The 72,089-nt window shown below is 37.2% G+C and overlaps 2 protein-coding genes across 2 annotated transcripts; one reads left to right on the top strand and one right to left on the bottom strand.

The window, feature by feature from the left end:
* Positions 1-36,817: 36,817 nt before the first annotated feature.
* LOC105663123 (uncharacterized) lies at positions 36,818-41,896 on the top strand. The gene has a single exon (XM_012290346.2). It carries the CDS (start codon positions 36,818-36,820, stop codon positions 41,894-41,896), a length of 5,079 nt encoding a protein of 1,692 aa, XP_012145736.2.
* Positions 41,897-51,496: 9,600 nt separating this feature from the next.
* On the bottom strand, positions 51,497-52,589 carry LOC143265172 (uncharacterized). Its single transcript, XM_076535653.1, has 3 exons — positions 52,575-52,589; positions 51,999-52,168; positions 51,497-51,950 (listed from the first exon to the last, which is right to left on the bottom strand). The coding sequence occupies exons 1-3, from the start codon at positions 52,587-52,589 to the stop codon at positions 51,497-51,499; spliced, it is 639 nt and encodes a 212-aa protein (XP_076391768.1).
* Positions 52,590-72,089: the final 19,500 nt, after the last annotated feature.

Below are 72,089 nucleotides of genomic sequence, written 5' to 3' on the forward strand. Positions count from 1 at the left end.
TATGTTATCCGGAAATAGAGTCAGATGTTAGTTTATTGCAGTATATATTGTAAATTATAATATTGTTCAATGGAATGTTCTAGAAGCATCGTACGCTTATACATTTAGCTCCGATCCGTATAGAAGTCGTGCGTAGTACATAGAAGGAGATAGAAAATGCAATTTCATTAAAACACTATTAAATTACTATTTTTATATCAGGAATATAAATCATTATGTAGAATGCGATATTAATAATGTAATTAAATCGTTTGATTGTACAATTAATGTCTAATTACGAATTTATACGATAATTATATATTTCGACGTTATGGGGGTTTTCCGAGAATTCGCCAGGCTGGCGAGTATAAAAGGCCGAGCGGAGCTCGCCAAAATCGCAGAACAGTTTTCGAAGTCGAGCCAGCTAGAAGTCTACAGATAAGTATAACCGGAACAGTTTTCGCTGTGAAGAGCCGCAACGATTCTTAATACTTGACTGGTAAAGCGGGTATACGCCATTTGGATACTTGGTCGTGGGTCGTTCTAGTAGCTAGCTAACGCAGGCTCCCCATTCAAACGGTCTCGTATCTGAAACTCCGCTAGGAGAGTGCTATACTTGGCGCCAAGAAAGGCTAAGATATCGAAAGGATAGCTCTCAGCTACTCATATTTGATTTTACATCGGATTGCTAACATGCCATTAGATTCTCGGAGCTCGCTCTGGGTCGTTTCGTAGCTAGCTAACGCAGGCTCCCCATTTGAGCGGCTTGGTCTCTGAAGCCCGTGTCTTTTGGGTGGCAGTTCAGCAATCACGATTTTATAATTAGAATCAATTGATTTGCTACCCTGTCAACTTATACTATTCACCCTTTTCCTGTATCGTTGGGTCGTTCTAGTAGCTAGCTAACGCAGGCTCCCCAATTAAGCGATCTGGTTTTGGCTGTCAGTGTTCGTTTTGACAAAAAGGGTCATGGACAATTAGTTGTCGAGTCAGATTAAAAGAGTAACTGTTCCGAGTAATTAATTCATTTAGATTCAAATAAATTTTGAACTTGAATTAGTAAAAGAATATTGTTCTGTCATTAGCGTAATCTCAGTAGTCGACTACACCGCGTTAGATATCAGATAAAATCATTAATCTGTCTAACTTTGCGAAAGCGTATTTAGGTACACTTAGAGAATCACACTTAGGTCGTGTTCCTCGCTGCGGTAAACTATCACGCGCTAATATTAATAATTCCGAAAAGAATATTCATTATATAAACTACAAACGTATTAATCAATATAAACTTTGTCATTGCGATAGCGTTCGAAACAAGAATTAAATAATATAGAATATCAAATTCAGTAATTATATAAAAGCGAAGTTAGCTTTATCCGAAATCAGACTTAGGTACGAAATAATATAAAATATTAACTAGCGAGAATCAGATTTAGTTAGATTCATAATTATCTATTATATATTGTTTAATTTACCAAATTCTATTATTTCTATTATCAATATTATATCAAAGTCTATTTAGTTTCTTTTGATCGAACCAATATACTTTTCATATTTTGTTGTTATTTGTTACTTGTTATTTGTTAAATTCATCATCTTCGTTATTTTATTGAATAAACCTTATTGTTGAAAGATATTGATCTGTGGATTTCACTCCTTAACCGCACACCACACGAATCCCACAATCTTTATATTTAGTTATTTTCTAAAACGAGTCGTTCAGTTGGTAAAAGCCGCTCTTTACCTTTCTAGCGCTAGTAACTATCTGAATCTAGATTCCAGAGTCGTTACAATTACTAATATCAGGTTTTACCCCCATTATAATTTCATACGGTGTCTTTTTCTCAATTGTATTAGCTAAAGTTCTATTCTTTAAATATACAGCTGTTTTAATTACCTCTGGCCAATATCTAACATTTATTTTCGCCTCAAATAATAAACAACGCGCAGTGTCCATTACTGATCTATTATATCTTTCCGCAGTCCCGTTTAATTCATGAACATACGGAGGATACGGTTTAATGCAAATTCCTTTTTCTTTGGCAAAAATGTCATGTCTTTATTTAAAAATTCTCTACCGTTATCACATCTTAATTGTTTTACTCGATTCCCAATTAAATTTTCTAATTGATTCACATACGTTACAAAACAATCATAAACTTCATTCTTTTCTCGAATGGGGTATACTTTAGCCGCTCTACTATAACCATCTATTAAAATTAAAAAATATTTTTCCCCTTTAAATCCCATTATACTGTAGGAGTATAAGCCGTTACCATTCGAACCAGCGACAGTTAGGAGCATGTAAAGAACGTCAATAAGAAATGCAAACATCAGCTGTCGTTAGGGCCACCGATGAACTGTCGAAATACGTAAACAAGCGACAGGTGAATGACCGAGAGAGAGAGTGAAAGAGAGTGCGAATGATAATAAAAGTGAGAAAGAGATATTGAGTGCGATAACCTGACAATCTGTGTATGTGAGAATGTGGGTGAACGAGGAGTATATTTGCGAAGGATGCATGAGGACAAAGTTAGTACATAGCGAGAATAGAGAGTAAAAGTAATTTTTGGCGAGACTTGTGAGACTGTGAAATAGCGAGATAGACTGTATTATATTAAAATCATTTAAAAACATTTGTTCAATTCAATTCCAATCCTACAATACTGTGCGGTCCATTTACATCAGGGTGAATAATTTCTCCTATATTCCTTGCTCTACGTCTATTATTTTCAAAACTCGTATTAGTCATTTTATTTTGTACGCAAGTACCACGCTTCAAATACTCACTCTTCAAATTATTCGGTAATCCCTCGACTAAATTATTCTGACTCAAGATATCCAAATACTTGAAGTTTACATGTCCTAATATCCTATGATATTTTTCTTTCAAAGTCATTCCATTGTTCACTTTTTCAATAACATAATTTTGCTTACTTTCGAAAACAGTATTTATTTCATATAAATTATTCACTTTATTCGCTACTGCTATCAAATTATTTTCCCTCGTGTAAATCTTTGAAGTACTTCCCATTGAAACAATCTTGGCTTTGTTCGCGATTTTTCCAAAACTCATTAAATTCCTATCCATTTCTTTAGCAAAAGATACATCTTTTAACTCAATTTCTGTTTCATTAAAATTTGTCATAAACTTAGTTACAATATGTCTTACACTTGTTGCTTTTACTATGCGACCATCTCCAACTTTAACACTTATCGGATTATTCAAATGATTGACTCTTATAAAATATTTATCTTCATTTATAATATGATCAATGCAACCGCTATCCAGAACCCATTCTAATTCATTTACAGAATCATTTATCTCAACATTGTAGCCTATTTTTTTCTCAACCTCGGTTACGAAACTCATCTTTCCTCGATCTGCGTTTTGATGATCTTGCCGCTGCTGACAGCCTCTTCCTCGTTGACCAGCGCCTCGTCCTCTGAAATTGCCGCTGCCTTTGTTCAGACTGTAGCCGTCTCCTCTGAAATTGCCACCATCTCCTGTTGAAACTGCGACCGTCTCCTCTGAACTGCCGCCGTTGCCTCTGTTTAGACTGTATCCATCTCGCTGCTGCCAACTTCCCCTCGAGCCTCTCCAGTGACTTCCAATGTTGCCTTCACTCATGCACTCGTACTGAACATGTCCCGATTTACCACATTTGTAACACGTTCTGTCTTTTTTCACCTCACTTCTAAACACGTTTGAGTTTCCACTTCTATTTGCTGAATTTTGATTTTCATCCTTTTCTCTATCTTCATATATTTTAATCTTATTAATTATGTAATCTACAGTTATATCTCCTTCGGGTAAAACATCAACTAAGTTTCCAATATGACTTAATGAACTTGATGTTCTCAACATATAATTCACTTTTTCTTGTTTAGTTACTACAGCACCGGCATTTTTTAATTCAATTACCAATTTTTCAAACTCACTATAGAATTCACTTATTTCTGTATAATCTTTTAACCTGATTTTATCTAATTTATTTCTTATACAGATCTGTAATGAGGTTGATTCACACAAATATATTCTGTCTAATTTCTTCATTATTCCATATAATTCATCATAACAAGTTCCATTTGTTTATTTGATAATGCACTATATATATAATTCATCATTTTCAAATCGAAATCATTCCGCACGGCTACATTATCCACCTCGGTTCTTTCTCGTTTAATAATTTCATCACACTTTTTCATTTTCAAAAATACCATAATTCTCTTCTTCCATGTATTATAATCTTTTCTATCGAAAATTGGTAGCGTTATTTTGAACTCGTCTGCCATATTGACTCGTCTTGTTTCTTGTTCGTTCTCTTCAAGCACTTTATTCAATTAATTCAATGTTTCAATTTTTCCTTCTTTTATTAAGTCTTTATTTTCTTCACTTCGTTCTTTTTAACTATTCTACCACTTTTCAAATCACTGCCATGTTTTCCCATAAACTGATTTTCTCAAATTAACCACGCTCTGCTACCATGTTAAATAATCAGAATTATGGCAAATAAAAAAACTAATAATACACTTCTGAACATGAACAAATTATTTAATAAAGAACACTGTTGGGTAATGGGCTGGATTTTTATTCTAGATAGGTTTTTGGACTCGGGAATGGAGGACGGGTATTAACTGTTAACACTTTTACACTGGAAACAATCACTTTCACTTTATTAACGATTTCAGTTTAAAATTTTGAACAAAGAGTACGAAAGGTCACACATCGACCGGTAAACGAAACTACAATGGAAACGCACGGAAATCTTGCCCTTGATCGGGTCGCTGCTCGCGAACGCGACGGAAATCTTGACGCGACGATATTACCGAATTTTCGCAGCGATCAAGGTCCGACCACGGAAGCACGAGATACCGGTCGAAATAAAGGCTGAGAGTCTCGCCACGTGTTATGGTGACGGCAACGGTGTTTTACACGAATTAACGGCACAATGTAGAAAACATCGCGGGCACGACGTTCCGTTAATTTTATCTATGTTCGGCGTATCTAACAGTAATACCTCGGCGGATTATCACAATTTCGCGGAAATCGAATTGGAAAATAACTCGGGTGCGTGTGACTTCTCCAAGAGCCGGAACAACAAGAACGACGGGGTGATCTATCGGCATCGATCAGCGAAAACGGGAATGCGCAAAAGATCCTAATCGATATAGAGCGCAGGTACGCAGGAGAACAAGGACCGCGAATAGTAACTACAATTACGCATGAAAAGGATCGGTAATGCGCGTTGCCCCGTTCGCGATAAAATTTGTGATTCGCGAATTCTTCTCGATATGGCCGTTAGCGCGATATTTAATGTTTCCACGGAGACTCTCAGCTATACAGGGTGTCCCGCAATTAGTGTAGGACCCGAAAAGGGGTGGTAGGTGGGGCGATTCTGAACAACTTTTTCCTTTGCCAAAATATTGGTTGAGGCTTCATTTTCGAGTTATTAGCAAAAAACACTGACCAATGAGAGCGCGCATAAACCGGGTGCGCGAAAGCGTGAGCAAAAGCTTCGAATATGACGGCCGATCGTCGTCGTGAACAAATGTATCGATAATGTCAGTATAACGTCGGTATAACGTCGGTATAACGTCGGAATAACGTCGGTATAATAGAAAGCTGTTAGATGAAAGTTACATTAAATAATGAATAAAAAAATCTGGATTATTTTTGAATTATCATTTATTCATGAATAAGAAATAACAAAATTAGTCTCTATTCGATACGTTTATTCGTTATGGCAAAGAAATAACGGATAAAATATGGAAAATTATTTTCGTTCGATATTGTAATGATGAAAAAGAACAAATTCTCATTTTTAAAAAGTAAATAACTTTTCTATTCAACAAATAAAAATTTGAATTATATAATTAATAAATTTAAATGTAACTCACCCATTGAACCGCAAATAATCACGATGAAAATGCATCTCTGTCACTGGGCCAATCCACCGATCCCTACTGTTCTCATAAATAATAGAAACTCTGAAAAAACTCTCAAGAAACTTCACTGTCACCTATCACTGTCATCTCTCATTATTAGTTTTCATTATCACTTTTTTCTGTCATTTTTCACTAATTTTCACTAATTTTCACTAATTTTCACTGTGAATTCAACACATAAATATGACGAATGAAAACACATAAACAAATATTCATAAATAATTTAAACTATATTATCTTGAAAGCAAGAAAATAGAATTTTTTATTAAAAACAACGATACATTTTATTTCAACACGTATATTTCAACAATAAACGATGACTGTCGATCGACGCCGCAGTCGTTCAACAGATCATCGTTGCATAGCAACCGTTCGCGACGTATGCCTCGCGATCGAGAACGAAACCGCGATCCGTGGCCATTCTAACAATGTCTTCTAATAAAATACAATATAATATCGATTCCTCAATTCGGATACCTTATAATGAGAATATAGCGTATCGTTAAACATACATATCTATGAATAATCGTTCATGCGTTTTTATTCGGTCCGTTTACCGGTCGTGCTTATGTTGTGCAATTATTAGAAAGAGACAGTGAAATAAATTGAGAGTTCATTGACCCTGCCAGGATATCAGCTGTTGATGCTCTGATCGGTGGATCTACCCGGTGACACAAATATTTTTTATCGAAGCTAGTTTTTTCATGAATCAATGGGTAAGTTTTATTTAAGTTGTTTCCGTATTTTTAAAATTATACGTACGCAGCAATTGATTCATTTCACTTCAATGAGGTACTGCATTAGATATTTTATTCCAATTTTATCCCATTTCGTAGGGAAGGTACTCATTCGTTTTGAAACGTGAATTTATTCATTTGCTTCATTAGAATAATCGACAGAATGAATTTTCGTGAATTTATTCTTTTTCCTTTTTGAAGGCTTAAAATAAATACAAGATACTTGGTCTGGGTAAACAACAACTAATTGGTTTATCTCCCATTCACGAATTACGAAGAACTTAATATTATTCTTAACTTCTTAATTCATTATTCAATTTAACTTTCACCTAATAGCTTCCTGTTATACCGACGATATACCGACGTTATACCGACGTTATACCGACGGTATCAATACGTTTGTTCACGACGACGATCGGCCGTCATATTCGAAGCTGTCGCTCACGCTTTCGCGCGCCCAGTCTATGCACGCTCTCATTGGTCAGTGTTTTTTGCTAATAACTCGAAAATGGAGCCTCAACCAATATTTTGGCAAAGGAAAAAGTCGTTCAGAATCGCCCCACCTACCACCCCTTTTCGGGTCCTACACTAATTGCGGGACACCCTGTATACGGACATTACGGAACAAACACAAACAACAAACATTCTAACTTAAAGATTAACCATTTAAACAGGGATTACTTTTTCTTCAAATCAAACATATCACGAACGCCTACATTTTCATAACAACAAGACGGAAGTGCAATATTCAATTATTTTGTTTCTAATATTCAATTGTTTCTAATACTGTAAGGTGTCGCTATAAGCTAAATTTATTAATAATTTAACAATTTTACATTCTCTTATTACGTACTATTTAGTTTGTTGAGTTCTTGCTATTAAACAACCAAGGTCTATTTACTTTCTTTTGATCAAGCCAATATACTTTTTATATTTTGTTGTTATTTGTTGTTTGTTATCTGTTAACCTCATCATTTTCGGCGTTTTATTGAATAAACCTAATTGTTGAAAGATATTGACCTGTGGATTTCATTCCTTAACCGCACAGCACACGAATCCCACATTCTTTAGATTTAGTTATTTGCGAAAAACGAGTCGTTCAGTTGGTAAATGCCGCTCTTTACCTCACGAGCGCTGTTAACGTCTGAGCTTAATTCCAGAATCGTTACACATGCAAAATCTTAAATGTCAGCGCATCAATCGATACTAGAGAAAAAATACCTACAACATTACAAATTTTAAAATTTACGATAAAAACTATCGTTAAGTCTTAATGCCAGTTCTTTCTTACAAAATTATAAAATTTCAAAACTCGATTTGGGTAACTTTATAAAATTAAAACAATTTTCAAAATCCTTTAAACTTTCAAGGTATTATTTTATTATACGAATACTTTCATTGTTATGTTACTACATTGTTATGTTCATAGTTTCATTATGAACTTTTTAAAATACCCAATAATTACTTTAAAAATGAGGAAAGCATTCTTCATCACTGTAATCGACAGTTACAACTATATTTTAGTAAGAATGAGTACTTAACCAAATTCTCGAAAGTATTGTTACGAATAAAAGATACAGTTGAAATTTTGTCAAACATTTTATACTAAAAATGGTTCACCTCCATCTATGCGTGTTCATAGTGCCAATCTGTTCTTCTGTCGGATGCAATTACGGATCGGGGTCGGACCAAGAAAAACGCCCAGTATATAGCTTGCCAATTACTGGAAGGAAAAGGCAAGGGAGGCTACAATTTGCTGTTACGTTTTCTCAACGAAGGGCGGAAGCAGCACGAAAGGGTGTGGCAGTGTTTGACAATCGCGAATCGCATGGAATCTTGCACAGAAAATAAAACGTGTTAATGTGTAAAGCATATAAAAGGTATATGTAAAAAAACAATAGTAATGCTTTCTTTTTTATTTTACTTTAAATTGCAAATTTTTTGTCATGATTAGTGCTAAATTCCAAGTTTCAAATTTTGTCTGTATATAAACATTATTTCGCAATACTTTTATATCATCAAACCGTAGTTTATTTTTTGTGCAATAAGTTAGTATATACATGTATTGCGAATTACTATTCTAATGACCACCATCATTTGCTACTTGGCTATCGGCACAGTTATATTAAAACAATTTTGTTTTACTATGAAGTATCACTTATGACACTTTAATATATTTAATATGTTAAGTTTTAAGTCTATATGCCCTAAATGATATTTTCCAGAACTTTTACATATATTCTGAAATCTGGTCAAATTTTCAGTTTCGCAATTGACCATTTATTGTAATAGGACCTATCATAATATAGCTATTAGTGAGTTAATTTATTTTATAACCGTTTCACAGCGCAAAATTGAAAACAGTAGCTGAGACTTTTAGCTGAAAATATATATAGATGTACTTCAGGGACCATGCAGTCATTTTTTACCTATTTCCTATAACAATTTGCATTAATAATCGTAGTCCAGAGATTACCTTATCCAAGTTACATTAAATAGCGCGTGAAGAAATCAGTTTATTCTTCAGGAAACAAAGAAAAGAATTACCAAGAGATGACAAATAGCTGGTTGGAAATTAGTGATCATAGTTGCGCCCTGTCATTTCGCAACTCATAAAAGCTGTTTCTTCATCACGTTCTTCGTTCTCTTTATTTGGTTGATTCCTTTTCTCTCGGATCGGTGGTCAATGACAAGTGATGGCAAGTTGTGCAACGAAAGGACGATCAGTAGCGATCCGTTCGACCGAATATAATTGTTTCGTCGCTAATTGACTTTTGTCGATTACCTTTTGTGCTAACTTTTGCCGCCAACTTGCTTTTCCTGTATCGATACAGCTAAGCTACTTTAACTTCAACCTTCATAATTAGCAGCGTTGATTCAAGGAATAGCTTAATTAAAGAATCTTTGAATCGATACCAACTTATTTACGGTGTTTATAAAAATATCGAATGAGTTAAAAAATTACTAGATTAGTTATTTATTCGTTAAATATTTTGTAACACAGCTTTATATTTATGTTAAGTAAATAGAAATGTTTTGCCAGTTAAATGTCGGATGTAAGAATAGAAACAGATATACATACGTATGTACGCAGTAGACAAATTTTAATGTAAATAACCTCGATTTTCTTTGTATAACCAAGTAGAAAAATTTTGCAAGTTAGTTCACATTAGCAGATTTTAAAAAGAATTTACTTATTTCTGTTTTTATATTCCACGCATTAATTTTAATACTAAATGGGAGCATTAAAGGATGTACAGAAAATTGTTCATAGGAAGAGTCCCATTATACAAAAATAATTGAAAATACGTTTCTGCATTGAATTAGTTATTTATTTATATACAATATATCTTTATTTGTATTATGTGTCTTTAATTAAAATATATGTAATTATACGATGTTCTATTTTACAATCCTTATACTGCTAGTCAAACTGATTTTTATGTGGATTTCTGCTAGTATACATTTGTTTTTAAAACTATTTACGTGCGTTATATGTATTTAAATTTAAAAATAACATCAGCCAAAGAAGAACTTCAAGATCGTTGCTATAAAAGAACATTTCTTTCGTCGATATAAATATTTTTGAAACCTATACATATATCATGTTCAAAAATCCGACTTTATTGTTCTATAATACATTCTAGCATCTAATGTAACTAATAAATCAACTAGCCCAAAGTACGATATTACACCCCGTACTACAACGAAATAAAGAGATAAATGGTAATCTTGAATTTCTTCAAGAAAAGTTAGTGAATTAAATCAACTCTTTCTTTATGAGGATGGAAATACATTGCAAATCGTTTTCCAAAAAATTGATAAAGCTGGACAGAGTTGAAAACGAACAACAAATTAATACACATCTACGCATCTAATCCTATCACATCTCCACTATCCGCACGATTAAAATTTTCGACCGTAATTCGACAAATAATTGTGCCTTTAATTGTGCCTTTATTGATTTCTAAATTCTGAAAAAATTCTGTATAATGGAAAGTGATAATGTACGAAAAAAAAATACTGTTTTATTAGTAATTAAAAATCTCAAGAATTGAAATATCAAAGTGTAGCTTGATACGCAATGATTTTACCAATTACATGTATATAAAATTTTATGAAAAGGTACAAAAAATGTACGAACTAAGATCGTTTCTTCTACGCTAACTTTTGTGTTCAGATGGGAATCAAATATTCACAAACACAATGAGCATTTTCCTCGTAAAATGATTTTATCATTAGTACCGATGTACGTACCAATTTAAACAGTTCAACTTGCAAACGTTTTAAATATACTATGAGCAGTAACTTTTATTATCAGATGAGGGTCAAGTGTTTATATGTATATAGAGCAAAATAGATTCTTAACAAAATTAATTGATCGTCAATAGCAATGTATAAGACCAGTTTGCTTAAATAATTGTAAAGAGTGATAAAATTTAACAATAACTTTAAATATTTCATGATACTCACAAATTACAACACGGTGTTATGCAATTGATAATACAAATCAAACAGGGGTAATTCTACATGACAAAATAAGACGAAAGTGTACAATAAAATGGAATCAAATGAGATTTTATTTTTGACAAAATTGACTTTAAAAATCCGTTCAGCACGGACGGATTTTTTGGAAACATTTAATTGTACATATTTGCCTTACGTTTTTATGTAGAATTACCCTATTACCGATTTTACCTTAAATCGCTTGACAACGCATATATGACATGTAGATATATCTTTAAACATGTTTGTAGTATATGAGTAGCTACTTATAATTACTGTTCTAAAATTTCTTTATACTTGTCATTCCTAACAACTTTAAACTGAATTCGTTTAAAGAATCGATGCGACACGACGCGTCAGGTTGCGACCTCTTCTTGCTAGAATGAGTAAATACTGTTAATACTTTCCGGGCAACACAATATTTAGACAATTATTATTCCATGCACTGTATTTTCTACATTCTGTGAATTACGTGCAGCATCCACTTTTATTTTGCTTCTTAAAGCTTATACTAAAAGAAACTTACTACTGTTGATCAACTTAAACTATTAAACACAGGTGATTAACTATCGCAACGATAAAAATTCAGGTAGAATCACGTAAAAAGATGACGCGCGATATCGTGTGTGCTGCTATGCCGTTGTGTATTATTAGCAGGTAGCTTGTTAGACAGTTGGTTTGTGGATAATAGTAGGTATTACAACACGCGACCGTTATTAACCCCTCGATCGGTCTCCCTCACATCGTCTCGATTCCCCCGCTTGCCCTTTTGAATTCATCTTTACTTCGCCCCTACAGTCAGGTTTCTTGACTCGATACAGCAGAACACCCTGACAGACCAGATATAAACCAGATTATTATTCTTATAATAAGCTGTCGTGACAGAAAAAGCGTATACCAACAGATCTTCGGCTACGCTAAATGATCGCCGTCGTAGTTCTCCAACTTGACTGCATCACATCTCATTGGTTCTTTGAAAGAACTTCTAAAACTTAATGTTACAGATACGACGTCGTTTCGACTTCAGAGTCCGAACAAGTTCTTTCGAAATTCAGTTTAGAACTGCAATGCCTGACTCTGCAGTTGATCAAATGTTACGGTACATAAACGAATTAAACTGTTTAGAATATATAGTTGTAACAAATTCATATTTACAATATTTACAAACAATAAATAAATTTTAAGTTTAAGAAAGTCGGCGCCTTTTTCATGAATAGTTTTCTCTCAAGATCAAATATTATTCTGGTATCATATTTCGTACTTCTTTTTATATGTAAAGTATTTCACAAATAGAAAAAGAAGATAGTGCCGTTCGGGAACTATACATTCTTTTAAGAACCTGGTTGAAACTCTAATATTATTTTTTGAATCTGAATGAGACATGAAATTGATAAGAACAGTGTTTATAATTAATACCTACTACTAATGCCTGATATTATTAAAACAAATCAATAATTTATAAATCGAATATTTCGTTTTCGCATATCTTCACGTATCATCTATGGCTCGTGACAAACGCCATTTTTTACACGTGTCAAAAAAAAGTAGCGTTCACTCTGGTGAGTGGGCTGGCTAAGTAATACTACTAACACGTTCGATCCAACAAATGAAACATATTGTATTGAGTATTATGTGTAGAACAATTCTCATATTAATACCACATTGAAGATGTTACATCTTTTAACGAAGTTAATAGTGCGTCGAACAAAAAAGTAAAATGCGTTTGACCCGTTAATGATCCATTAATGGAATACGGTTCAATAATCTAACATTGTCCTGCCCGAATATTGGCATTCCATCAGTGTTGATGAATTCTCTGCAATCCAGTATTGCTTATTTTTTATTTTACTTTTATACGATCCGTGAATTTTTTTTCTACAGTCTAAAGTATGATTTATGTAAATATACTGTTTGTATTTTACATCTCATGTAATCATTCGTGAATTTATGAACGCTTATGTTATTTGTATTGTATTGATAGGTAATACGGATGAAATTCCTCAGAGTGAGGACTACGCACATCACTACTCCTCACAAATGCTCACATTATATTAGCCAAGTATTTATATATGAATTGTGTTAGATGTTAAAACAAAAGTAGAATATTCTTTTAGTATTTTAATGTGTCTTAGAAAAGTAGAATGCGATTTTTTATTTTGATCAATTAATATTTAATTTAATGCAGTATCTTAGCTCTTATAATAGTTTCATTGTGTTTATCAAAAACTATTATGATATTGTATTTTTCACTATTCTTGAACATGTCAATAAAAGTCACGTACAATATCTCTCACAATAACTTCCACGATATTACTTTTACTTGACTATGTCTAAATCCTAACAAAAATTGCGTTTTGCCATCATAAACAAAGTTGCATTACCGCCATGTTGACTCAATGAATTTTTAATAGAAATTTTGAATTAATTTGAAAGTATTTTAATAATTGTTAATTCCTGATCTTATCTCTCCTAGGACGTCTTTAGAGTAAATTTCATGTTCTGCTCAAATTTAAGAAAAAAATTAAGAATTACATCTAAAAAACTGAAGGTAATCTTCATACTTTGATAAAAAAGTAAAGTAACAATAAAACGATTGCTGTACTGCATGTGCCCTTGAAAACCAAAAAATATTGTGGAAAATTGTTTTTTCACTGAATAATTTAAGAGTTACTTGAAGTTGTTACATTACGAAATTTATCCTGTATAATTCAAGTATTCTATAACGTTTTAAACGCATAAAATAATATATTATTTTTTTGAGATAAATATTTTAATATTAGGAAATGAAACTTTTGTTTTACAATTGATCCGCATTCATGAATACGTATTGAACTTAATCTTATTCCTAAACATAGTCGAGAAAATCATATTCCCGCATGATTCAAAGCTGATGAAGAACACGTCTTCATTTTATCAATCGAAAGAAGGTGGTGACATTCCTTAGGTCCAGGGTCGCGGTCCAAAGCGGAAAACGCACGGTATTTCCTCTGTGCAGCTAGAGATCGATGTCCTGGCGAACGTCCTCGTCGAACATCACCTTATGTCCCGGTCATCTTCGTCGTGTGGGTCCGAGCGTGCCGGACATAGCACCGCGTCCTCGCGATCGCCATGGTTTTGCCGTTGCGCGACCCGAGTTTTTCACCTGGATCTCTTCTGGCGGCAACTCGAGGTCTGGCAAGTCGAGAGTGCATTACACGCAATTAGACGCCAGGGTGGCCCCAAGGTATGTCCGACAAACAGTCCTCCTCTTCCCTCCATCGCCAACCACCATCGTCTTTTCTTTCTCATTGTCAGTTCTCTTTCTTCGTCCTTCTTTGTTCCTTTCTTTTCCCCTTTCTTTCACTGTATTCCTATCTACTCGTTGACCTGTTCATTCTTCCTTTCTCTCTTTCATTATGTTGCTACCTCTTCTGCAAGCCTCTCTGTTCCAATATTTCCAGAACTAAACTTAAGAAACTGACTTGGTGTTGGATACTACTTCGTCTCTCTTGCCTTCGTTCATCGTCTGATTGTTTCGACTAAAGATTTTCTTGCGCTGCTGACAGTATTTTTTTTACAAATAATTCCTTTTTTTATCACGATATTACTTATATCTTGAGATACAAGAAACTGTATAATCTTTGAAATATTGTTTAATTAGCATATTAGCATATAAAGGGATATATCCAGAATAAACACGTTGTTTGGACTGTTAACACTCTCTGCTTTTTTTGTTTATAGCCTTCAATCCATATCACTCTAATGTACAGCAAATTAATATGTTATCAATAATTGTATGAAATTACTGACCAACTTTCTAATGGACACACCGTAAATACTACGCATTTATTGCTCAAATAATACAGAGATTTGCGTTAATATTCGGGCACAATATTATTAGAAAAATTATTGCTCCTTTTTATTGTTTATAATAGTATTATTGAAACAGTTGCTTTCTCATATAATAAAACACATCATACAGTGGGTAGAAACATAAATTTTGTTTATTTATTGTATATGCTTTTATACAGTAATCAATAAACTATATTACGACAAAATTTTACGTCGCAAAAATATTGGGACACAACAGCTGAGCTACTAGTATAAGGTTAGTGTATTACGTTGACGACGCCGCTAATACATATATTATACATTATTTGCAAATATATTGTCTAATACGTTATGAGAGCTCCGTACTACAGAAAGCTTTGGTGATACCACATGCTTTACTTATGAAACTGGAACCAAAAGGAAGAAATACGTCTTTTGTAATACGACAATTGATTATTCATCCTAAGGAACAAGGAAAATCATACGAAAAAATAGTCAAATTATTAAATATAAGCGAGACTACTATGGCGGATATTATATACGGGTACAATCGCGAGGATCGAATCAATTCAATTTCACAGAAAGGTTGTCCAAAATTGATAGACTCTTGTGATCAACGCAAGATAGCAAGAAAAATAAATGAAAATCATGGACATAGTGCTACAAAATTAACAAAAGTGTTATTTAAAGAATTTAAGAAGAAGGTGCACCCCGACACAATGCGACAGGTATGTGTTAAAAACTTGTGGTTACAAAGGAAGAGCTCCTCATAGAAAACCATATATAAATGAAGCAAATCGCAAGAAAAGATTAGAGCTTTGTAAAAGAATTTGTTTACAAAGTCAAATCGCGGTAGAATGATGTTTTGCATTACGGATGAAAGCAAATTTAATCTTTACAGATTTGACGGATGAAGAATGGTGTAGCGTAAAGTAAATACAGAATTAAGCGTTTCAAAAAGATTGACAGTATAAAATAATTTTAAGAAAAAAAATACGCCGACTTCAAAATGCACTAAAAAGTATAAAATAATTTCTATTTCCTAATGGAGTAATTTCTATTTCATTCAATCATACAATTACGTAACAGATATGAATGAAACCTATTTACTCGTTAGGTAGTATATTAAATACATAATTGATAATACAATAATAATAATTACAAAAATCGATTACAGTGAATTTTGTCGATAGTAAAATTTAGGCATATCGCTTTCTCGTCGCTGAAAATGATAGGTATAGTTTGTTTTACCATAATTGTTAAACTCATTTGAAAACATGAACGTAAGGTCGTGAAAATTTTATTAAGTATTTAGTAACGTATTAAGCTTGCATAATTCAAACACCAATTGCCTGTGATACAGTCTGTAACATAAGAGTGTGGACGCAATATTTCTGGAAAAAAAACCTTTTTTTACGAAAAACTGTATGTAAACCAAAAGTATATGTAAGAAACTAATACGCTCTTACTTAGTAGTGGGTCCAGTCTCCCCCATTTGCGATTATAGCTTCGCAACGTCTCGGCATGTTTTCGACTAATTTTTCTGCATACGAAACAGGCAGCGACCTCCATATTTTTCTAATTCGGTCCACTAACGCTTTCAAAGTTACACTGCGGCTACCTTGAAGCTTCTGCTTCATAATAGCCCAAACATTTTCGATTGGGTTTGCATCAGGGGACTGAGAAGGCCAAGGCAGCACCATGATGTTGTTTTTCGCCTTTCATTCGGTACACACCCGGCTCCGATGTTTTGGATCGTTGTCTTCTTGCAGAAGCCATCTATCACCAGATTGTTTAAACTACCGTTTTGTTGATGCAATAGTCCTTTCTGGTATAATTTTGTCATTCTTTGTGCGTTTAAATTGCCTGTAAAAACACACAATGTCCCGAAACCACGTGCATTGAAACATCCTCACACGTGCACCTTTAATGGGTGTTTTACAGTTCTTTGGATTACGGGATTACCACGAACTGACCAGACATGCTTGATAGGAGACCAAGCCCAAAAGGAATATTCATGCGATTTATGCAGATATTTAGCTGCACTTCGAACGCTCATTTTTGGTCCTTTCGGATGCGAACAGAGAAAGACCGCTTCAAACCGTTTTGTATACGCTGCACTCATATTACAAACGTCTCTATTTCTCAGCGATACGAACGAAACTAAAAGATTTGTGACAATTGCGTATTAGGGAAGACAATGAATGTTCACATTATAACGGTCGTCATTTTGTTTTGTATAAACATTCGAAGATATTGCGTCCACGCTCTTATGTTACAGACTGTACCTTCGTATTTATTCTTTTCTATAAAATTGTTAAAAGCATTTCAAATTTTACGCTTCCGTTCCTAGAAAGAATCATGACGTATCGACTGTTAATTGTATTAAAGATTATGGAAACCATACCGCAAACCAAAACACGTTTTGATTCGCTCAAACAACGCCATCAACGGCAAATAAAAGCGTGGTATGCGTAGCGCGAGGCGAAAGAGGCGAACGAACATTGTATCGCCTTGACGAACACAAAAATGTCCAGCTAATTATATTTGTACGTGTGCGAACACGTGTTTCTCGCTTGTACGGACAGTCAATGGAGACTGTGACTATCGTTGAACAGGTTAGTATACGGTCCTCTCAGGTTGTGCAAAAGGACTGGTACGCATCGTGACAGAGTAAGAAAGAAAAATGACAAAGAGAGGAGGGCAAAGGAAATTCTCATAGAAGTGCCAGAGGTAAAGCCAGAACCAGAGTTAGAGACAGAGCATCATTTAAAAGCAGGATGCGAAGAACGGTGCGTTCTAAGTGTAATTACAATTGACGTAATTAATTTAGTTAAAGAATCCTGGCATTAATTTACAATGTAAAATCTCTTTCGTTTTTGGTGTCCACTTCTTTAACTACGTAACTACGTGCATCGGAATTTCTTTTGTCGCGATTGTACCGTGATATAGTGAATTTCAACTGGTTTGTCAGTCATTTTAACATTACATTAATAAACTGCCAAGCTTATTAAAATGACATTTTGGGTATTTGTTGCTTTCCAGGAGAGCATGCAACTTTTGCCTACCGATCTAACCGAGCTTTTGTATGCTGATATAATTCGTTTTGCTGTTTATGCACGTTTTTAGTTTCACTATTACTTTAAATACAGAATATCCCTAAAAAATTGTGATATAATCGAACAAATGGTGACCTTTCGATCTATAATAAATTGAAAAACAAAATAATACTTTTTTACAATCTTTTTCACTTTTGAACGAAAAACATTTTTACAGCTAATAAAAAGATAATTTCAACGGCTCTTTCATTAATTTCGATACATGTCCTAAGTTAATAAATGTAATAAATATTAGTATCATTCACATACTAATCTCACTATCCTCCATGACATTGTAGATATAATAATGTATAATTAATTAAGACTGCGATAAATACATATAAGTAACAATATCATAAAATACACTAATTAATAATATAATTTACGATATCATGAAGTAATAAAAGAAATTTTAATTGTCACCTCTATTGCTGTAAACAACTTTTGTTAAAATTTTTTTGAAAAAATATTCAAATTCAATTTTTTTAAAAACGAAACCAAACATTGTATGAAAACATATAATTCTTTATTCCCGATCTATTTTTAACCGACTTCGAAAAAGGAGGAGGTTACTCAATTCGATCAGTATATATTTTTTTTTTCTTTTTTTTTTATGTATGCCCGCTAATTACGCCTAGCTGGATGGACCGATCGGAACGAAACCTTTCGCATCTGGTAGGTCTGACTCCCCATTGGTACCATTATCAAAAAATTTTTCATTTTTTAATTGCAAAGTATTGTTATTGCAAAAAAACCAGCAACTTTCGAAATAAACTTTTCTCAATTTTACTGCGCTATTAATATCTTATCACGGACATGATTCTGAACAATTTTGTTCCTATACAAATTTCGCGGAAAGCTTTTGTTTTCGAGATATTAGCGAAAAATTGTTATTAACTTTTGAAATCAACTTCGAACGATTTTAATGTCCTTCGAATATGTTGTTAGGGGTGTGGTTCTGGACAACATTTTCCTCTTGCATAATTGACGGAAAGCTTCTGTTTTCGAGATATTAGCGAAAAACTATTGTTATTAATATTAGTGGAACGCCCCGTGCTATGCACGGGAAAGACAAGAAAGGGCAATAACAATGCACTGTACCAAAACAGTAACTAAGCTTTGCCACTTTCACACGCGACTTATGCAGCAAGATGAGTTCACGTTGACATTGGTGTATTATTCCCATTGCTTGGTACAGTCTCCGAATCATTCTAGAAATGCATCAATTTGATTTGTTAGAAAATTTGTTGCGCAGAATCTGCTATTATTTTACGGATACTTTGACCCTTGCACAGTCCTAAACCGTAAGAGATACACATGCGCAGTGAATTTTTGCAAGGAAAGTTAACAAAGAACAACTGGATGAAGCACCCACAATCATGATGTAATTAGTTTGTACTTGTCCCTGAAACAGTGTCTCTTATTTTTTTTTCTATGCATGTTCTGCGGTTTTGCCTAGGTGGGTGGTCCGATCGGAACAAAGCCTTTCGCATCTTGTAGAGTCTGACTCCCCATTGGTACCATTACCAAAAATTTTTTCATTTTTTAGTTACAAAGGATTATTGTTGCAAAAAAAATTGAAAAACGAATATCCATGTTGTCTTTTACTTAATTATGATCCTGGCATTTACGCAGACAAAAAAAAAGCCCGGAAGAACTGTCTCACAGTATCCTATACAATTCTCCCCATTCCATTAAAAAGCGTGAAATAAAATAGTTTGAAGAAAAAAAATACACCGACTTCGAAATGCACTAAAAAGTATAAAATAATTTCTAAAGAGGACATTTAACATAAACCAAAAAATCCCCGTTGCAACACATGCGGCTTGCCGGAGCACGGCGTGAAAAATAGCCCTGACATGGGAAAAGGACCCACGTGCTTTAATTGCAACAATTTTGGACATATAGCAAGTAAGTGTAATAGTGTAAAAAACGAAAAAAATAGTAAAACTGAAAGTGTAAATTGTGTCGTGAGTGCGAATACAATATTCCCAATAGAAGTGGACAATGTGAAAAGTTACGCGTTAATTGTCCTTCGAAGTGACATTTCGTTAATGCAAAAAAACCGATATGCGGAAATCGACGATCCTCCTTTTGTCGGCGACGATGATAAACATTATCGGTGCCGGCAACGCGTCGACGAAAGTAATTAGGACTTTCAGTGTAGTGATACATGTAAATGACGAGACATACAGCGTTAAATTTTTCGTAGTGCCGTTACACACGATCCCACACGACATAATCTTGGGACAAGACTTTTTGGAAGGTGTCGAGATACAAGTGAACAAAGGTAACATGGTCGCAATCTATAGGGCTCCGAGAACCGCAGAGGAGGACACCATTAACGATTTCCAAGCACGAGAGGGAGGCAGACGGAAACGGAGAACACCCAGGAAACGGTGGACGCAGCGTTTGAAGAATTAAAAAACATAATGTACGTTAAAACAGACGAATTAGACGTTAAAGAACAGTACAAGGACAGAATCAAAAAATTAATTAATGCAGAGCGACATGCAGGTAGAAACAACGATTATACTAAATAATAGCGATCCCGTTAATATAAGGCCGCGGCGACTAGCGTCAAAAGAAAAAAACGTATTAGATAGACAAATCGATGAATGGCTTAAGAAAGGGTTTATTCGTCCAAGCAAAAGCGAGTACGTGAGTCCATTAGTCATCGTTCCAAAGAAAAACGACTCGTATAGAGTATGCATCGACTATCGAGAATTAAATAAGATAATGAAATGGGACCACTTCCCAACGCCCCTCGCCGAAGAGAAAATAGACGAATTAAAAGACGCGCGCGTATTCTCGGTAATCGACTTGAAAAACAGTTATTTGCACGTACCAGTCACGAAAGAAAGTATCAAATACAACGCGTTCGTAACGCCAGACGCACAGTACGAATTCATAAAAACGCCTTCCGGACTTTCGTTTATGTCGGCGATATAATCATATTCGATATAATCATGATCGAACGACGAAGACGCGTCCGAAAAATTAGTTGAAACACTAAAGATAGCAGCCGAAAACGGGTTAACGATCAGCTGGAGCAAATGTCAATTCGTTCGAGGATAGAATATTTAGGCCACGAAATTGAAAGCGGATATGTACTGCTATGATATGACACATCGCCGCCGATGTCTCATCAGCCACTGTCAACCTTCCAAAGGACACCAATAAGCCGGAGGTTGCACTGCCGTCATCACCGATGCGTCAAACTGCCTCCATGAACACCAAGCGTCATTCTTTGTCATGATAGTCTAAGAACGCCGAAAATCTCCCAAATGCTTTTAGTAACAACTAGTTTGCGCTCTGTACGTGATCCCGGACATTCGAATAAACCTTGAAAGTAAGCAACTTCGGTAGTGCTTGATTTTGTCTCCTTGCCGCGACTTAATAGTACATCCAGGCAACGCGAAAACCAAGGCAGTCCAAAAATATCCCGAATCTAAAAATAGAAAGCAAATACAAAGTTTTTTAGGCATAACCGGTTACTTCAGAAAATTCATTAAAGATTATGCAAACATTGCCTCACCTTTATTTAACCCTTTCGTTTCGAGCGCCGCTTATAAGCGGCGTGTATAATATGACGTGTGGGTACGCGCTTCTATTCAGTTACAGTACTTCGGCGGACTGGACAGCCGAAGCGAAAGGATTAAATTAACGAGAGAAAATCCAAAATTCATTCGGGAAGGACAAAGAAAAGCATTTCTAACGTTAAAGTCAATTTTGTCAGCAAAACCCGTGTTACAAATTTACGATCCGAACGCAGAAGCAGAGTTACATACCGACGCGAGTCAAGAAGGTTTCGGCGCGATTTTATTTCAAAGGACAACGAAAGAAAACGCGTTCCACCCCGTGTATTGCTACAGTAAACAAACCACAGATGCCGAGCGAAAATACCAATCGTACCAATTAGAAGTACTAGCCGTAATAAATACAGTAAGAAAATCCCGCGTTTATTTGTTAGGGGTATCATTTAAATTAATTACGGATTGCGAAGCGTTTAAGCAAACATTGTCAAAAAAAAATCTTTTCCTAAAGTAGCACGATGTGGCTTTGACCCTAGAAGAATGTGTAACGTCCCCGGGTACATCATCCAGCCGATAAATAGAGAAGCAGTTTAATTCTATCTTTTTCTATTATATTACCGACCGCAAATTACCGACCGCACCATAAAAATTCGCGTGGTAATGGGATGGGGTTAGCTCACGCGTGCAACATTGTTTAGAGTAGATCACCGATCGATGGCGCGCGCGTTAGTTAGAAAGAGACAGAAGATATACTTCGAAACAGAGTCATTATAAATTATTATTTAAATGTTTATATTGTGTGTATTATTAATTATTCACTCATTATAAATTGCGTTATATTTTTAGCTATTATTTTATGTATCGTTTGCGATTAATTATTTCTTCTATTAAAACACTTATAATTTGCGTATCTAACAATTATTAAAAATACGATTTAACGGGAAAACTTGTGAAAAACTAATTAATAATAAATCAAAGCGTATTTTTATTAATCAAACTAAAATATATTTGCTACTAAATAAAGCGTAATAAAATAATAACTACTTTTTGAGCGGGAAGAACCCATGATTCTCTGGGTATAAAAGGGCGTGCAGCAGCGGCTGCGAGCGCAGAACAATCTTGGAAGTACTACGTGCCGGACCTCTTGGGAAGCAACTAACTGGAGCAGTTTTAACTGGTAAGAGCCTACAAGATTCTTAGTTTTGACTGGACAGCGGGTATCAGCCATTTGGATACTCGATCGTTGGGTAGTTCTAGTAGCCAGCTAACGCAGGCTCCCCGTTCAAACGGTCTTGTATCTGAAACTCCGTAAGGAGAGTGCTATGCTCAGCCCCAGAAGAAACTAAGACATCAACGAGAGCTCGCCAGTCACTCATACATATTTCTTATTTTCCTGAATTACTAATTCGCCGTCAGATTCTCGGAGTTCGCTCTGGGTAGTTTAGTAGCCAGCTAACGCAGGCTCCCCATCATTGAGCGGCTTGGTCTCTGAAGCCCGTGTCTTTTGGGTGGCGTTTCAGTAATTTCAATAAATAATTAAAGTCGAGTCATTTTATTTGCAACCCTGTTGGTCACACGTCGGTCACTTGATTCTTGCATCGTTGGGTAGTTCTAGTAGCCAGCTAACGCAGGCTCCCCAATTAAGCGATCAGGTTTTGGGTGTCGATTTGTGCTCTGACAAAAAGGGCCATGAACTAATTAGTTTAGAGTCAAATAAGGAGTAACTGTTCCACGTTTAATATAAAGTTTAGAGTTTTGTAATTAACCAAATATTGTTCTGTCAGTTTTGTTAGGATCTAGATCCATTGTAAATTGCGTTATTTTCTTGCGTTGCGTATATCATTATAAAACCGCGTAATTGAAGTAGTTAGCTACCGTTCTGCGATTTGCGTCAACAACGAGTCTATTATACTCCAATTTGCTTATAGAATTCAGTCACATATACATTTTTATATTTACTAAAATAATTGTTAATTATAACTCCTTTCCTCATCATTATTTGAATAAACCTAATTAATGAAAGGTATTAACCTGTAGATTTCACTCTTTAACCACACGCCACCACGATCCCACATTCTTCTAAAATTAGTTATAGTAAAAACGAGTCGCTTAATAAGCAAAAGCCGCTCTTTGCTTCATAAGCGCTGTGAAATACCTGAGTCTAGTACCAGGGACGTTACAAATGCGAATACACTGTCGAACATAGAAAAGGCACGCGAGTTAAACACGTAGACGCGCTGAGTAGATATCCGGTCTTAAGTTATAGAAAACACGATGTTAGCGATGATTAGAAAAAAGTAAAGCGAAGAGGAAAGATTGCGAGTAATCAAGCGTATCCTAGAAACCGAAGAATATGAGAATTATTTCATGCAAAATGATATTTTAATGAAACGTAAAGATAATAAAGATTTGATTGTCGTACCGTCGTGCATGCACCTAGAGATAATAAGAAACGCGCATGAAAAGGGTTATTTCAGCGGATATAAAATGGAAGAAATTATCAAGACAAAATATCACATACCGGCGTTAGAGGAAAAAATAAAGAAATTTATTAGCTGCTGTATACAATGCATAATAGCCGAGAGAAAGACAGAAAAAAGGAAGGGTGAACTAACACCTATCGCGAAAGGGTCAAAACCAGTTGAAACGTATCACATCGACCACGTAGGACCAATGACAGCGACGAGCAAAGTGTACCGTTACATTTTCATAGTCATAGATAGATTTTCAAAATTTACATGGCTATATCCGGCGAAAACAGTTAACGCCAAAGAAGTAATTGACAAGTTAAATAGCCAACAAAAAATTTTCGGGACCCCAGATCGCATAATTTCCAACAGAGTAGCCGCGTTTACATCCACAGAATTTTAACAATATTGCGATGAAAAGGGTATAAAAAACATACACATCACGACAGGCGTACCGCGAGGGAACGGGCAAGCACAACGTACAATACGCACTATTATTCCGGTATTAACCAAACTATCTGTTAATAACCCCGACCAATGGTATAAACACGTAGATAAAGTTCAAAAATGTATTAACAGCACATTTCAGAGAGCAATAGGCACGACACCGTTTGAGGTTCTTTTCGGCACAAGAATGAAGAATAAACAAGATCACGAGATTATCACCCCTATCGAACAAGAAACAATTCAATTGTACGACAAAGCCCGCGATGAAATAAGAGCGATAGCAAAGGAAAATTTAATAAAAATGCAGGAAGAAAACAGGCGACAATATAATAAAAAATGTAAACCGGCGAAACAATATGCAGAAGGCGACATAGTATTTATAAAGCGAACTCAATTCGGCCCAACATTAAAAATTAAGCAAAAATATTTAGGTCTGTACTCGATAACAAAAGTGAAAAGAAATAATCGTCTCCATTATCATAACACTATTATCATGACCTAATGTAACGTCCCCGAGAACATCACATTAAATCCAGTCGATAAATAAAGAAACATGCTAATGCATATATCTTTTTCTATTCTATTACCGATCGCAAGTTACCGACTGCACTATAAAAATTCGCGTGGTAATGGAATGGGGTAGCTCACGTGTGCAACATTGTTTAGAGTAGATCAGTGCTCGGATTTAGTTGCACTTTTCGGGCCGATTTCGAGGTAGACGCCTACCGTACCCTCACTCCCGCGCTAGACTGCCCACGTGACGTCGTGTGCCAGGGACGTCGTACGATAGATTTGTCGGGATCCATCCGTGATTAACAATTTTGCTTGCACTGTTAATAATTATTATTTTTACAGATTACTAAAGTTATTAATACTATGTTTACATCTATAAACATCTTTTATATATACATATAATAACAATAATACATGTTATAATAATTACAATTTTGTCAATAGTTTTCCACATCACCCAAGAGGTACTACTGTTGATGCGTTTTTTTTAATTGGTTTTCCCTATAGGCCTATTCCACTAAATAAGAAAAACGACAGTGACTCGGCAGGAAAGTCCAAACGACCCAAAAGATTGAAGGAAAATTAAAATATTTTCGATTTCGACTTTCCTGCAAAGTCACTGCGCTCTTCTAATTTAGTGGAATAGGCCTATAGGAGAAACCACTTTTAAAAAACGCATCAACAGTAGTACCTCTTGGGTGATATGGAAAACTATTGACAAAATTGTAATTATTATAATGTATTATTGTTATTATATGTATATATAGAAGATGTTTATAGATGTAAAAATAGTATTAATAATTTTAATAATCTGTAAAAATAATAATTATTAACAGTGCAAGCAAAATTTTTAATCACGGATGGATTCCGAAAAATCTATCGTACGACGTCCCTGGGTCACGACGTCACGTGGGCAGTCTAGCGCGGGAGTGAGGGCACGGTAGGCGTCTACTCCGAAATCGGCCCGAAAAGTGCAACTAAATCCGAGCACTGGAGTAGATCACCGATCGATGGCGCGCGCGTTAGTTAGAAAGAGACAGTAGATATACTTCGAAACAAAGTTATTATAAATTATCATTTAAATATTTATATTATTATATTATTAATTATTAACCTATTATAAATTGCGTTATATTTTTAGCTATTATTTTATGTATTGTTTGTAATTAATTATTTCTTCTATTGAAGCACTTATAATTCACGTATCTAAAAATCATTAAAAATACGATTTAACGGGAAAACTTGTGAGAAACTAATTAATAATAAATCAAAGCGTATTTTTATTAATCAAACTAATATATATTTGCTACTAAATAAAGCGTAATAAAATAATAACTACTTTTTGAACGGGAAAAACCCATGATTCTCTGAGTATAAAAGAGCGTGCAGCAGCGGCTGCGAGCGCAGAACAATCTTGGAAGTACTAAGTGCCGGACACCTCTTAGGAAGCGACGAACTGGAGCAGTTTTAACTGGTAAGAGCCTACAAGATTCTTAGTTTTGACTGGACAGCGGGTATCAATCATTTGGATACTCGATCGTTAGGTAATTCTAGCAGCTAGCTAACGCAGGCTCCCCGTTCAAACGATCTTGTCTCTGAAACTCCATAAGGAGAGTGCTATGCTCAGCCCCAGAAAGAACTAAGACATCAACGAGAGCTCACCAGTCACTCATATATATATTTCTTGTTTTTCTAAGTTATTAACTCGCCGTCAGATTCTCGGAGTTCGCTCTGGGTAGTTTAGTAGCTAGCTAACGGAGGCTCCCCATTATTGAGCGGCTTGGTCTCTGAAGTCTGTGTCTTTTGGGTGGCGTTTCAGTAACTTCAATAAATAATTAAAAGTCGAGTCATTTTTATTTGCAACCCAGTTGGCCACACGTCGGTCACTTGATTCTTGCATCGTTGGGTAATTCTAGCAGCTAGCTAATGCAGGCTCCCCAATTAAGGGGGGAAATACCTTTAGAATCTTAAAAAATTGAAAATTTTTTTTTCTCCATAAAATGTTAGTGCAACATCTTAAAAATATTGTCTCAAAATTTTAAAGTGAAATACGAAGCCCTTTTGAAGTTATGGCCGATTAGCGCCGCGAGTATTCACGCGTTTAGTGCGGAGGACTGAAACTTTAAACGCGTTTTTCTCAAAACTACATTTTTACAATTGGTGTGGCTGATAACTCAAAAACTAGTTTATCAATCGCGCTCAAATTTTTTGCACATATCCATGACAATAGTATCTAACATATGAACCTAAATGTATGAAATAAATTGAACATTAAAGTCCTTTTTATTGCAAAATAGTGCAAAAATTTTCAATAAAATTCAAAGTTTTTCTTTAAAAGCGCGCCATTTCCTCAATTTTACATATTTTGCACATTTATGAGGTTCATCTACTAACTGTGAATGTTAGTTTTCGAAACATTGTCTGCAAACTTGTTTCAGACCAATGGATCTAAGGCAGTGCTCGGATTTAGTTGCACTTTTCGGGCCGATTTCGGAGTAGACGCCTACCGTGCCCTCACTCCCGCGCTAGACTGCCCACGTGACATCGTGACCCAGGGACGTCGTACGATAGATTTTTCGGAATCCATCCGTGATTAACAATTTTGCTTGCACTGTTAATAATTATTATTTTTACAGATTATTAAAATTATTAATACTATTTTTACATCTATAAACATCTTCTATATATACATATAATAACAATAATACATGTTATAATAATTACAATTTTGTCAATAGTTTTCCATATCACCCAAGAGGTACTACTGTTGATGCGTTTTTTAAAAGTGGTTTCTCCTATAGGCCTATTCCACTAAATAAGAAGAGCGCAGTGACTTTGCAGGAAAGTCGAAATCGAAAATATTTTAATTTTCCTTCAATCTTTTGGGTCGTTTGGACTTTCCTGCCGAGTCACTGTCGTTTTTCTTATTTAGTGGAATAGGCCTATAGGGAAAACCAATTAAAAAAAACGCATCAACAGTAGTACCTCTTGGGTGATGTGGAAAACTATTGACAAAATTGTAATTATTATAACATGTATTATTGTTATTATATGTATATATAAAAGATGTTTATAGATGTAAACATAGTATTAATAACTTTAGTAATCTGTAAAAATAATAATTATTAACAGTGCAAGCAAAATTGTTAATCACGGATGGATCCCGACAAATCTATCGTACGACGTCCCTGGCACACGACGTCACGTGGGCAGTCTAGCGCGGGAGTGAGGGTACGGTAGGCGTCTACCTCGAAATCGGCCCGAAAAGTGCAACTAAATCCGAGCACTGATCTAAGGCTAGAACCCACACCGATTCACGAGACGCGCCAAACACTTCCAGGAAGGACTGTTATAATTCCGCCATTTTTAAATATATTTAAAAACAAAAAATATTGTATAATAGGCAATAGTTATAATAAATTATACCTGAAATTTCAAAAATGCAAAACAAAGATATCCTATACAAAAAAATTCACAAAAATCAGCCTATTTTCATCGGTCTAAAGGTATTTCCCCTCTTAAGCGATCAGGTTTTGGGTGTCGATTTGTGCTTTTACAAAAAGGGCCATGAACAATTAGTTTAGAGTCAAACAAGGAGTAACTGTTCCACGTCTAATACAAATTTTAGAGTTTTTGTAATTAACCAAATATTGTTCTGTCAGTTTTGTTAGGATCTAGATCCATTATAAAATTGCGTTATTTTCTTGCGTTGCGTACATCATTATAAAAACCGCGTAACTGAAGTAGTTAACATGTCACTCAATAAGTCTCCGGTCTAACTAACAAAACAAATTTTTGAACATTCGCGAACTCCGAAACGAGCGCGTGGCTCGCCGACCGCGGAGCCGCCGAACGTTCGCGAAACCACGAGAGCAGGCCGAGCATAGCAACGCGACGTTGTTGATTGTCCGCGGACTCTAGCAACGCGGTAATATAAATATCGGTTTCGGAGCCGCGATCGCGGCAGATTCCTGCTCATTCCTTGCGTGGCAACCGGCGAGTGTGCATCGTCAGTGCTTACCGTGCGAATTTCAAAAGTTTTCTGTGACTATTATCAGTGTCTTTTCCTTTGCTGAAGTGATTTCCAGCACGAGTTCGATCGTTGATTCTGGGATCCCATTATTTAGAGGTCGGCGAAAGCGGCCCTTCGCCGTGAAGTCGAAGTCCCCTAACCTAGACGCCCACGTGGCTGCCCCGAGCGTGGAGCCCGTTGTTCCTGAGGCTGCTTCCCTGCGAGAGCTGACAACCGAGGACAATTTGTTAAATCAGGAGGAAATTTTTCCCGATAAAGGTGGGCTGGTGGAGTCTTCCGCCTCTAGCAGTTCGGTGAGTCATTCGCTTTCCATTATTCATTCCCCCGCAGGTGCCTTTAGGTTTATTCACCCAACGGTTGGGGATTCGGTCTCCCCAACCTCGCGAAATTTCCTCATGCAGAGCTCAACCTCGTCCGATAGCTCTTCTGATTCACAGCCCCGTTCTAAGTCGATTAAACTAATCGACATGCCGGCTAGTCTTCAAGCGAGTGGTTCCCCCTCCAAGGAGGAGTTAAATAGAATCCTTCTCGCGAAGAAATTGCCCATATTGGCCGCGGTTAGCGGCATTTCTTCTAAACTCGAAAACCCTAACCGCGTGGCCCCTGTCAATTCATCAATCAAAATGGACGCCATCCCATGTGTCCCCACAAGCAACCGTTACAGCGTTCTTGCTGACGCGTTCGACTGTTTTGACGCGAACACCAGCGCTCCCTCGCAAAACTCGTCCCCGGCCGGTAATATTACCGACGGTCATGCAAATACCGACACTGACAGACCAGCGGCGGAGCCCAGCAGCCGCTCGCGCCGCACCTCGGAGAAAGTCCCACCTATCTATGTCTCCCACTTTTCTTGCTCGGCCTCGGTCTTCGAGAAGCAACTCACGGACTTATGCGGTAAAACCTTCAAACTTAAATTGCTCAAGGAAGGGATTCGCATCCAATTTGACAATCTCGACTCGCATAATAAAATGATCAACTTCCTTAAAGATAACTCATATAACTCAGATAACACTTCAAGATATCTCAGTCGTCGTGACTCCAAGAAATTCAAGCCTCCTACCTCTCCGTCGGCGATGGACTTTCCGGGCCTCAAAAACCGACAAAATCTGAGTAGTTTGGCCTCCCCTCCTGGCCGTCCCGCCAGGCCATCCCGCCCCATGGGTCCTCTTTCATTCGAGGAGCCCGCGCCCCGCGCCTTGTCTTACGCTGATGCTGCTAAGTACGGGCCACTGCCCCGTGTTCAGTCGGCTCCTCCCGATGAGGGGGCTAAGCTCAATGAACTGATGAGCGAATTCCAAACCCTCCACTCGCTGGTAGATGTTGACCTAATGTTGTCGACCGTCAAAACCCTCAATGCTCGCCTGCGTGGCTGTAATTCCGACGCACAAAAGTTTCAAGTCTTTGTCTCAGTTCTTGGTAGCTTAAAATAAATCTATGGCTTCCTTCCCCAACATTCTTCTTTGGAATATCAGGTCCTTCAAAAGGAATAGAAATGAGCTTCTCCTTCTCATTTCGAAGGAGCAACCGGATATTGTGCTGGTTACAGAGACTTTTCTGTCTCCAGCTGACGTCGTCAGCATCCCAGGCTTCTCTATGGTTAGACAGGATAGAATCTCTGGTACTGGAGGTGGGGTTGCTATGCTTCTTAATAAAAATCTTGCTCACTCAGTGATCAACATAAATAGAGTTGACGGAATTGAGTTCTGCGCCGTTAAACTGAGACATCCAAAATTCTACGTGGGGGTGGCTTACGCCCCTCCCTCCACTACTCTCTCTCCCTCCCATATAGACAATCTGATCAGTATTGGTTCTCCATTTGTCATCGGTGGTGATTTCAATGCCAAGCACCGCCACTGGAACAATTCCAGGGCCAACCCCAGCGGGAAGATATTATATCATCACTTCTCCAACAACAACTATGACGTGATATTCCCAAATCATTTCACCAGGTCGGCCCCTGGTGTAAACCCCTCTACCATAGACATCTTTCTGGTAGACTCAGATCTTTCCTTCACATGTGACACCCGTGACCCGGGCCCCTCTGACCACTCTCCAGTGGTCCTTGCTGCATCTACGGAGAGCCCCTCCCGTGGGATCGATGTTGAGATTGATTGGGAGAAGTATCGATCTCTGACGCGTAACTTTAACATGCGTACTGCCTTCGCTGGTCCGCGGGATATCGATGATGTTATCCGGAGCATGGTCACCCTGATGCATTCTGCTAGAAGGACTGCCACCCTGAAAATTGACACATCTCGCACTCGACACGCGTTTCTTCAAAATGATCCTTATCTCCTCTCGCTCATCAGGAAAAGGAGGCATCTTAGAAAGCACGCTCAGCGTTTTGGATCCTCCTTTTTACACCCGTTTACTCGCGACCTCACTGCTTCCATCAAAAGACAAATTTCGTATCTTACACACAAGGACTGGATTAATAAACTCAGCTCCTTCAAAAAACCGAACCCCACTTTTTGGCCAGTCTACAAAATTCTTGCCGGTAAATCTACAAGTACTCCGCTTCCCGTCTTGAATAAGGGTGGCCAGCCTATTTCTGGTGCGCCTGAAAAAGCTGAGATTCTCGCGGATCAGTTTGAGTCAGTTTACATCGAGGCCAGCACTGCTAGCTCTCCCCTCCAGTCAACGGTCGACGACTTCATTACGGAGTTCTCCGGGGATCAAACCCCCTCCCCAACGTCGTGGGTTGATCTGACTCCGAGGGATGTCGCTGATATTATCTCGGGTTTTAAAAATTCCAAAGCTCCTGGGAAGGATGGTGTATCTGTCCCTATGCTTAAAAACGCCTCCAAAAAATTCATTGTACAGATCTTCTACATTTTCCAGTTCTGTCTGATCAACTCATATTTCCCTGCCGCCTGGAAACAGGCGAAGGTTATCCCCATCCACAAGCCCGGCAAGCCTGCCGACCAGGCTTCGAGCTACAGGCCCATCAGCCTACTCTCTATTCTCGGGAAGACGCTCGAGATAATCATCTCCCGATCAATCAATAGCCATTTAAAAGATCAAAAAATTCTTATTGACCAGCAGTTCGGTTTCAGGAAGTCACATTCCACCCTACACCAGATTACTAGAATCTCCCAATGTATAATTCACGGGTTCAATACCAATAAGTCCTCCGTCATGGTCTTGCTTGACCTGGCAAAGGCTTTTGATTCTGTTTGGCACTATGCTTTGATTTTTAAACTTCACTCCCTCAAATTTAACCGGAATCTAATAATGTTTATTTTTAACTATCTTTCCAATAGATCCTTCTTCGTCAAGGCTGGTGGGTCCTGTTCCTCCCCTCGTCGGGTCCTTGCGGGCGTGCCACAGGGGTCTGTTCTCGGCCCTGTTCTTTTCAATATATTCATCAACGACATTCCTTCTCTTTTTAACTGCATGCTTGCTCTATATGCTGATGATACCGCGTTACTCACTTCTTCCTCCAAGGTGCATGTGGCTTGTCTTCGCGTTCAATCTTACCTCGACCTCATTACTGAATTCTTTGCAAAATGGAAACTCTCTCTCAACGCCGATAAAACTGAGGCGATTGTTTTTTCCAGGAAGCGTGAGTCCGTTTGCACCACCCTTAAGGTGAACGGCATCTCGATTAAGTGGTCCAATTCGGTGAAATACCTTGGAGTCATACTCGATAACAGACTCAACTGGATCCCGGCCATTGACGACCGTATAGCCAAAACCTGGAAGGCTTTCGGAGCACTTAAGCCACACATTGCTAGATCTTCGAACTTGAACTCTAACATCAGGTTGGCCTTGTACCGCATGTGCATCCGACCCGTGCTCACGTACGGGTCCGTGGTCTGGTGGGATTGTGTTTCAGACTCGCGCAGGCTTCTGGTTCAGCGTGTGCAAAACAAAATTATTAAATTTATCTTGAATATTCCTAAATTCCCATTCGTAATTAGAACAGCTGATCTATGTGCTATGGCTCGCACTCCTCGCCTGGACGAATATGTCTTGCGCCTGTCTGAAGGATTTAACATTGATGTTCCTGAGAATATCCTTATTCGCGACCTCAAAAACTTCAATATTCACAACATTCCATATAGAATTAAACATAGATTTCCTCTTATTAATAGGTTTAATCAACTTGCCAACCATGCTTAACATAATTATCATCCCAGCTTTTTATTCTTGCCTTGCTTCTCTTATTTTCTTCTGTCTATTTTCCTCTGGAATGTTTTCCTGGTGAATTTTGTATCCGTTCCCACGGGCTGCTTGTCTCGCTCGTTCAAACCGGCCCCTCCCCCTGGCCGTGAGTGTTCATCTCGTTCTGCTTATTCTAGCTTTCCTTCTTTGTGGTTTTTTGCAAATTTTCCACACCCCATCTTAGGTCACTATTAGTACTTTTAATCTCAGGTCGCTAATGACATTTTTCTATTTTCATGTTTGTCGGTAAGTCGGCTAAGGCTGACAGGAACAACTCCTGAGGAGGCCGCCATCTATCGTGCTTAGGGAGAACTGTCAACTCGGGTTGTGGTTGCCCTACCTCAATATCTCATCGCCATCTTGAGAAAAAAAAAAAAAAAAAGCGATCGCGGCAGATTCCTGCTGAGCTCTTTTGGGAGAGAACGAGGTAATTACCACGGTCGCCCTTTAGAGTCACGGGAGAGTACGGGGGCTCTTAACTGGCCGCCCTGGTATGGAGAGAACGGCAGGAACTCGCCGCCGGTCGCCTACCAGGGAATGGACGGTGGAACCACCGGGACGCCCGAGGGAATCCAGAGAGCATCTTCTGCTCTTCTCCTGGGTTGGAGAGAACGGATGGAACTTACCGCCGGTCGCCATCCAGGGGGAGCAAGCGGAAGAATACTCTCTGGTTCGTGTTAAATAGGAGAGAACGGCTGGAACTTGCCGCCGGTCGCCTAGTTTAGAGTCTTTCGGGAGAGAACAGCTGGAACTCGCCGCCGGTCGCCCAGTTTATCGTATTTCGGGAGAGAACGGCTGGAACTTGCCGCCGGTCGCCTGCTAACGAGGAGAGTACGGTAATTCTATCCTGGCCGCCCTTGGAATGGAGAGAACGGCTGGATTATCCGCCGGTCGCTTTCTAGGGAATGGCCGGAAGAATTTCCCGGACTCTTCTAGTAGTAATTGTTCAAAATTATTGTAAAACTCCGTAAACGATGTTTCCGCCCGAACCGTTCTCCGTTGTCTTGATTTTGTACTTATGCGTATAATTGTTTAATTAACAGATTTTGGAATTTGATGTTGTGTTGTATGAAAGCAAAGATGAATAAATATTGTTATTTGTTATTTCCACAGATTCCTTTGAGAGTATTCCTTTGCAATTATCCAAGCAAAAAAAAAATCCATCCTACAAAGTAAATTTTTAAAACATCCGAAACGGTTTCTTAGAATTAAATGGCCTATCTAAAAGATTAATTTTTATTCTAAATTAATAAATTTACTGAGAATAATCTATAATTTCTTAAAGAAAAATATGCCATAAAACATTTACAATTGTTTAGTTTATTTTCATAAACTCCATTATACTAGCGACTAACATAATTCATAGTAACAAAGATATAATTTACTAAAATCACTCAAACTTCTCTATTTATTATTATTTTTTTGCTTAGAATTAACTGCTATTGTCAAAGAAATAAATTTACATGAAATTTACATTTTATTATGTAAATTATTTAATAAGTTATTATAATTATGAAATAAAATTAAACATTCATAACTGATTACATTTTTTGCATATCCAATATTTCTATTTAAGTTATTATCTAAATTGTTTTTCTTAAACAATTCAGAATATCTTCAAAACGTCGAAGAAACATAATTCAAAATACATATATACCTTGTAGCTTACAAGGGAACATATGGAACCGGGACACAACGATTTCAATGAAACTTATGTGTGTAACGACTCTGGAACCTAGGTTCAGATGTTAACAGCGCTCGTGAGGTAAAGAGCGGCTTTTACCTACTGAACGACTCGTTTTTGCAAATAACTAAATCTAAAGAATGTGAGATTCGTGTGGTGTGCGGTTAAGGAGTGAAATCCACAGGTCAATGTCTTTAAACAATTAGGTTCATTCAATAAAACAATGAAAATGATGAATGTAACAGATAACAAATGACAAATAACAACAAAATATTGGCTTGATCAAAAAACAAAACTAAATAGACTTTGATTTAATAATAATAATGGAAACTCGACAAATTAAATAGTACGTAATTGGAGAATGTAAAATGAACCTAACAAAATGTAATTCGCTAGTTAATACTTTATGTTAAATCGTACCAAAGTCTGCTTCTTGGATAAAGTTAACTACGCTTTTATAAAATTAACTAAAGGGTATAGCCGGATAAGGTGGTCAAATGTGCCCTTGGGTCAAATGAGAAACTCAATTCGCCAATTAGTAGCATATCCAAAAAAAAAACATCTCACACCAAGTTTCAACTCCCTATCTCATCCGTGAGGATTGTTGGAGTACGGCCTAATTTATGGCAGAGACTAAGGGTTTCGAGAGGTGACGAAAAGCAGTTTTCTTGGCACTCTTAGTTTCGCCTAGGGTCCAACTTTCGCCCACTCTGGCTTTCGTCTTCCCCTTCCACAGGGAAGCGCGCTAAGGGCGCACTGGAAGGAAAGGTTACGAGAAAGCAAATATTTTCTAATCAGGCAGTTCAGCAAAAATCATCGACCAGATTAGGTGGTCAAAATTAGTCAGACAACCTGATCAGTCGGTTGAGTCACATAGTTTTTACCCAACTTCGATAAAGGAGGAGGTTACTCAATTCGATCAGTATATTTTTTTTTTTTTTCTATGTATGTCCGCCGATTACATCTAGCTGGATGGACCAAACGGAATGAAACCTTTTGCATCTGGTAGGTTCTGACTCCCCTTGGTACCATTATCAAAAAATTTTTCATTTTTTAATTGCAAAGTGTTGTTATTGCAAGACAACCGGCAACTTTTGAAATAAACTTTTCTCGATTTTAGTGCGCTTTTAATATCTTATCACGGACATGATTCTGAATAATTTTGTTCATATACAAATTTCGCGGAAAGCTTTAGTTTTCAAGATATTAGCGAAAAATTGTTGAAAAGTTTTGAAATCAACTTTGGACGATTATAATGTCCTTTTAATATGTTATCAGGGGCACTGTTTGGAAACCGCAATCTTAGCGAAGAATGCTCTCCCCGTCCGTCACCTCACCGCCGCGGTGAGCAACGTCTCCGAACTCTCTCGAAAGCGAAACATCGTGAACCTTTGTTTTGTATCTACCAATCAGCTGTTGTGTACATGCTTCGAGAGAGTTCGGAGAGCAAGCAGTATAAACATCGGCGCGATGACCGCGTGGTTCATTCTGTTATTGTTCCGAATCGGCTTCGCTTCGTGCTATCGCGAGTATTACATCATATGCGCTTCGCATTTTGTTTCTTGCGCTGCTGCAGTCTGCTAAGACCTTTAACTTTTGTGAATCGTTGTATGTGCATAAAATCTTTGTAAGTGAACGTGTGTGTGTGTGCTCTGGACAATAAACTAAGCAATTAAGTGTAATGTGCGACTGTTTCTGCGTGTTCCGTGTTCCGTCCCTTTAAACCAATCGTCAACCTTTTTTTCCGCGTTCACACCGCGTCAACGTGCTTGAGCCGTTGTCAACAGTCCGTGACATTTCTGGTCCTTCGAGCCGGATGTTCATCGTTTCGTGACTTTCATCGTCGTCTACGGTTTCGCGAGTGAGTGCATTACAAAGAGGGTTATCGGCATGGAGGAGTTAATTGCATCACAGTATGAACTTCATGGCCGCATCTCGCGCACTTGGGAGAATTTGAAGAAAACTGGCCAACAAAATATATCGATTGACGGGGTGCGAGCCGCTCTGTCGTTGCTGGATAAAAAATGGGCCCGCTTAGAGGATCAGCATTCACAGCTCATGCGCAATTACAGGGCAGCTCTCAAAGATCACGATTACGTAACAGGTGACTTCCTAGGAACAGCTGAGATGCAATATACGTCTCAGCGAGCACAGCTTTTACGGTTAGAGCGACAATTTGCCTCAAGCTCGGAGCTTAATCCGGCCAAACCTGGCACAACTGCATCGGTAGCTCACACACCCGCCACCTCCGTGGCGTCGCCCTCGTTCCCGCGCATTGAGCTGCCCAAATTCAGCGGCCGATTCGAAGATTGGCCAGCTTTCAGCGACTTGTTTCAATCGCTGGTTATCGACGAGTCCGCCCTATCGAACGTTCGAAAGCTGCATTACCTGAAAACCAGTGTGTCGGGTGAGGCTGAGAGTCTACTGAAAAACTTGCCCACTACCGACGAAAACTTCCAGCGAGCCTGGACCTTGCTAAAGGAGCACTACGAGAACAAACGGCTTCTTGTGAGAGCACACCTCAACGCCTTCCTCGCAATTCCCAAGATGAAGCCCAACTCCATGGTGGACCTGCGGCGGATTTTCCATGGAGTCGTGACAACAGCTGGGGCCCTGGAGGGCATCGGCCGCCCCATTTCGTCGAGTGAGGATCTTTTCGTGCACCTAGCCGTGAATCTTTTCGATCAAGTCACACGTCGGGAGTGGGACAAGTCCTTGCTGAAATCTTCGGAGCCTCCTTCATTCGAGCAATTGCAAGCGTTTCTCAAGGAACAGGTGACGTCAGAGGAGGCAACCGGGGAGAAATGCACCGAACCATACGTCAAGTCGAGCCTTCGTGGTGGACGCAGCGTCCGCATCGCGCAATCGCGTCCCAAAGCAGTCAGCGCCTCCCGAGCATGCCCCGTGTGCGGGGGGCCGCATTTTATCGCCACCTGCGATCGGTACACGCAAAGGACACCGCTTGAACGAAAAGACTTGGTGAGCACACATAACCGATGTTTCAACTGCCTCGGACGCCATGCCGTGAGTATGTGTACCACCAACAAGACCTGTCTTAAGTGCGCTGAGCGACATCACACCTCGTTGCACGAGGCGTTCGCTCCTGCCCCGGTGCCCGCGAAGACGCCCTCAGCATCCGCACACGTGGCCGCCCTACCCACGGTGGAGAACGCCACCGTCCTCTTAGCCACTGTACGAATTTGGGTTTTAGATGGTTTAGGCAAGCAGCAAGCAGTTCGCGCCCTCATTGACCCAGGTTCAGAGGCTTCATTGGCTGCAGAGTCCTTGGTGCAGCGCCTACGACTGCCACGGAGTCCATCGTGCGTTACGATTTTTGGAGTTGGTGGGCAGCAATCCGGAGTCGCACGAGGCCGAGTCTCGCTCTCCATAACAGCACGGTCAGGGGGCTTCACCTTGAACGTTTCGGCACTCGTACTGCCTCGGCTAACAGGGTACAACGGAGCAGTCAAAACCGACCGTTGCACCTGGTCCCACGTGCAGGGTCTGAAGCTGGCAGACCCAGACTACCTGGCAGCTGACCCGGTGGAGCTGCTCCTGGGCGCGGACGTTTACGCGCATATTCTGCGGAGTGGACTGAGACGAGGACGGGATCAGGAGCCAGTCGCTCAATTCACCAGCCTGGGGTGGATCCTTCTCGGAGGTCTTCGCACGGGACCGTCTGTGCCAGCCATGACGACACTACATTGCTCCCAGGATGACAACCTCTCGTCAGTGCTGCAACGGTTCTGGGAGTGGGAGGAACCATCGCGAGCAGAGGTGCCGTTCACCGCAGAGGACCAAAAGTGCGAGGAGCTTTTCGTGAGCTCCACCAAACGCTTGCCCGATGGCCGCTTTCAAGTGCGGCTGCCGTTCAACATTCAGCCAACGCCCCAGCTGGCCTCCACGAAGCACGCGGCCGCGCGCATGCTAAGTGCAATGAGTCGTCGATTCGCTCTCGACGACGGCTTTCGCCTTAAGTATAAGGAATTCATGGAGGAATACCTTGCCTTGCGTCACATGACGCCTGCTCCTCCGGCTCCCAGTCCAGTCGAGGGGCGCCTCTGCTACCTGCCTCATCATGGTGTGCTGAAATCCACCGAGGGAAATGTTAAACTTCGCGTTGTTTTCAATGGATCCGCACGCACATCTACCGGCATTAGTCTAAATAGTTGCTTATTTGCAGGACCAAATTTGATGTCTTCACTGCCAGACATTATCCTGCGTTGGAGGCGCCATCGGTACGCATTTGTCGCCGATATTGAGAAGATGTACCGCCAGATCGTGGTGCACCCAGACGACAGAGACTTGCAGCGAATTTTGTGGGAACTCAACGGAACGGTCAGCGAGTTCCAGTTGAATACGGTCACTTATGGAACCGCCTGTGCACCGTTCCTGGCTGTGCGGGTGCTGCACCAATTGGCCAATGACGAGGAGGAAAAATTCCCGGCAGGAGCTGCAGCGTTGCGACACGACTGCTACGTCGACGACATTTTGTCCGGTGCGTCCTCGCTTGCCGCGGGCCGCCAACTACAAAGCGAGCTGACCGCTGTGTCCATGGCGGGCGGATTCCCCTTGAGGAAATGGGCAGCCAACCATCCGGATTTGCTCGAGGGAGTACCATCTTCACACCGACTGGCAGCCTCGGGAGTTTCAGATTTGCCACACGAAGAACATGCCGTGCTGGGTGTACGTTGGTCACCTTCTGACGACTGCCTGATGATGGCAACCACAATCATGGCCGATCCCGTACCTACCAAAAGGTCATTGCTGTCACGGGTGGCCCGTTTGTTCGACCCGTTGGGATGGCTGGCGCCAGTGGTTGTTCTGACGAAGATGCTCATCCAAACTACTTGGCTACAGCAACTGGAGTGGGACACTCCCTTAGCTCCCACTGAAGCAACCACCTGGATCAACATCCTTGACGACCTTCCGGTCTTGGAAGCGGTCAAAATACCTCGCTGGTTTATTGGCTTTACTCCCGAGGGTAATGTTGAGCTCCACGGATTCGCGGACGCCTCGGAGCGCGCTTACGGCGCCGTCATTTACTTGAGAACCGTGCAAAATGGGAAGATATCCGTGTCACTCGTGCAGGCAAAAACCAGAGTGGCTCCGCTCAAACGAGTCTCATTGCCTCGACTCGAGCTGTGCGCCGCAGCTTTACTGGCCAAGTTGTCCGTACATGTCAAGATGGTGTTGGGCCTTCAGGCTGTGCCTACCTTCCATTGGTCCGACTCCACAGTTACTTTGGCATGGATTCGTGGTCATCCAACGAAATGGGCTACCTTTGTGGCCAACAGGGTGGCTGAAATACAGAGGCAGAGCGACGCCGTGCGTTGGTGTCATGTACCTGGCACTGAAAATCCTGCAGACTGCGCATCACGAGGATTGATGCCACGCGAACTCACCACGCATCCATTGTGGTGGCAAGGCCCTCCCTTTCTCAGAAGTGAATCTGCGTCATGGCCGAAGATGGAAGATCCTCTTCAAGACGCTGACGTGCCTGAACAAAGATCCAAAAGATGCTATGCAGTGAAGCTGGAAACCGTCGAGCCACCCGAACTGACACGTTTTTCCGACTTACGCAGACTTCTGCGGGTCACTGCATGGATTCTGCGTTGGAGGTCTCGACGATCTGCCGAGAAGATCAGCACTGTGGCTACCGACGCACTAGTCTTACTACCCCAGGAGTTAGAGGCAGCGCTCCTCCAGTGGGTACGCATTACTCAGCGCATCGCCTTTCCCAGGGAGCTGGAAGACGTCCGCGCAGGGCGGGCGGTACATGGGCGCAGCGCCCTTAGAAAATTGACTCCGTTCATCGATAAGGATGGAATCCTTCGAGTTGGAGGACGCATCAAGCATGCACTGCTCAACGCCGACCAGAAACATCCGATCATACTGGCCACCCAATCCCACCTAAGCCAGCTCATTGTGGAAGCGCACCACCGGCGCACCTTGCACGCAGGAACGCAGACAACTCTCGCCTCAATACGACAGCGCTACTGGCTTCTGCGTGGCCGCCAGAACGTAAAGAGGGTGATTCACCGGTGTCCCAGCTGCATCCGCTGGAGAGCAGCGTCTCCTCAGCCGCTGATGGGGACTTTACCATCTTCGAGGGTGACACCAAGTCGTCCCTTTTTGCATACGGGCGTAGACTACGCGGGCCCAATACGTCTCCGCACCACCAAGGGACGCGGACAGCGTACATATAAGGGTTTCTTTTGTATATTTGTTTGTTTCAGTTCGCGGGCCGTTCACTTAGAAGTGGTCAGCGATTACACCGCCATTGCCTTCATCGCAGCCTTTCGTCGCTTCGTCTCACGTCGCGGAATCCCCGCCACCATGTACAGCGACCGCGGGACAAATTTTGTGGGGGCAGATAAAGAGCTACGCGCTCTGTTCCTCAGTGCAGGCCCTGAAGCTCGACGCATAGCCGGGCACCTTGCAGACCGGGGGGTAAGATGGGTTTTCAACCCCCCCGCAGCGCCCCACTTCGGCGGACTTTGGGAGGCAGCAGTGAGATCAGTCAAGCACCATTTGCGACGTGTTATTGGCGATGCTGCCCTCACTTACGAGGAGATGACGACGCTGCTAGCAGAGGTAGAGGCCTGCTTAAACTCGAGACCGCTGCAGCCCATTACCGACGACCCGGAGGACACGTCGGCGCTAACCCCGGGCCATTTTCTTGTGGGTGAGCCCTTATTGGCAATACCAGAGGCATCGCTAGTCAAGGTCGCCCCAAATAGGCTCACTCGCTGGCGTTTGCTACAACAAATGCGTGACCACCTCTGGGCTCGATGGTCTCAGGAGTACATCCAGTCTCTAACGCCACGACTAAAATGGTGGAAGGCAATTGGAGGCTTGAAGGAGGGACAACTTTGCCTCATTAAGGACGAAGGGACCTCCCCAACACGATGGCCACTCGCTCGCGTCGCCAGGGTCAAGATGCACAGGCTCGAGTTGCTGACGTGAAGACCGCTTCGGAAAATTTCACGAGGCCCACAGTGAAGCTCATCCCGCTGCTCGACACATCGACCCCGGACAGTATGTCAGAGTGAAATTATTCAAGGAAATGCATCTGCCGTTTTGTCGCTTCTCGACAAGGTGGGCGGAATGTTTGGAAACCGCAATCTTAGCGAAGAATGCTCTCCCCGTCCGTCACCTCACCGCCGCGGTGAGCAACGTCTCCGAACTCTCTCGAAAGCGAAACATCGTGAACCTTTGTTTTGTATCTACCGATCAGCTGTTGTGTACATGCTTCGAGAGAGTTCGGAGAGCAAGCAGTATAAACATCGGCGCGATGACCGCGTGGTTCATTCTGTTATTGTTCCGAATCGGCTTCGCTTCGTGCTATCGCGAGTATTACATCATATGCGCTTCGCATTTTGTTTCCTGCGCTGCTGCAGTCTGCTAAGACCTTTAACTTTTGTGAATCGTTGTATGTGCATAAAATCTTTGTAAGTGAACGTGTGTGTGTGTGCTCTGGACAATAAACTAAGCAATTAAGTGTAATGTGCGACTGTTTCTGCGTGTTCCGTGTTCCGTCCCTTTAAACCAATCGTCAACCTTTTTTTCCGCGTTCACACCGCGCCAACGTGCTTGAGCCGTTGTCAACAGTCCGTGACAGGCACGATTCTGAACAACTTTTTCCTTATCCGCAATTAAGGGGAAGCTTTAGTTTTCGAGTTATTAACGAAAAAACTATTGTTACTAACATATTGAATTCTACGTATGCCTCCGTGTCTCTGGTGGTGTATGAGTCAACATGCAGTCGCCGATTTTCTACTGTTTCTACAAACACGTCTTGTCGGCCGAAAATCAGTATACATGTATAATAACTATTGTTATTGCAAAATCCTATTCTTTGGTATTGTTATGTAAGAAATGCACCGACCGCGATGAAACTTTTCGAATCTCGAAGATCTTTCCAAGATGATCTCATTTGTAGCAGACATTTATGGGACTCGTTAATTGTTAATAACTATTGATATTGCAAAAGATTTATTCTTACCCTGCAAGAAGAAATATGGCGACCGTGATTTTTCAAAGTTGTTCCTGTAAGTAGACTTCCTCAATTTCTTTATCAATTGGCCGCAAATAAAAGAGAAGGAAAAAAATATAGACTTGGCTTGTTTCTTTTCGTGTCAATCGCTGGAAGCTGATCTGCAGTGTTTGTTTGCAAAAGCAAGCGTCGTAATCTTTCCATTTCTGCGAGTGCTCGCTTGTCACGAGGTTTAACGAGGACTTTGTTTGGCGTTAAATCAGATAAAACTAGACCATCTAGACTTTTAACACGACTAAATGCAACGTAAATTGGACCTTTTGTAAAATTCCATTTGCCAAGATCAATTACAGCTTTGTTTACTGTGGTCCCTTGTAATTTGTGCACCGTTACTGCCCAACTTAAAATAAGTGGTAACATTCTGCGCTCGACGTCCCCATAACCTTTTGTCGCCTGAAACGTTGCTGAAACTGGAGATATTGGAATGTAACCATCGATATCTTTGAACCTATTTCCAACAGATTCGTCGTCAAATTTTATAAGGACTGAATCTGGCAATTCTCCCTGTTCTAGTTGGTCTCTTCTAAGTGCCGGCCATCTAAATTTCTTAACTATTTCCATTGCACCGTTTATCAAACCATCAGAAATTGATATATTTCGCCGCAGCATGATTCGCGATCCCTCGGCTAACGTTATTGTATGTAACAGTCCGCCACAGTTATTAACATTTGTAGGAATAACATTTTCTGGTGGCCTTTTCCCATATGTAGCTTGCTCACGGGACTCGTCTACTGCATCAATGATGTACATTCGATGTGATTTTGCTCATTTATCGGTCATTTTTGTATTATATTCATCGACTAATTTTATGGTTGGGAATATTCTTACCGCTTCACCATCCTCAAACTCTCCGGTTAAGGGAACTCTTCTTTGTTCGCATAGTATTTGTAGTTGAAAGGTTGTCACTTCCCCAAACCGTAGGTTATTCAGTACGTCTGTTCCGAACGTGCTACGGAACACAATACGCGAGGATTTCGTAGGTAGTTTATGATGGGTCCGGGTAACAGTTATTTTTGAAAGACAGATTTTTAGCCATCGACGGCAATTTAGTTTTACATTTTTTCGAACAATGCCTTTAGAATTTCTAAGTTTCATTTAGTCTTCAATAACTACTCCGTCATAAACAGGGTTTTTCCCGAAGGGTCACCGAGGATGGGCCTCGGTTCCGTCCTAGCGGTACTTTTTAGGACAACGTGCGTGTCACCTGGAGGGAAAAACCCCGGCGTTGCCGGCCTTCGAGATCCTCCCTTACTCATCGGTATCTTTTCCCACCCTCTTCCAAAAAAGGCGCGCTCAGGGCGCAAGAGAGGGTGGGCCCAAGTCAAGGGGCATGTTGATTGGAAAATCAACGTTTCTAATGAGAACCAATCAGCATGCCTCCTTGCACTTCCGACGTTTCGAGGAAGTAACGACGGAACGTCTCGTCAGAATTCCAACATTAGTCATCCGAGTCGGACTAAAAAGAATCTCAAGTAAAGTCACCTAAGTCGGACTTAGAAATTTTACGAGTCATTCGATTACGGGCTTAGAAATTTCACGAGTCATTCGCGACGGACTTATCAATTTCACGAGTCCAACGTTTAGGACGTCTTCGAGTCAACCGTTCGGACTCATATTCAATTATTATTCAACGGATTAATTTCTGTTGAATAAACGTGCGCGAGTCAGCACAACGTCGATGAACTCGACGTCATCCCTTTGTCGCATGTTAATGGTGAGTTCGCAGAATGAAAATTGGTGCCATAAATTAATTTCTGCGCTACATCAATGTGGCTGTATAAAACACCAGTGTCCTTTTACCGGGGGCAACTGCATGATATCGCCAAAAAGAAATACATTTACGCCACCAAACAGTTTATCGTTCATTTTGAATTCTTGCAATCTTAAATGAATTATTCGCAAATTCTCGTAAGATACCATTGATATCTCGTCAATAATCAACCACCTTATGTACCGCCACTTTCGTCTCTCCTGTTCGAGTCTTTATGCAGTCAGTCGCCGATAGGTCATCGCAGTACCTTTTTCAATAGGCAACGAGAACAAGGAGTGTAGAGTTTTTCCGAATATTTGGCGGGCAGCGACGCCAGTCAAAGAAGCTACTTCAATGAACGATGGTTTTATCATCATATTAACTGTGGGATTATAGCAGCGTTTAATATGTTCAACAAGTAATTTTAAAATAAACGACTTGCCACTATCAGCTCCCCCGGTAATAATAAAATAATTTTAAGAAAAAAAATACGTCGACTTCGAAATGCACTAAAAAGTATAAAATAATTTCTATTTCCTAATAAAGTAATTTCTATTTCATTCAATCATACAATTACGTCACAGATATGAATGAAACCTATTTACTCGTTAGGTAGTATATTAAATACATTTCAACCTTTTCGGAGGCGGCGAAAAATTAAAAGATTTTCTTGAACATGTCAACCTTTCGAGAGCCGAACATAGGCAAAGCTTGTATAGCTATTTTTTTTCTATACATATAACTCGACAGCACGCCGCGAAGTAGGTGTTAGTGCGTATAGAATGTAACTATGCTCTATTTAGATTCATAGAGTATGCGACGGAAAGACTCGAACGCCGCATATACTATAAAGATAGAGCCCATCTGCCGCATATTTGGTAATTCCCGCGTCGTGGGCTCCGTTTATAGGTTCTTAGATCCATGGCTTCCACATGCGAACGAAGTCGATTCAATTTCATTTATATCAGAAACGTTGCGAAATGAAGATGTAGTCGTTACATTTACGTATATTACCAGATATATTTATAATGGTTCGTATTCTTTCTCAGGATTTATTAATTTCCAATACACCATACCACAATCAACTGGTTATTGGCAGCAACGTTTACTGAGGTATTTTTAATTTTGCGCCGCCTCCGAAAAGGTTGAAATGTACTTAATATACTACCTAACAAGTAAATAGGTTTCATTCATATCTGTTGCGTAATTGTATGATTGAATGAAATAGAAATTACTTCATTAGGAAATAGAAATTATTTTATAGCACGTACCAGCAGCCGTTTTACAAAACAACGTTCGAAGCCGTAAAACAGTTCATTTCTCGTACCGACTGCTTTGTACTTTCGTGCTATCTGGCCAGGTATTGACGAACGGTATGTGACCAGTGGACAGAAAACCGTGTGCAATACCAGAATGTTTAATGTCTGGGCAAAAGGGTCATCTAAGGTAATTAGCTTTTCGTTAGTTCGCCTTCGCACAATTTATTGCACGGTTAAGCCTAAACGGGACAATGGGCGATTCAGGTGAATTCGAGTCTCGCAGCTATCGGCTGTCGTATAATTGATTGTTTCGAAAAATACGTGCGGACGTTTAAAGATGCCAATCAGACTCGGGGAAGTCGTTCAAACAATATGCACACTTTTGTTAAAATGTCGAGCCATGGGGTGGGTAAAGGCAGAGTGGTTTTTGAAAAGAAAACTATATTTGACCCGTGAGCATTTTCGTGAGAGCTGCCGGACAGTAACCATCGAAATGTCTCTGCAAAGGACTAACGCAGAATTTTATATTTTTTATATTATTACGTCGAGTGCAAGAGGAACGCGAGGTAGTCGAAGAGTTCCATGAAGATGGAACGCTAAGCATAGGAGACGTCGCTCGCCGTTTAGGGTAAGTAATGTTAATAGTATTTAAACGTTAATATTTAAGTATCCTTCTTCATTTATTAATACATTTCTGTATTTTATTTCAGTATGCATCGCTCCGCGGTACATCGAATTCTTCAAGAGAACGAGATGCACCCGTATAAGTTTATACGGCCGCATAATCTAAATTCTGAGGACTTTTCACAGCACCTGCAGTTTTCAACATAGATCTTGGGGGATTATTATTAATCACAGGAGCAGTCCAGGACAATATTAAAATAATCGGCCCCTTTCGGACACCCTCGGAGGCATCGGGAGGGGCAATACCTTTTAGCAGGGATTCTCCAGAAAGTGCAAGTGAAAACAAAAGTGTTTTGAAATAAAGACAGTGCAGTGACCTGTGAGTGCCACCAGCTGTGTTATAAGGTGCCAATGTCTGCGACAGGTCAACATCGGCAGGACGACCCCGTGGCAATTACCCCATCACTTTCACTCTCGGATTATTAACAAACAGGATTATTTTCAAAGAGTGGGTGAGTCTTATTTTAATAAATTTCCTGTAAATTAGTAGAGACGTTAATACATTTGTTAGATCTCACATTGAAACTCTTTTTTATCACAAACAGAATAAGTATTTCCTATTAAAATACGTAAATTCGTTGGCCAATATTATTGTCGGAAATAAAACAAAAAAATTTCGATATTTAATGTCACATTCCTTGTCGTTAACGAATTGCAGTATTCAATAAATTCCATTTGCATACTGTGTGTCAATTACACATAACTAATTCCGATCCTCCTTCATGAAGAATGAATAAATGAACATTACTTTTAATTATTCTGTTCGTTATTTAACTGAGTTTCGATGTAAAGACTTCTTATTAGACGTTAAGACAGTTCCAAGGAAAACTCAGTTGACCGCGCTCGCACTCCGCCGACCGGCTCGAAGCTTTCGCTCCCGCTTCTCGGCGCGCATAATCCCGGCGCTCTGATTGGTCCGTGTTTTTCGTTAATAACTCAAAAACGACGCTTTAAACCCGATTTTTGCAAAGGGAAATCTTGCTTAGAATCACGTCAGCTACCCCCCATTTCAGGGACCTACACGAGTTGTGAGACACCCTGTATATATATTATCGTTTATATTAATTATCTTACGATTTTGATTTAGAGTAGGTAATATTTTCCATAAAAATAATTGAACATTAAGTTAGAACGATTAGAACAAGATAATGTATTATTTTATTTTATTTTTCTAATAAATAGTTTGTATAAGAAATTTCCGTTACGCTATGATGTGCCTACGTGCCGCGATACTCACCCGAAATCCCAGAGATCAGCGCTAATCCTAGAAAAGGACGGAGACACTATTTCTATTTACGGCATTATCAGACATTGAATTAATTAATTAGTTAAATCAATTTATATACGTAAAATCAACCAGTACTAAACTACTCATGGCCGGAACCACAATTATTTTCTTCAATTAAAAAGCTGCAACGAATCTTGATACTTGATTGGTTAAGCGGGTATACGCCATTTAGATACTTGGTCGTGGGTCGTTTTAGTAGCTGGCTAACGCAGAGCTCCCCATTCAAACGATCTCGTATCTGAAACTCCTTTGGAAGAGAGCTATACTTAGCGCCAAGAAAGGCTAAGATATCGAAACGATAGCTCTCAGCTACTCATATTTGATCTTTTGTCGAATTGCTAACGCGCCTTCAGATTCTCGGAGCTCGCTCTGGGTTTCCCATTTGAGCGGCTTGGTCTCTGTAGCCCGTGTTTTTTGGGTGGCAGTTCAGCAATCACGACTTTATATTAGAATCAATTGATTTGCTACCCTGTCAAACTTATACTGTTCACCTGATTCTGGTATCGTTGGGTCGTTTTAGTAGCTGGCTAACGCAGAGCTCCCCAATTAAGCGATCTGGTTTCGGCTGTCAGTATTCGTTTTGGCTAAAAGGGTCATGAACCATTTAGTTGTCGAGTCAAATCATAAGAGTAATTGTTCTGAAGAAATAATTCATTAGATACAAATAAATTTTGGTCACTTGAGTTAATAAAGAATACTGTTCTCGCTTTAGCATAATTTACGTAGTCGACTACACCGCGTTAGATAGTAGATAAATCTGTCTAATTTTGCGAAAGCGTATCCTAATACACTTAGAGAATTTCACTTAGGTCGAATTCCTCGCTGCGGTAGACTATAAAGCGCTAACATTATTAATTTTGTAAAATTTCATTTATATAAATCTAGAAACCGAATTACCCTTAGGTAGGATTCATTATAAATTATAAACGTGTTAATCAAGTTAAATCTTGTCATTGCGATAGCCTCGAACACGAGAATCGAATATATACATAAAGTATATCAAATTTAGTTAATATTACGAAAAGCGAAGTTAATTTTATCAGAGATCAGAATAAGATACGGTCCAATATAAAGTACTCGTTAAATTCACGATTATCTATTACATTTGTTTAATTTGTCAAACTCTATTATTTCTATTATTATTATTATATCAAGATCCATTTAGTTTCTTTATTCTAATTAATCATTTATAATTTATATACTTTTCTTTATTTTGTTGTTATTGTTTGTTAGTTTCATTTTTATCACTTATTGAATAAATCTAATTGTTGACAAATTTTGACCCGTAGATTTCACTCCTTAACCGCACACCACACGAATCCCACAATCTTTACTTGGGAAATCGAGTCGTTTAGGGGTAAAAGCCGCTCTTTACCTTTTAGCGCTTGTGACTATCTGAACTTAGGTTCCAGGGATGTTACACATTGTTTACTATCAGTGTCCGTGAAGGTTCGCGTCGAGCAGGCCTTCGCGATCTTTCGCGAGCTAGCTAGTCTCGCTCTCCGCGCCCCTCACCTCGTAGTACGCTTCAAAACAAAAGAGAGACACGCAAGAGGTGGGAGCGAGAGAGCGAGAGCGCAGTTTCGGTGGTTTGATGGTTGGGGATTTTTCCCGAACAGTGCGTCTGTCGGTAATCGATTTAGGGCGTGGTGTTGTTCCAAAAAAGAAGTTTCCGCGGGATGTTACAGAATAATAAATATTGTTACTAGTTTTTTGGCGGTTCAGGTAGCTATGTTAGGAAGCTAGGAAAAGTAAAGGAGAGGGAGAACGTTTCGTCCAGGACCTGCTAGTGGACTCATCAGTAAGGCGATCTAGCAGGCCCTTGCCTTAGACGCGGGGATGTAAGGAAGGGATGGACGGGAACTATATATATATATATATATATATATATATATATATATATATGAATAAGAAGGCTCTTTGAGTACTAGCGAGAAAGTCTAGGTCTCGATGTTATGCGCCGTCTAGTGGCGATGAGCGTGGGAGTGAAACCGCCACAGTTTTATAATTTTATAAGAATTTCTAGAATTAGAATTGCCTTATTTTGATACTATGGCTATATTAGTGTGATCATAAGCTTATTCAAGTTTTAATTTTTTAATAAATATTCAATAACATTCATTAGGTGATCATTCATTTTAAAATTCTTGAATTGCTTAGTACTTTATAGATAGTATTGTACAAGAATGGGAAACACGATACAATATAATTTAAAAAATATATTTTAATTACGAAAAGATTTTTGGAAAATCCACGTTTCGGTGTTCCATTCTTTCTGTCCTTTAAGGAGTAGCCCTGCCATTGATTGTGACAGCATAATTTTGTATTTTTTTATAATTCTTCAAGATTCTAATAAAATGATGTTTAAATAATGATTGAATACAAACATTGACTATTGAATAATGAGCTCTTTTGTACAGATCAACATAATATATTTATGTATTAAATTAAACTATTTTTATTATAAATAAAAATAGAAATATTTATTTCTTAGTTTAGAAATATTTATAGAATATTTTTATTCTTTAACTGTTTTTAAATTTCATAGTACTAAATGTCGATTAATTAACTGTTATTTTAAAAGGATTTTGAACTCTGTTATTACGTTTCGTCCTTCTTTAATTTAAATTATTTCAAGGACCGATTATTTTATTCGAACCATTTCACATTTTGTAGGGTTTTCTATTTCTACAGGGTGTCCATGCCTAAGTGTAACAGTGCTATATTTCATGAACTATTGATGACACGAAAAAGTATTTATATGGGAATTATAGGATAGAAGAAGCTCTATATTTTGACGTAAACAACATTCTTTTAATGTTATTTTATTGTACGTACATTAAGTCTAAGTTTTCCGTATGCGAAAAATGATGGACAATTCTTTCCATGTTTTTTACCCTTCGGACTTGCCCTTCCGATCGTAGACTCGCGGCCATCGGTTTTGGCAGCCAGAGTCAAACATGTGGCACTTACCACAATAATAAGACCGTTTTTTTATGACTTACTACTCAAATCGAGACGTCCCTGCTGAAAATTAGTAAATTTCTAAGCGTTATATCTCGAAAACTAATAAAAATCGTGTAAATATATTAAATCTTAATGAATTCGACTTGAGAAGCACTATCGCGTGATCGAAAGAAGAATATATAATTCCATTTAAAAAACGAAACTTCACCATCATATCTTTTGCATTAATAACATTAAAAAAATGACAGGTATTACTGTTGAGGCTTTCGGGTGTAAGCCATGTCCTAAAGAAAGCGAGTTCCCAATGTTTTGCCAGCATTGCAGCTAGCTTCATCAAGGGATACACTGATACTGGTGCGACTGGTGTTATGTTGCCCCTTATATTGTGATGCGATGCTCACGTTCCGGATCGTTGACTGTTCTGGTTGATTGCTTGCGTCCAATCAGAAAGTGGGACTTTTTGATTGTGCGCACAATTAAAAAACTGGGAAGAGCGTGTGCCAGATTGGGTTAAGATGATATCCTGTTTCCCGGTTGATGTTGTTTGGGTGTTTCCTTATTTCTATTGCTTCCCTGTGCTTTCTAGGAAGATAGGCTGATGTTTTCGCCAAAACTTCTGTTTTATCAAACAGGATTTTGTGCCCAGTGGTAATCTGGTGTTCCGCCACGGCTGTTTGAACGTAGCCCAACGCTCATGTTCCTTGACCCTGGTGTTTACGCTCCTCCCAGTTTCGCCGATGTATACTTGGCCGCATGAGCATAGGATTTTGTATACCCCTGGTGTAGACGGCTGCGGCTGCGGGTCCTTGGGGTAAGTGAGGAGTTGTCCTATTTTAGTATGTGTTGTGAAAACAGTCTTAATGTTATGTTTCCTGAGGATTCTGCCTATGCGGTCAGTCGTACCTTGAATGTATTGTAGGAAGGTAGTTGCGTGTTTTTTGTCGTGTGCGTCTGTCGTACGTTTGTGTGTCGGTTTTGTTGCTTGGTTGGTCAGTTGGTCTATGGTGCGATTAATTCTGGAGAAACCATTTTGGTGTAGCGTAGTCCTGATGTGTTCCAGTTAATGGGCCAGGTTCTCTTGTTCGCTAATGCAGGTTGCTCTGTGGATGAGAGATGTGATCACGGAATTCTTTTGGGAAGGGTGGTGGTGGGATGTAGCATGTAGGTATCGGTTGGTATGTGTAGGTTTTCTGTAAACCTGATGTCCAAGGGATCCGTCTGCTTTTTTAACCGACTTCGAAAACGGAGGAGGTTACTCAATTCGATCAGTATATTTTTTTTTTCTATGTATGTTCGCTGATTATGCCTAGCTGGGTGGACCAATCGGAACGAAACCTTTTGCATCTGGTGGGTTCTGATTCCCCATTGGTACCATTATCAAAAAATTTTTCATTTTTTAATTGCAAAGTATTGTTATTGCAAAACAACCGGCAACTTTTGAAATAAACTTTTCTCGATTTTAGTGCGCCTTTAATATCTTATCATGGACATGATTCTGAACAATTTTGTTCATATACAAATTTCGCGGAAAGCTTTAGTTTTCGAGATATTAGCGAAAAATTGTTATTAACTTTTGAAATCAACTTCGAACGATTTTAATATCCTTTTAATATGTTGTCAGGGGCATGGTTCTGGACAACCTTTTCCTTATGCATTGTTGCCAACGCAATTAACGAATTGATTTCATTTAAAAAAATTAATGTTCATTTAATATTCATTTCATTAAAATCGTTTCGTTTAAAAATTAAAATCGTTTTGTTTAAAAGTTAAAATCGTTTGTTTAATAATTAAAATCTTTTCGTTTGAAATTCTTGAATCGGACGGCTGAACCGATTGGAGGGGGGTGCGTGAACGCGACGGTAAGGGTCGAGAACGGTAGTCTTGATAAGGACGCCGAGCGGTGAGGAGCAGGTATCGATGAATGGAAAGGTCGGATACGACCGATCCGAGTCGCTCGTGTTTACCTACTTTTCTTTTCGTATCTATTTGATTTTACGTTATTGTAGACGGTCCCTGGCTGCTTGGACTCGTACGGAAAATTAATTTTTTATTTTTATTAATTTTTGCACTCGGTTCTCGTGCACCTAACTCTGCTGCGTAGCCATTGGTTCCTGGCTGATTGATCTAGTGGCACGCAGTTATGTTTTGAGGTGAACCTCGCAACTGGTGCCCTGCGAGGTCGAGAACCTGAGTAAACTCGATGGCAAGAGTTATGGTTATGTAACGCGGTAACAGTTAATTTTTCGGAACAATATCCTTTTATTTTGACATTGGTGTGAGTGCGACTCGGAACGGTTGTATTAGTGGCCCATTCATTCGAATTGGAAATCCAGTGCTGTAAACATACTTTATATAAGTTACGAATAAATTTCTTAATTACATTCAATAAAATGTGTTTTGTCATTCCCCGCCTGATCCCTGTCCCTTGCGCCCGTGGGTCGATCGTAACCATGCATAATTGACGGAAAGCTTTAGTTTTGGAGATATTAGCGAAAAAAGAAATTGAAAAACGAATATCCATGTTGTCTTTTACTTAATTATGTTCATGGCATTTACGCAGACAAAAAAAAGCCCGAAAGAACTGTCTCACAGTATCCTATACAATTCTCCCCATTCCACTAAAAAGCGTGAAATAAAATAATTTTAAGAAAAAAAATACGCCGACTTCGAAATGCACTAAAAAGTATAAAATAATTTCTATTTCTTAATGAAGTAATTTCTATTTCATTCAATCATACAATTACGTCACAGATATGAATGAAACCTATTTACTTGTTAGGTAGTATATTAAATACATTTCAACCTTTTCGGAGGCGACGCAAAATTAAAAGATTTTCTTGAACATGTCAACCTTTGGACAGCCGAACATACGCAAAGCTTGTATAGCTATTTTTTTTTCTATACATATAACTCGACGGGTTATTGGCAGCAACGTTTACTGAGGTATTTTTAATTTTGCGCCCCCTCCGAAAAGGTTGAAATGTATTTAATATACTACCTAACGAGTAAATAGGTTTCATTCATATCTGTGACGTAATTGTATGATTGAATGAAATAGAAATGACTTCATTAGGAAATAGAAATTATTTTATACTTTTTAGTGCATTTCGAAGTCGGCGTATTTTTTTTCTTAAAATTATTTTATCATCAGGACGCCTTAGTTCACGTGCAACGTGCATTTATTTACGAAGCGTTTTTTACGTTATATTTTCTTATCTTCAGAACGTGCTTTATTTAAATCACACAATAAATTTTTCGAAACGTGATTCTAAATATTTGGTAAGCGAATAAAACTGTCTGCATACTATCTTGTAATTAAAGTAAATTTGTAATTGCTCCTGTTTCAAAAACGGTTATTTCTTATGAAATTAAAATATTTGTAAATTCTCTGTTTTATCCTGTTTCTAATGGTATGTAACATATTATCTGTAAGCTGCTCGTACCTGAACAATAATGCACTTAGTGGAACGTTGTGATTACATTCCTACCTGTTTTAGAGTGGGCATAGATTAAAGAGGTATTATCATAAAAGTATATCGTTAACTTTTATTTATTTAACTGATTTATCTGATTTATTTGACAGATTTAAATATTATTTACGCTTTTTATGACGAAAACAGAATTACAACAAGAATAAAAGTTTGACAAAAATTTATTTTTAATGTTTCAAAATGTGAGTCCATTTAATGTTCAAAATGTGAGTTCATTAGTAGTAATGGCTAGTTTCCTGAATTTTTGTAGCAGCCTCTTCAATTCTTCTAAATAGCTGATTTTTGCTTGTAATTGTTTCCGTGTAGACTAAATCTTTCATACGTCTCTAGACACAATATTCTACTAACAGTTGAGGAATATAGTAATTCTTCAGTGAGGATAGCGATTTCCAACAATCGATTAATCCCAGATTGTCGTAAATGGAGAATTTATTGTACTAACAAATGTTCGACCAGTATCTCTCTAAAATAGGTATGAAGGTAACCATACGCTTCCGCTGGGTACATTATTGCATAGGTATAAATAATTTGCAGAATTATCTAAAGAAGAAGTAACTAAAGTATTACATTCCATTAGAAACAGGACGAAATGAAGAAGTTTTTACAAATATTTTAATATAATAGGAATTAGCCGATTTTTTGAGAAAAAGTCGTTAAATTATATACTCTAATTACAATACACAGTACGCAGACAGCTTCATTCGGTTACTAAATACTTAGAATGACATTCAGAAAAATTTTATTACACGATTTATATGAAACATGTTCTGAAAATATACAAATTTTGAGTTTATAGTAATTGTAATAAACTTTCAATAATTGTTTACTTCGGAAATGTTCGGTAATAAGCAAACTTAACAAAGCGGCCAATATCTCAAAAACCACGATACTTTGCATAAAGGTATATACATATAGCTAAAATGTTTCAAATAACATCTTCTCTTATCCGTTACTAACGTTTTATGTACTTACTTAACAGCCTGTATAAGACAATATTCAATCGCTATAAAGAAACAAATCAAAGGTTTTACACTTTGCTCTGAGGAAATATCTTTATGAAGTACAAATTTTCCATTTTGTAATGAATTTTAAAACTATTAAAATAGCCAGCTGCACAAATAATACTCAATTGCAGTTAATAATATGTAGCGGTTGCAGAGAAATCAAGATTCATTATACTTTTTCTAGGAAAAACTTAATGAAATTAACGTCATGGTGTGACACATAGTTACATATTACATACAATAATTTCTACCTTCTTACAACAATAGGTAGTTATTAATGTAATAATTGGCATGTGAATTAAGTGTACATAAATAAAAAACTAAATAACTTTATTATATAAGTCTTCAACTTAAAAATGGAATTTAAGAATGAAAGTAAAGAATTATTTCGCTGAAATAATTGTTGGGTTAACCAATTCTAACAATAAGTCCGATAATGACATTTTATTTCTTTTCTATTAGGTACATTAGGTATTTAATATTATAAATAGGAATCATGCCTTATTTCAAATAATTTTGTACTTAGCCATCGTGTTTTTCGGTTTTTACTCATTACTTCTATTATTATGAGAGATTGAGAAAGAAATGCAAGGTGAAATCGAGAAATGAACATTGTTTGAGAAAGTAGCTGCAGTCTTCAAGTATAGTATATCAAGAAGTATAAGTTGATCCTGAACGTGGCTCGATACCAGAAGAGCGGTGAGTTGTGACAACTTCTTGGAAAAGATTAGGCGTCGTTAGCGGCCTTCGCCGGACATCGACCCTGTAGGACCTACACTGTAGATATATGTATAGCCAGTAATTTGCCTCAGGTTCGATGCTACTTGACTTTCTATCATTATTTCACAAGATTGAACTGTTTGCTCAAATCATCCGATTAAATTTGTTATAATAGGATTACCTATTTTCAGAAATTTATCTGGTAATTATAAAACGCGATGTTTTGAGGTGCTCACCACTTTGGTATCACATTCGGTACTACAATCTTTGCAGTAACAAAGTAACAAGTCGAAAACTTAGCTATTTCATATATATTTCATTCAAACAATAATTTGTTGAACTATAGTGACATGTAAAGAGTGTTTGTTAAATTTTATTTATTGAAACATATAAATTATGATCAACAATTGGCGATCAAAGTCAGTATTTCGAAATAAGTCGGAAATATACACTAAAGTTTTGTGTATCCTGCTTTGTCATGACAAAATCGAATTTTAAAAGTTTTCTAACTGTTTCTAAACAAGTTAGTTTACATTAAAGAATATGACAATTTGAATAATTCTTCTATTGAGTCAACAATTAATGAATGTTGTTAATCAATAGGTGAAATTATTAATATCTCTAAAGTACATTATCAATCAATATTTTCCAAAAAATTATTGCTTACGTCCATAATATTATATACGCCCATGTATGTATACTAATAATACATTTTTAGGATATTGATAACCACATATGTTTCGTTATAATATCCACCGATTATTAAATTAGCGAAAACATTATTCAAATGTCAATATTTTCATTGCAATTAAATCTTATGCTATATTTTTTGCCCATTTTTTTTAAATTTACAGAATAATGTAAAAATTATTTTTTCGTTTTCCTTTACGGCTGTATCACCAGTTACCGGACGCCTACACATTGCAGTTATAATTAATTTTGTTTTTATGCTAAGAACTAGAATTTAATTTACTATAATTTATTTAAGAACAGTTTTAACCTTGCATGAGGACCTTGTCAAGGTTATAAATTTTAACGTTTCATCTGATGGAGAAATGAGTGAAATGTATTGTATATATAATCTGTAAATATTAAAAGCGTATAAATACTTCAATTAAAAATGTTTAAGTTTATTATATAAATTATTCATAACTCATAAAAGTGTGTAATAGGCAGGAAACCTTATCTTAACATTCTTTCTAATTTTTAACTTTAAGTAACTATTCCACTCAATGTTCTTCAGAATACCGTATAAATCGAAATTAACATTAATGAAATCAGAATATATAATCTAAACTAAATTTTGCTTGTTCGCATTTCAATAAAAAAAAATGTAAAAAATCTGTTGGTAAAAGTTTCATAAAAAAAAAAAAAGAATAAAAAGTATAAAAGATTCTATATTTGTATAAAATTCATTTCTACAAATTTTCTTCTTAAATTCCGTTGTTTTAATTAAATTATGGAATATTCACCAATCTATTATATTATACATGGGTTATTATGTATCGATGCAGATAATATCTGTAAAGGACGAAAATAATGTTAAGTTCTTTTGAGGAAAATTCTTGCTGTTTGCATTGCCAGTACTTGCAAAAGAATCTCTCTTTAAGACAATCCACTTCCCCCACTATGGGTTCCACTTGGTTCTCTCCCACCAAATCTGTTCAACAAGAATCCCTGGAACGGTGGAAGGGATAGATCTGCCCTCTTTTGCTTCAGAAATCTTCAAGGTGGAGTGAATCTTGTATTACAAGATGTGTAATTTGTCGTTTTAAGCAACACCAAACACCGCGCCGGTGCAAAAGTCTTGTCCATCAAAGAAACAACAGCACATTCGGGTTTCTGGTTTATTCTGTTTCTTCTTTTTAATTATGAAGAGCGTGGATGAAAATACTTCACAGAAGAATAGAAGTGACTTGTTATTCTGACTCTGCGATGTAATTCTACATCATGTAAATGTATCACATGAATGGTATAGAGTTAAAACTTTAGGACTTACAAGGAAACATATCGAACCGGGACACACCGATCTTAATGAAACTTATGTAAAAGATAGTTCTTAAGAAAATAGTTGACACGTATTCTTTTTTATCGGCCATCGTTCACATTGAAGGGGTGAAAATAGCTCTCGAAGTTGGAGATTAAAATCATATTTTTGGGAATATCTCCGAAATTAAAGAAGATAATTGGATTATCTTTTTTAGTAAATTATTGGTCTTTAAATAAGGAATTTTTGTGTGTAAAAAATTTCAATAAACTTTATTTGTTTAAATAATATTTTGAAAATTTATAACTTTCGTTTAAATTTTTGCACTAAATGTTGATCTATTTTTTTGAAATTTCGTGTACGTAAACTATGGACAAAAATAGAGGATACATGTTTTCGGTTAAATTTTCTTATTTTTAACCGACTTCGAAAAAGGAGGAGGTTACTCAATTCGATCAGTATATTTTTTTTTTGTTTTTTTTTTTTTTTCTCTATGTGTGCCCGCCTATTACGCCTAGCTGGATGGACCGATCGGAATGAAACCTTTTGCATCTGGTAGGTTCTCACTCCCCATTGGTACTATTATAAAAAAATTTTTCATTTTTTAATTGCAAAGTATTGTTATTGCAAAAAACCGGCAACTTTTGAAATAAACCTTTCTCGATTTTAGTGCGCTTTTAATATCTTATCAAGGACATGATGCTGAACAATTTTGTTCAAGTACAAATTTCGCGGAAAGCTTTAGTTTTCGAGATATTAGCGAAAAATTGTTATTAACTTTTGAAATCAACTTCGAACGATTTTAATGTCCTTCTAATATGTTGTCAGGGGCATGGTTCTGGATAACCTTTTCCTTATGCATAATTGACGGAAAGCTTTAGTTTTGGAAATATTAGCGAAAAAAGAAATTGAAAAACGAATATCCATGTTGTCTTTTACTTAATTATGTTCATGGCATTTACGCAGACAAAAAAAAGCCCGGAAGAACTGTCTCACAGTATCCTATACAATTCTCCCCATTCCACTAAAAAGCGTGAAATAAAATAATTTTAAGAAAAAAAATACGCTGACTTCGAAATGCACTAAAAAGTATAAAATAATTTCTATTTCTTAATGAAGTAATTTCTATTCATTCAATCATACAATTACGTCACAGATATGAATGAAACCTATTTACTCGTTAGGTAGTATATTAAATATATTTCAACCTTTTCGGAGGCGGCGCAAAATTAAAAGATTTTCTTGAACATGTCAACCTTTGGACAGCCGAACATAGGCAAAGCTTGTATAGCTATTTTTTTTCTATACATATAACTCGACGGGTTATTGGCAGCAACGTTTACTGAGGTATTTTTAATTTTGCGCCCCCTCCGAAAAGGTTGAAATGTATTTAATATACTACCTAACGAGTAAATAGGTTTCATTCATATCTGTGACGTAATTGTATGATTGAATGAAATAGAAATGACTTCATTAGGAAATAGAAATTATTTTATACTTTTTAGTGCATTTCGAAGTCGGCGTATTTTTTTTCCTAAAATTATTTTATTAAAAGATGTGACTTAGATGTGATGTAGGAGAAACGATATGAATCTTTCTGAAAATTTAAACAACTGTAACGAGCAGGTTAACAGTTAACCCCAAAGTTAATTAATCACATGAAAACTTCAAAAACACTACACCGCAAGCTGTATTGAAGAAAAGGTTAATGAAATATGTTTATTTGTAAAATTTATACTTTTATTCGATTAATTTGAGAATACTTCGAATAAATTGTGTATCTTCTGTGAGAAAAGTTATTTTCGACGAGAAATAGTGAGCTTACCTAATTATTCGTGTTGTTTAATAGTGTATATCTCGTTCATGTTGAATCAAATAAGCCAAAATAAGCCAAAAGAGTTGTGTAACAATTTTTGTAACAACATGTAGTACGTATGCAGATAATGTCACAATGTCATATCAAAGTGAAAAAAACATACTCAGATGTTAACAATTTCATTACGCATTTAGAAATAACAGTAAAAGTTTACTTAATTTCTATTTTTAGTTTATCAGATCATTAACAGATACGTTGATAAAAGTATTCCCAAAGTAATTTAATGGATTTACTTGATCAACAATTATGATGAATCAATTTAACATCAGAGGAAAGTGTGACTCATAGAGTAAAGTTACATTTTCACATTTTTGTTTTTATGTACCGCGTTACATATATGTATATCAACGAAAGGTGCTAACGGCGCGTTTCTGTGTCGCATCATCGCCTAGTTAATTAAACGAATTAATTAGCATCGATAAGTAGGATAATTAATATGCGCAACCAAAGCTTCCTCCTCCGGATGTCGCTGCGGTGTCGAAGATGTCGCGATTTTCGGCATCGTGAAACAGACCCCGTACTTCCATATCTTCGACCACCTACAGCGTATCTTGTATTAACATTGAATTAAGCGAGTATCGCATTTACCTATTAAAGAAGACGATTTTCTATATACATACAGACATTATATAATTGATGGTTCAACTGTAAGGAAAATATTGAAGAAAAACTGTAGAAAAATATTTCTTCATATATCACTTTGTTTATATTTTTTATTTGTTCTGCAATGTATTCGTTGAATTTCTAAAACCTTTTCTTCTAGATATTGAAAGAATTGTAGTTGTTTAATAATATGCAGCATCTTATAGCTTTTTAATCATGAAATAAGAAGTTTGCTAAATCGAAAAATTATCATTACTTTAGTCGTAAAAAAAAATTTGACCATAACGATTTCCGTATCAATCATCGCTTGATTTCGTTTTTGAGATTAAAAGTGTAGGATATTACAAAATATTACGATATTTGTATATTAAGAACAAGTATTGCATTACCTTTAAAAATAAATATAATTCAAAAAATGATATTCATTATAAATATTAAAAATAACATATCATTCCATTGCATAAAAAGTAATACATCATCTTCAACTATTTTTAAATTAAAAATGATTATATAATAGAATGTAAAAACATCTTCCTGGCATTTGTTAGAAAGTCCAGTTCACTGCATAACACTAAAAGGTGGAAAAAGTAATCACATTGCAAACATTATTTTTTAAATATAACTTTGAATTGACATGTAAACAAATGTTGTACTGTGTATTATTTAAGAAGTCGATTATATTATTCACATTTTCTAATACTTTCTTTGCATTGTTTTCACAAACTACCTATTTCAGCGAATCAAATTTTTGTCTTTAGTTTGTGATCTCAAAAAATGTATTTAAATTTGGGTAAATGACTGCGTTTAAATAGTGAAAAAAAATAATAAAAATTTGTACAATTGAATTCAAGTGTTACAATAAAAAATCCGATTTTATTCATGCTCAACTGTGAGCCATTACTCAATTTAAATATTCAACCTGAAACATAATAATCAGCGTGTCATGAATGAATCATGTGTAACGTCATTGAAAATCATTCTGATTAATGATCTGATAGGATTAATGGTATCTTTAAATACTAGCAAGGGACATCACCAAGGTGTTACACGCCGATTTTAATGAAATTGACATATGTGATAGCTTTTTAAAAATCATTTGACACGTATTTTTTTATATCTGCGGACATCCATGTTGAGGGGGTGAAAATAGCGCTCAAAGTTCGGGGTTGAAAACACATTTTCCTTAATATCTCGGAAGCTAGAGGGTGTAGGAAGGTGAATTTTTTTTTAAATTGTGTAGTTTTTAGTCCGGAGTTTAGTTATTGACAAAAATTTCGGGAGAAATTATTTATTTAAATAATATATTAAAAAATTGGACTTTTTTTTTCAATTTTTTGACCCTAAACGCAGTTCGACTTTTTTGCAGATTTGTATACGAAAAATACGGATCAAAATAGGGGATACGTGTTTTTGGAATTTTTTGTTTATTGCAATTTAACAATAATTATTACATATACAATTTTCTTCTACTTTTTACGGAGAAGTGAGTTGAAATCTGTTTTCGAAGAGGGTTAGCCCTTTTTATGTGATAATTTGTCACTTCCTTAACAATTGGATAATATTAGATGTTTATTGTTACATCGGTGGCCAGGGAAGATCCAGCGAACAGGTATAAGTCCGTCGCGGTACCAGTCGTCGTAATACGGAACATAGATTTCTATGGTCAATGAAACTTTTAGCCGAAGATATAAGTTTATTTATTTGACTTTTAATAATGAATTTCTTCATTGAATTTTATTATTGTGCACACTATATAGCATAATCTTCAGAAGCAAGCATTCAACTTTAGCTTAATCAATTTTTATTACATTGTCCTTTGCAAATAAATTTGTATCTAAATTCAATAAAACTAAAGGATTAGAAATTTTATGGATAAAATTTTTTCAACTTCGAAACCTATTAACATTAAATGGTTGAACAAACGGTAGGGTATTTTTTGCTATTTTTAATATTTCCTGTTTTTTACACTGTTTCTTACCTAGGGATTGATCATCATAACTTCTTCTCGCTATATCTTTTCCATGAATCAAGAAGCAAAACAGTATTTTCTGGTTCACACGGATCAAAAAAATATTGGCGGGTTTTTAAATAAAAGGTTGTTCCATTTCCTCTTAATTCGCAAAAATAAGAAAGAATTAAGCATACGTCAAGTCATTAAATATAACCTCTTGTTGCATTTCTATATCCGTATATGCGCATTCTTTATACATGTCGATTGCATCTGTTATGCTTTGTGCCAGTTTAACTTTGTTTCGATTTATGTGTACTTCCTGCTTATTAGAGTTAAATATTTTCATTAAAATGTTTATAACATTAATGGGATATACATCCATACTTATAAAAAATAAATTTTACAAATCTTCAAAAAGGGAAACAATAATACAATTACCATATACTTATTCATACCCACTTTCCTGCAACAATATATTTTGGACTAATTTTCGTAAAGAGTTTCATTGGCCATAGAAACCTATGTTCCGTAAAGCGACGACTGGTACCGCGGCGGACATATACCTACCCGTTAGACCTTCCCTGGCTACCGATGGCACAATAAACATCTGACATTGTCTGATTGTTAAAAACGTAACAGATTATCGCATAAAAAGGGCTGACCCTCTTCGAAAACAAATCTCAAATTATTTCTCCGTAACAAGTAGGAGAAAATTGTATATGTAATTGCTAAATTGCAATAAACAAAAAATTCCAAAAACACGTATCCCCTATTTTGATCCATATTTTTAGTATACAAAGCTGCAAAAAAATCCAACTGCATTTAGGGTGAAGAATTGAAAAAAAAGTGCATTTTTTTAATATATTATTTAAATAAATAATTTCTCCCGAAATTTTTGACACTAACTAAATTCCTGACTAAAAACTACACAATTCAAAAAAAAATTCACCTTCCTACACCCTCTAGCTTCCGAGATATTAAAGAAAATGTGTTTTCAACCCCGAACTTTGAGCGCTATTTTCACCCCCTCAACATGAATATCCGCAGATATAAAAAAATACGTGTCAAATGGTTTTTAAAAAGCTACCAAATATGTCAATTTCATTAAAATCGGCGTGTAACATCTTGGTGATGTCCCTTGTAAGTGTACACTGTACACATAGTCACATGAATATCTTTAAATTTGACAGTCACGAAAAATTCATAAAATAAGAATTAAAATTGTTCAATAACATTGACGTAAAGCGTAAACTCGGAAAAGGTCAGGAAAATTACAATATATTAATACACAGTAAATATTCTTATAAAAAATAATATGATCGAGTGAGATTGATTACATTTTTATTCTGTGAATATATGCTTTTATATAATATGTTAATACGCTATTACACTCTATGTTCATTATCTTGTATAGTTCATTTTTTATTTTATTCTTTTCGCAATTGCTTATTTGCCTTAAACAACTACCATAATCTTGTAATTTAATCACTTGCAAAAAAGATTTTCTTTTATTTTAAATGCACTGTATAAGACATCGAAATTTCTTACTCATATATCAGTATTTCGATAATTAATTTTATAACTTTCGTTTTATTTATCTTTATTAATTACATATTGGTGTATTACATAATTAACTCGAATCCTTTCAGAATGTTCTGTTACAAAGTTTAAATTTATACTTTACGCTAAATTGTCCATGTTTTCTTGTATACAACATTTTTGCAACATATAACTAGATTACATGGTGTAATGTATTTAGTATGTAACATTGTTGCACTATTCACGATGCTTACTATTTTGAATACAAGAATAAAAAAAAGCAAATTTGAAACTATTTATTTATTTCAGCGTTAGATAAAAGCTCAAACTACATTATACATTTAAAATTAACGATAATTAACTATTTGGTATATACATACAACTCTCTAAACGTTAGCACATTATGCACAAACTATGTGCATTAACCTTATTTGCACAATTTTCATAAAAGAAATAAAATTTGGTTGTTCTTTTTTTGTTTAGTACAAGCTTTTCAAGAATTGCTACAGAATTTACAAAAGTATCATTCAACAACCTTTAATTTTAAATTAAAAAATAGAAAATAACCTAGTCCAAATTGAGTAAATACGGTGAATGACAAAATATGATAATATTGCTTAAGAAAATTTAACAAATTTAACACTTGTTCCGATTTGTGTTTAAAAACAAGTTCAAGTTATTAATAACGGATGAAATATTAGTAATAATAAAGTATTATTGATAATCGAATTTAAAAGTTAACTCAGTGTTGATATTTAAAGGATACAGCCATTTAAAACTTCTGGCTAGCATAATGTTCGGAAAGCGAAATAGTTTGTAAAATTTCTAGCAAAAAATGTAACAAGTGCACAAAGTTAAAACTCAATACATCCAGTGGTAAATGTTTGGAGAACAAATAGCAATTCTTTATACAAAAATAAGGTTGATAATAATTAGACTGTTTGGTGTTGCCGAAGCGATCTTAAAAATCTATTATATTTGAAATAAGAATGAAGAACGCAAAAAAATATTCGTATCAAATAGAAGTGCGTCCATAATTTATATTAGAATAAATAAACGTCAAGCAATGGTAAAATGAACAAAACGAACAGAAACAGTTGAAAAGAAGAATATTCGATTTTTCTGAAAATATAGCTTGTTTTTTTATGAATCAAATCGCGTAGCGAGCGTTCAGTAGGCGCGAATTGCGACGATGGTTTCCGACAGGAAGTCTGATCAAAGAGGAAGTCCCGAACTGCGTCAGCAGACGTCGCTCTCTACCATACGCCTTTCGCACAGGCTCGTGCCGTTTCAGCTGTATTCATACCTTTTACATGTGCTCGTGCTGGCTTGCCGACAAAGACCACCGCGTCAGCGTGGCACACGCATCGCATTCTCGATTACCTACTCGTCTCCATTTACTTGTGTTTCGCAACAGCGTTCTTTCATTCTGCGTCCTTAAAACGTATGATCTGTATATCAGTGAATCATTTAAACATTTCCCGCCTATTCTCATATATACAAGATGCCTCACAATTAGTGCAGGTCCCTGAATTGTGGGTAGCTAACGTGATTCTCAATAAGATTTCCCTTTGCAGAAATAGGGTTTGAAGCTTCGTTTTTAAATTATTAAGCAAAAACACGGACCAATTAGAACGCAGTTTGATTACGCGCGTCGAGAAGCCGAAGCGATAGCTTCGAACTAGACGACGAAATGCGAACGTGATCGAGTGTCTTTTCCTTGTGACAATCTAAACGTCTAATAAGAAGTCTTTACATCGAAACTCAGTTAAATAACGAACAGAACAATTAAAAGTAATTTTCACGTACTCATTTTTTGTGACTACGCGATATGCAAATTTAAACCATACTCATCTATTGTTTAAAAATGATTCCGCTCCAGTAAAATTGTATTCTTGTGGCATCATCGAACCTGAGCTTGGGTAAAAAGACACACTGTATAATATCTATTGTCATAATATGGACGGTGAAATCATTTCACTTCACTGTCACTTCTAATTGATATTTTTAACTGTAATACTCTGTTACCACTGTTCACTAATTTTATAATGAAATAACCACAGATAAAGAACGCAAATAAAAACGCATGAACGATTATTCATAAATAGTTTCAGTTACTCTTTATTTTCTCTTTGATGTTGAATACCCGACGATCTGTGCTAAACTGCCGAATGCAACGCGACGAACATCTTCGTTGGAAAATTTAGACAGCAGTCCCTTGCAAAAAGGACATTTAACACTCGAACGAAAGTGAGAGTATGCCTTTCTTTAGAAAAAACGAAAACCGTTTTTGCCTTTTAGAAAGGGAAAGGGACAACGGTTATTTCGGATGCTTACGAAGCGATTGCAAAAATTATGATATTTTTAATAAAAATGCTGATTGCCCTTCTTCACAGGAGATGATTTCGCACTATATATCTAATAAACATTGCAAAAAACAATAAATTTCAAAAACACGTGTTTTGTATTTTAGTCCGTAGTTTACATACACAAAGTTGCAAACAAATATTTGAACATTTAGTAAAAAGTTTTAACAAAAATTATAAATTTTCAAAACATTATTCAAATAAATAGGTTTTTAAAATTTTTCATGCAGAAAAATTCTCTATTAAAAGATTCACAATTCAAAAAAAAGCTTTCAATTATCTCTTTTAATTCCGGAGTTATTCCCAAAAATATGATTTCAGCTCTTAACTTTGAGAGCCATTGTCACTTCTTCAATGTGAACGATATAAAACAATAAGGCCAAATATTTTTTTGAGAACTATCTTTTACATGTAACATCCCTGAAGAATTTTCAAACTTTTATACCAGTGTTATTTCTTCAATTATCGAATGTATTTCTCTGTTATCGACCGCGACATTAGACAGAGCAAGTATCATATGAATTTAGCAAATTGACGGTAATAAATGTATATATTCTCTATGGAAAATTCCGTAATGCTACGTGTCTACGTGCTGCGACGCTTACCCCGAATTTCCTAGTATTCTCGCGCAATCTTAGAGAAAGATAGAAATATATTTTCCAATTACGACATTATTAAATATTAAAACTATTAGTTAACCAAATCAATTAATACATATCAGGCTTACTATTATTATGTTATCCGGAATCAAAGTCAAATACTATTTTATTGCAAAATATACTGTAAATTGCGATATTACTCTATGGAATGCTCTAGAAGCATCCTATGCTTATACGTTTAGACCCGGTCCTTGTAATATTCGTGCGCAATATGTAGAAGATAAAAAATGTATTCTTCGTTAAAACACCATTAAATTACTATTTTTATATCAAGAACATTAGCTATTAATCGGAATGCGATGTTAACAATGTAATTGAATCACTCGCTTTCACAATTAGCGTCTAATTAGAAATTTATACGAAAATTATATACTTCAACATTATGGGAGTTTTCCAAGAAATTGACAGGCCAGCGAGTATAAAAGACGAGCAAAACCCGCCTAGATCACAGAACAGTTTTCGAAGTCGAGCACGCTACAAGTCTCCTGAATAAGTATAACCGGAACAGTTTTTGCTGTCAAGAGCCGAAAAGATTCTTAATACTTGATTGGTAAAGCGGGTATACGCCATTCGGGTACTTGGTCGCTGGGTCGTTCTAGTAGCCAGTGAACAACAGGCTCTCCGTTCAAGCGATCTTGTAACTGAAACTCCGTTAGGAGAGCGCTATTATATAAAATAATTGTCTCTTACCTTTTACGGAGAAATGAATTGAGATTTGTTTTCGAAGGGGGCGAGCCCTTTTTATGCGATAATCTGTTACGTTTTTAACAATTAGACAATATCAGATGCTAGAGCTAAGATCTAACGGACAGGTATAAGTCCGCCGCCGTAACAGTCGTCGTAATACGGAACATAGGTTTCTATGGCCAATGAAACTCTTTACGAAAATTATTACAAAATATACTGTTGCAGGAAAGTGGGTATGAATAAGTATATGGTAATTGTATTATTGTTTCCCTTTTTGAACATTTGTAAAATTTTTTTTTTATAAGTATGGATGTTAATCCCATTAATGTTATATACATTTTAATGAAAATATTTAACTCTAATAAGCAGGAAGTGCACATAAATCGAAACAAAGTTAAACTGACACAAAGCATAACAGATGCAATCGACATGTATAAAGAATGCGCATATACAGATATAGAAATGCAACTAGAGGTTATATTTAATGACTTGACGTATGCCTAATTTTTTCCTATTTTTGCAAATTAAGAGGAAATGGAACAACCTTTTATTTAAAAACCCGCCAATATTTTTTTGATCCGTGTGAACCAGAAAATACTGTTTTGCTTCTTGATTCATGGAAAAGATATAGCGAGAAGAAATTATGACGATCAATCCCTAGGTAAGAAACAGTGTAAAAAACAGGAAATATTAAAAATAGCAAAAAATACCATACCGTTTGTTCAACCATTTAACCCTTTCGTTTCGGTTTGCCAGTCCGCCGAAGTACTGTAACTGTACAGAAGCATTTACCCACACGTCATATTATGCACGCCGCTTATAAGCGGCGCTCGTACCCACAAGTCATATTGTGCGCGCCGCTTATAAGCGGCGCTCAAAGCGAAAGGGTTAATGTTAATAGGTTTTGAAGTTGAAAAAATTTTATTCATAAAATTTCTAATCCTTTAGTTTTATTGAATTTAGATACAAATTTATTCACAAAAGGTGTTAAGACATCAAGGGGACAACTTCATGATACGGCCAAATATTCGTAGAGTCATTTGTAACCGTTAGTTTTTTCCTCTTTATGAATTTCAGCAGGCCGGCCTGCAGCCAGTATGCGGCACATAAGGTCACTTAGAAATTTAGCTATTGTTCAGTTTTTTGCTTCAGCCCGGGTATCATAAAGTCGTATTCCAGAGGGTTCCTTAGAAATTCAGAAATTAGTGTCCCCAGGGATCTTGACCTGACGGAATTTCCCCGATGTTGCCAAACATGCGTTGACGACAGCGACCAGCCTGTCATCCCCGCTCCAGGGATGTACCGCGCTTTGGGCGCACTGGAAGGGGATGACACGGTATTGGTCACCTTAGTTTTAAGAAATAGCAAACTTAGAACTAGGGCCCACCCTCTTTTTAGGAGAAAGAGGTGGGGTGCGAAACCGACTTGACGTCGATGCGGATGTCGTCAGGAAAAATCAAATCTTCAGCAACTTGTATTAGTAACAGTTTCAACTCAGCAAATCTTGTATTAATTCATTAGTGTTCAACTTAGAATATATCAGCTCAGTAAACCACATACTTAGTTTCTTATTCCCGAATCAGTCGGGTGGTCCTTCGGAGTTAGACGGCACGAAGTGCAATACTCAATCAGAGATTCAGACTCTGGGTTTAACAAAAGGCAATGTAATAAAAATTGATTAAGCTAAAGTTGAATACTTGCTTCTGGAGATTATGCTATATAGTGTGCACAATAATGAAATTCAATGAAGAAATTCATTATTGAAAGTCAAATAAATAAACTGATATCTTCGGTTAGAAGTTTCATTGACCATAAAAATCTATGTTCCGTATTACGACGACTGGTACGGCGGCGGACTTATACCTGTCCGTTAGACCTTCCCTGGCTACCAATGGCACAATAAACATCTGATATTGTCTAATTGTTAAAAACGTAACAGATTATCGCATAAAAAGGGCTCGCCCCCTTCGAAAACAAATCTCAATTCATTTCTCTATAAAAGGTAAGAGAAAATTGTATATGTAGTAATTATTGCTAAATTGCAATAAACAAAAAATTCCAAAAACACGTATCCCCTATTTTGATCCATATTTTTCGTATACAAATCTGCAAAAAAATCGAACTGCATTTAGGGTGAAAAATTGAAAAAGAAGTCCAATTTTTTAATATATTATTTAAATAAATAATTTCTCCCGAAATTTTTGTCACTAACTAAACTCCGGACTAAAAACTACACAATTTAAAAAAAAAATTCACCTTCCTACACCCTCTACTTTCCGAGATATTAAAGAAAATGTGTTTTCAACCCCGAACTTTGAGGGCTATTTTCACCCCCTCAACATGCATGTCCGCAGATATAAAAAAATACGTGTCAAATGATTTTTGAAAAGCTATCACATATGTAAATTTCATTAAAATCCGCGTGTAACACCTTGGTGATGTCCCTTGTTAGAGAATCACACTTAGGTCGGATTCCTCGCTGCGGTAGACTACATATAACGCACTAACAATATTAATTTTGTGAAAGCACATTTATATAAATTCATTCGCATATTAATCAAGTTAAATTTTGTCATTGCGCCAGCTTCGGAAAAGAGAATCAGATCATACGGAATATCAGATTTGGTTAATTTGATAAAAACGTAGTTAACTTTATCAAAGAATCAGACTTAGGTACGATTTAACATAAAGTATTACCTAGCGAATTACATTTTGTTAAAATTCATTTTACATTATCTATTGCGTACTATCTAATTTGTCGAGTTTCTATTAGTATTATTATTAAATCAAAATCTATTGTAGGATAGGAGGGTAAGGAGAAATAACACTCGAGCACGTTTTAATAAAAGAAAGAGATTAACAATATATATATTTAAGAATACACACAAAGAAAGACACACAAAGAAAGACACACAACACTTCGGACGGCACTGCTTTCCGTCGAAGCTACACGCAAGAGAGTAAAATCACGATTGACCCGCAAGTCTTTCGCACGCGCCAACGCCGTTAAAACAAAAGACGATCGCTGATGGAAAAAAACCCATGTTAACGGTCATTCTATGGAAAAAACCATGACAGCACGTGGAAATAATCCTACAACTCGGCCATCCTATAGTTCATCCGCCTCGGATGCCAAATTAATTAACGCCCATGGCTTTAAATATTGTGCGCAAGTTGTTGTCGTCTTCGGTCCATCGCAATAACCTACTTTAATAACGTTATATGTGTTATTGTTTTTCACTTTACTAATTTGATAAGGTCCTAAATATGCCGGTTTTAATTTACTTCCCGGTTGAATTTGTGTACGCTTTATTGCCACCAAATCGCCTATTTTATACACACTAGCCGGTCTTCTACGCAAGTTATATGTTTTCCTATTCTCCTCTTGTACTTTTACAATTTGTTTCTTTGCGTCCTGTCTCAATTTCTCCCTAGCATCGTTAAAATCATTGATAAATTCCGCTTCTATTAACTCTTTTAGCATTATGTCCGTTTTTGTTTTCATTTTCGTTCCTACAAGTAATTCAAACGGTGTCGTATTTATACTTCTCTGGTAGGTATTATTTATTATTCTTTGAATATCGCCTATAAACTTATACCACTTAGTAGGATCATCTAACGTTAGTTTAGATAAAACAGAAATAATTGTGCGATTTAATCTTTCAACTTGACCGTTAGCACGAGGTAAACCTGTAGTAATATTTGAAAGTTTAATATTTTCTGTAACGCAGTAATCAACAAATTCTTTAGATGTGAATGCAGTACCTCTATCAGTAATAATATGTGCTGGGTTTCCAAAAGTAGTTTTTTGAATTTCTAATTTAGCGATCACTTCCGCTGATGTTGTAGATTTTGTAGGGTATAACCATACAAATTTCGTAAAACTATCTATTACCGCTAAAATATACGAGTATTTCTTATTAGTAGATTCTAACGGGCCTAAATGATCGAGATGATATGTTTGTAACGGTGCATCTCCTTTAAACAAAGGATGCAGATATCCTTCTTGCTTACCAGCTTTCTTATTCACTAAAATACACGGAATACAATTTGAGATACAATCTTTAATTTTTTGTTGCAATTTCGGAATATAATAATTCTGCTTCATTGATTCTTCCGTTCTTTTAACTGCAAAATGTCCCTTATCATGCGCTTGTTTAATTAATTCGCTTTGCATATTCTCAGGTATAACTAATAATTCACGACCTTCTGCAAATTTATAGAGAATATTATTTTTTACAAAGTAGTCTTCATACGGTTCATTTTTTAACA

Source organism: Megachile rotundata, chromosome 9 (genome assembly GCF_050947335.1).
Source record: "Megachile rotundata isolate GNS110a chromosome 9, iyMegRotu1, whole genome shotgun sequence".
Lineage (NCBI taxonomy): Eukaryota > Metazoa > Arthropoda > Insecta > Hymenoptera > Megachilidae > Megachile > Megachile rotundata.

Excerpts from the sequence above, each read along its gene's own strand:
- LOC105663123 (XM_012290346.2), top strand. The coding sequence starts at position 36,818 with ATGGAGGAGTTAATTGCATCACAGTATGAACTTCATGGCCGCATCTCG.
- LOC143265172 (XM_076535653.1), bottom strand. Across the intron at positions 51,951-51,998 it reads GAACAAGAGAACCTGGCCCA|AATTAATCGCACCATAGACC; the intron begins TTAACTGGAACA and ends TGGTTTCTCCAG.